Source organism: Mauremys mutica, chromosome 6, assembly GCF_020497125.1.
Source record: "Mauremys mutica isolate MM-2020 ecotype Southern chromosome 6, ASM2049712v1, whole genome shotgun sequence".
NCBI lineage: Eukaryota > Metazoa > Chordata > Testudines > Geoemydidae > Mauremys > Mauremys mutica.
In genome coordinates this window covers 7,964,694-8,036,782 of record NC_059077.1, presented here as the reverse complement: position 1 = coordinate 8,036,782, position 72,089 = coordinate 7,964,694, and positions in this window count along the sequence as shown.

Sequence of the window (72,089 nt, the reverse complement as noted above, 5' to 3'; positions counted from 1 at the left end):
GAGTAAACTGTCACAGAATCTGACCCAAACAAATACAAAACCATTGTGCATGAGTGGTGAATGAGTCAGATTTTTCTTTGACTTCCATTTAGGGATATTTAGAGATGGAAGTTTCATTTTGCTTCAAAAACAAGAAAGTGTGTGTGTGGGGGGGGGAGTTATTAGTAAGCACTGCAAGTAATACAAGCTTTGAAATAACATCTTACATTAGAAAAGCTGTGTATTGATATGAACAAGTATCAGAGGGGTAGCCGTGTTAGTCTAGATCTGTAAAAGCAGCAAAGAGTCCTGTGGCACCTTATAGACTAACAGACGTATTGGAGCATGAGCTTTCGTGGGTGAATACACATGCGTCTGACAAAGTGGGTATTCACCCACGAAAGCTCATGCTCCGATATGAACAAGCTGACCATAGTGTCACCCCTGAACTGACAAGCCCTAAGAAATGAGGGCCATGTTTTCAAAAGAATACAGCACCCACTATCGGGACCAGATTTTTCAGACAGTTCAGCATGTTGGGTGCTTTTGAAAATGTAGCTGTAACAGGAGCTGCTGGATGCTGAGCTGGTATGAAACTCTGTCCACAACTGTGCGTGAGGAACATTCAAAAAGCCAGCTGAGAACTCTTAAGTCTGCCTAGCAAGGCTGGGAAATCATATATCCCACTGGTAAAAGAGGCATTGACTGGTGCATAAATGAAAGCCTAGCAGAAATGAAACCCTCTTCTCCGGGTTCTTCATCCAAACAGACCCACCAAAGATCTCTGTCTATCTCACTTTTTTGGCATGTGCTGGCCTCACCATTTTGCATTGCAAAGGTTCTGTCAATCCCACAGTCTTTTCTCATTAATTTAATTGGTCAATCGTTATCCGAGCTCCCAATGGAAAATAAAATGGCTTACAAAGCCTGGACCATTTGTATTTTAAGAGAGAAATTGTTTTTTTTTTCTTTTAGAATACTGCAACTTTTATTTGATGAAAGTTACTATTAACATATTTTCATAATCTTCTCAGCCTAGCAACAGCAGGAGTAAAAGGTGTGAGGGGCATGTAATATTCATGAAATTAAGGAGAGTTGAGATGAAAGGGAGTTCCATTAGGGAGACCAAGTGTGACAATATGACACATATTTGCATATTTTACACTTTAAATCTTTTCAGCACATCCAAGTTGATATATGGATGTAAACATGCATTGCCAGTTTTTAGCATATTATAAGCCCTCAAGACTTTGCATGCATTTTAATATGTTTCATTATTGCTGTAGATTTTAATTTCGAAACTGCACAGCTTTGATGGAAGAAAGCTGGAAGTCAAAGCATCTGGCCTCTGCTTCAGGCAAATGCAGCCTTTTCCTTGAATACTTTTTGGAAGAAGCGAGTCTATTTATTTGTACGTGTTTTGGAATTGTGTGTGCGTGTGTGCGCGCACAATGGGGGGTGACAAATGTGCTACACACTTTGTTTCGTACACATACTAATGAAGTGCTAAGTTAACTATCCTGGAAGAAAAAGCACTATCTTTGGTTATATAGATGTGCCAGACTACACAAAGTTATTTGAAGCAGCTGTTATCATCTATGCCTCTCGGTTAACACAGCAAATACTTAAAGGTGTCTGGCTTTACCAGTAGCTCTCAGCCTTTCCAGACTACTGTACCTCTTTCAGGCGTCTGATTTGTCTTGTGTACCCCAAGTTTCACCTCACTTAAAAACTACTTGCTTACAAAATCAGACAGAACAATACAAAAGCCTCACCGCACACTATTACTGAAAAATTATTTGCGTTCTCATTTTTACCATATAATTATAAAAGAAATCAACTGGCATAAAAATATTGTATTTGCATTTCAGTGTATAGTATCTAGAGCAGTATAAACAAGTCATTGCCTGTGTGAAATTTTAGTTTGTACTGACTTTGCTAGTGCTTTTTATGTAGCCCGTTGTAGACAAATATCTACATGAGTTGATGTACCCCCTGGAAGACCTCAGTGTACTTCCAGGGGTACACGTACCCCTGGTTGAGAACCAATGGTCTATACAATGCCCTGCTTGCAGTTAGGGTCCCCTTTAACAGGCACCTCTGCAGTCTAGGACTGACGTCTGATTGCATTTAATCCTGCCAGAATACAGTGATGTAAGCAATGTCATGGTTTATAGTAATAATATGCTGCGTAGCACTTATCTAGTGCTCCTCATCACAATGTGCTTTGCAAACACTAACTAATTCTGCTTACAGCTCCCTTGTAAAGTAGGTACGCTAATGCCATCAGTGCTCAAATAATCAATATGCTTATATGACCCTTACTGTGGTCACCAGGCAGAAATCAACATTTGCCAACAGCTCCCACCAAGTGGGGTCTGATATACCACACTGTGGCACTTTTAACCCCAGCATATTGCAGTTGTGTTAATTCAGCTTTCTAATACATTTCTTTGAGTTATTTAAGAATGAGAGATCATCCCCCCACTTTCCAGATGAGGATATCAAATCACATATAGACAAAGAGGGGGAGGGAGAGCTCAGTGGTTTGAGCATTAGCGTGCTAAACCCAGGCTTGTGAGTTCAATCCTTGAGGGGGCCACTGGGGCAAAATCAGTACTTGGTCCTGCAAGTGAAGGCAGGGGACTAGACTCAATGATCTTTTAAGGTCCTTTCCAGTCCTATGAGTCTATTAAAGAGACCTCTCAAAGGCCACACAGCCAATCAGTGGCAGGAGTGGGGATAAAATCAGAATGTCTTGATTTCCAGTCTCTTAGTCTACCCACTTGACAACACTGCCTGATATGATAATAAATAGCTGGGATATAGCACCTTTCATCCCTATATCTCAAAGCACTTTACAAAAGAGATCAGCATCATTATCCCTATCTTACAGATGGAGAAAGTGAGACACAGAGTTGTGAAAGGTAGCTCAGTAGCAGAGCTGGAAGTAGAACCCAGCTCTCCTGAGTCCTATTCTTGTACTTTGCTCACTGGATCACACTGCCTGTCTCTAGGAGAGTATTCACCTTCCTGACATCTAAAGGGGACTCTGTTATTTTTTTTTAAAGAACATTGCAGATTACTATACAAAAATAGCTATATAGTATTAGGAAATGGTTGAAGTGGCTTTTTTCAGTATTATATAATCACAGATGCTGAATATTTGTCAGTTTATAGTCTTTATTTCAACTACAGACAGGCAGATATTTGTAGATACAGATGCTATAAGTATAATTATAGATCTGCCTAGACACAGACATGTCCAAGAGGAATGTGAAGCTCCATCATCCCCTTCTCCAGTATTTTTGTGTGAATTCATGACAGCCAGAGCATAATAATAAAACTAGTGCTACTGTGTAGGTAGCTTCATACAGCCAATGTATCTTAACCTTGACCTACCTATTTCAGTCATGAACTTTGTCTGAGCAGAACCTGCCAATCAAATGCTGATTTGACAATGTAGAGAAACGTCCAAGATATAAGGGCAAGACAGCCTCTCGAATCTATTTCACTTGTGTGACTTTAGACAGGATTTAAACCCAGGTTTCCAAAGCTAAATCCTCCTCTCCCTTTTCCCCCCAAGAGATAATACCAGAAAAGGCAACAGAAAGTTGTCCTATTTTCACTGAGACTGAATTTCCTTCTTTTTCAGGTTCTCTAAAATTTTACCCCTCTCTCTCTCATGTGCCATTATCCATCACTACTTATAATATCCGACACCAAAAAAAAAAATCTGGAAGTTCACAGCCAAGTGATACAATTATTTGGAATCCTGGCATCTTGCCTTTTAAATTAATCTTTCAGGGTGTTGGTATTGAAGGATCACAGCTCCTATCCCAAACAAGCTTCCTCTACTCAGTTAAAAGAGTACCCCTTGTCAACAAGAGGATTTCTTTTGTTCACAGCCCACGATAATAGCCCCAGCTCTCCACTTCTATTCCTTTTGCTCCTAAAAGAAAACTTGGTCACTGGGAATTTGTAAGTGCTGGAAGAGGAGAAGGGGAGTAGTAAGTTATATAGTTAATAGGGCCGGCATCTAGCTGTTAGATAGCACGTGGATCTGTCAGTGACTCTTTCTGGAAAATTTGGCAAGTGATTTAGGGCTTGTCTACATGAAACTTCAGTTTGTGGCAAGCTGGGGTATCCAGCTACCCTGCATTAGCCTCCCACAAACTAACTGTCTGTGTGGATCCTGCTGACATGCATTAACAGTTCAGTAATGTGTTTTGATCTAGACCCATTTTAAAGAGGACTAGATCAATACCCTGCCCACATTCTTCCTCTCTCTCTATTATGGTAATGTCTACAGGTTCCAAGCAAGATATACCTATCTCATAAAACTGGAAGGGACCTTGAAAGGTCATTGAGTCCAGCCCCCTGCCTTCACTAGCAGGACTGAATGCTGATTTTGCCCCAGATGCCTAAATGGCCCCCTCAAAGATTGAACTCATAACCCTGGGTTTAGTGGGCCAATGCTCAAACCACTTATCCCTCCCTCAGGACCCAAGTACACTAGGTATTTTACAACTGAAGTACACAACAGGTCCTGCTGTGAAGACTTTACAATCTAAATATACAGGACAGATAAGAGACAGTTATTGTTGTCTCCATTTTACCGATCACGCTCTGAGGTACAGAGAGAGGAAGGGTAAGTCTACACGGTCCACAGCAGCAAGCCTACAGGCCCTAGTCGACAGACGCGGGCTAGCTGGGCTTATACAGACATTGCATCTTGGGCTGGAGCTCAGGATCTGAAGCCTATAGAGAAGGGATGGGCTTCAGGACAAGAGCTCCTGCCTGAGATGCAAGTTAAGAACACTGTTTACACAGCTATGTTAGTGAGACCCTGTCAACCCAGGCTCAGAGGCTCGCTGCGTAGAGGTACTCTAAATGACTTGCCCAAGGTCACACAAGAAGTTTCTGGCTGAGAGAGGAAGTGAAGCTAGATTTCCTGAAGCCAAACCTAGGTCCTTAACCTGTAGGCCACCCTTTCTCTCATCCTAAAAGGACAACTCTGAAAAATAAGTACTGCATAATGAAGGTAAAGGCTGCAGAATCTGGGCCCTCAGTTAGACATGAACAGCCAGGGATAGAGAGAGACAAAAGCTATGAGTTAAAAGGGCAAAAATCATGAAATGTGTTTATTATTATATATGCATCCTCACAGGGGTTTTGTGCATGTTAATTAATTAAAGTTTCCAAGGTGCTTTGAGGCCTTTAAATGAAAAGGTGCTGTGGAAATGCAAATCCTCATTATAGCTATAATCAGCACCGTGTGGCACATTATTATTTCCCATAGATCACAACAGGGGCACGATCTTTGCCTGCCAATTGGCACTCGCCAGAAGCCGTCATTCCTCTAAATACATAGACATTGGCAAGTGGAGCCATTAGTGCCTTTAACATCACTGCAGCTCTCTCTTCAGCGGGTGTAAATCGGCCCGGCACCTGTGGAGTCAATGGGGCCATGCTGATTAATGTCAGCTGATAATCCAACCTGCAGTGTATTGCCCTAACGTACATGGTAAACTCTGATGCACTGATGGGTGTGTGGCAGTAGGTATTTCAAAGAGGTTTTTCTGATTTGCTATTTGTGTCTCCATCAGGTGTTTTACACCACAGATACTAACTGCAAATACTAACTGAGTTTTAACTTCTGATCATACAGAGACAAGCACAATCACAACCCTTTGTGAGAACAGTGATATTTTCTATTTTACTTTTTAACAATACAGAGGTTGGCCCGATGGAAAATCATAAATAGTGTTGCTCCTGTTCCAGTTCATGAAGTCGTAACATCTACCCAACGTTGCCCAAACAAATCCATTAATTAGCATCAATTCCCCTCCCTTTCTAGGAACAAATCAACACTTGTTCCTAAAATGACAAATGCTGGTGTATTGTTTGAATACAGATTTATTTCCCCACCATTACAGGTATGAAATGAAGCATACATATAACTATATAATCTTGCTCTGATCCAACATGGCTGAAGCATGAAGAAACAGAGCAAATAACAGTGAACAGTAAAACCACCCACACTACAAATACAACACAAACCACTGATAACACAATAGAATCAAGTTCACTGCTGCCATAAACTGATTAACTCCACTGAACACCCATGGAGTTTCATCTACTTTAAGTATGCTAAAAATAGTCTTTTGCCCTGTCCATTGTCCGCATGGGATGGACATGATGAAGGGTCTTCAGCTTTGGAGAGGGGCAAAGTCAGTTACCCAAGTTTTCTTATATTTACAGCTCTCTCTCGACATATGAAACAAGCTATATTTTTAAATTAAACAATAAAACTTTTCCAACCCTCAGAAATGATCTGGATTGAATTTTGAGTGAAAATTTGTGTTAGTCCTTATAAAAGATCTACAGTCCAGTAAATGATCACCCTTGAACACTAAATCCAAGATCAGTTCCAGAAAGGGCCCAATCACAGCTGAAGCCTCCTAAACGTACTGTATTTGAAATAATAAAATAAAAAATCAAAATAAAATCAAATAAACAATCAGAATAAAATCAAATAAATAAATAAATAATATAACATAAAAACAACAACAACATCCTAGCTCTTATATAGTTCTCCAGATCTGTATCCAAAACTGAATTTTGAAACTTGGGTCCATCTTTAGTTTTCATTTTATACAGAATGGTTTCTCATGATTCCTAATAGCAAGCTACTATCACAACAGCAATTGCACATGTCCCTTGACTGGGTGTAAATGGACAGCACCAACCTGAAACCAAAGACTACTCTGATTTATACCAGCGATGGGATCCGGCCCTTAAGTCTACTTTCATAATGAAGGATCCCTGCAGGACTGAAAAGGAGTATGATTTACACGGCACATTTAGAAACAGCTCAGACGTTAGCATTTATACAACAATACAGGATAAGCAAACAGAACACACAATGTGGACAGGATCGAAAGGGCAAAGTGAAAAGAATACAAAACTAGCAGCATTTATTCAAAACAGAGAGCAACATGCACTAGTCTTCATGGGAACCAAAGAGTAAATCTTCCTTTTTATGCCTTTCAAGCTAATACCATTGATGTTTAACAATCTTCAGGCTGTGGGTGGCTCACTGGATTAGTCACTGTTCTTTTTGCTTTGGGACCAGTCCAATTCAGCCGTAAGCAGAATGAGCCAAGATAACTATAATCAGGCTGCTGTATATATATACATATAGATCAGAGAGAAATGAAAAGATTTGGTGGTTTCACGCTGAACCGTGTTCTGATTCAGCAGCACCCACAGCCGTATGCACATGACAGTCAGTATATGCGACTGGCAAGGGCAAGCTCCCCACAGGGCAGAGGCAGTTTGCCCTGGGCCCCCAATTTGAAGTCCCTAAACTGAGTGGTGTTGGGACCTGTCCCATGAGGTCGCAGAGCCATTCAGGTTTGGCTTGGTGGCCCTGTGACGGAGGGGCCCCTGGGCTAACCCCAAGTGACGCTGTGACCCCGCCACGCACTGAAATTTGGCCTGATCCATTTTGACAGAGCCGGTGGGCCAAACCTGGGTGGCGCCACTCCCCCTAAACTGAGAGTGGTTCAGCTGTGTCTGACATCTGAAAAATAGATGGGGTGCCCTGGCAATGATTGCTGTGGCTGAGCCAAAAGCAGTGTGTGTGTGTGTGCGGGGGGTCAGCGGAAAGTATTAAAACCACATCATGCCCTTATCCCAGAGAGATCTAGGATAATTTTAATATCCTTGAACGACGAATGTGTTTCCCCCTCAGAACAAGGATTTTAAATAGATCAAGAAGCTGCCAAATGCCAATTGGATGTACAGATAGACGAATGATTTCTCTCATTAATGAACTATGAAGCGTCAGCATCTGCGGACATTGCATTCATTATTACACTTTGCCAAGGCAGCCCCTGCTAACAAGGAGATGTTTTGTTTACCGGTATAATCAATAGATATACTGATTTGAGGGCCACATTTTCACTGCTCCTGATTCTCTTTTATGAGTGAAAGCTGCACCTTCGAACACTGGGCCCACCGTTTTAACACCTGCAGTGAACCGTGAGGGCAAATCTTAAAAAATCATAGATTAAAGCCAGAAGGGAGCATTAGATCACCTAGTTCATTTGTAGCTGCAAGGAATACAAGCAAACAGGAGAACTGGAACTCAGCCTGCCTGGAGTATAGCCCATAGCGAATAAATATTATACAGAATCAGTCTGGCTTCCAGAGGCACTGGAATTAATGGGAGCTGAGGGGCTCAGCCCCTCTGAAAATCTGGCCTTATATGCATTTATAGCTAGAACAATGGACTGTTTTCCCATGTTATATATGGGGACGGGAAGCTAGGTGAATAGTTAGATGTGGCAGCCGAATATGGTTTACACTATGGCTATTGCCAGGACATCAGAACTCAGCTGAGCAGCAAGGCCTTATAGACTCTCTTGAAAAGCACAACTGTAACGTCATCAGCTGTTTGTTCATCAGCCCCATTGCGCCATAATGTGAGGTCCTGGAGCTCAGCGAACAGAAATGTTAACCAGCCCTGTAGTACAGACACAGGAAGTGATAGCGGGAAGGGGGCTTGGGAGCTGAATGGTTGGTGAGTTAATGGCTGAAGTATTTGTGTTGAGACACCTCCCTCCACTGTACATTTGGTAACATTATCAGGGAGGAAGAAACTTATCTCTGGTTTTCTCTGTCCTGGGTGTTTATGATCCTAACGTGCTATTGTAAAGGGGACAGATCTCAGAGCCCACTGATCGCAAAATTATAGTCCTGTACCATTGAACTATAGCTAGATAATGGAGATTTTTCCTATCCATCCAGCTATCCTTATTAAGGGTTCATAATTTCTATGGACTAGTTGCTAGCAGAGGTCACAGTCTCACGCACACTTGGACAGAGCTGTTATTCCAACCTTTGGAGATCAATGGCACATATGCACACTAACCAATGCTTTGTTTTCTAATCTAGTTGTACTGCATTTATATTTCCCTGGTCTCCCTAGGGCCAGATTTTCAAAACAAATCAGCTTCTCTTTAGGCACCAAAACCAAGTGTGCTGATCTCTTTGGAAAATGTGGCCAAGAGGATCTAGAGGACATCAGAACAACCGTCGTCCACTTCTTATGCTGCATCTAGACCAAGATGCCACTTCCCTATGGAATCAAAGGGTTCCCCTCTTTTTCTGGAGGGTAAGGGTTTGGAGAAAATGTGTGTGTGTGTGTGTGTGTGTGAGAAAGAGAGAGAGCGACAGAGAGTGAGAGAGTGAGAGATTTAATGAAAAAGTTTGGATTGTAACAATGTTCTTCCATAATAAGTCCAGTCCTTGATGCAAATCACATTTATTTTCCAACACTGAAATGTTTCAGTATTAGATCTGACACTTAAAAATATGTCCGCCTGGCTGCGTCACATCCAAGCTGCCAGCTTTCAAATTACAGTTCCAAAGCCATCCAGGACATGAGATTTAAAAAGGGAGATCTAATTTTAGAGCAGAAACTCCATACAATAGGTAGCTGATCGTGAAAATTAAAATTGGCTTGGATTTAAATAAATAGACTCCCCCGCCTCCCGCTTCTGCTGGGAATAAACAAACTTTGGAACTTTCTGCCCCTCAGGTACTAGCAAAATCCACATGGCTGGGATGGAAGAGGAAACTGGCTATTGCCTGGATGACAATTCACAGGATACAAATGATATGAGATGCTTAAGAGTGGTGATTCTCTCTCATGTACAAGGTTAATTGCCAAATTATGGGTCGTGAAGGATTTTCCTCCAGGTCATTTTAACATAAACTTTTGGGAGAAGATTTCTTCTTCTCTAGCATTAATCAGGGATCATCTGTATGTGCAGGTGGACACAATTGCATGGGCTGCGGAGGAATTAAAGGTACCACAGTCCTTATCTTGTGTAGCGTCTGGCACTTCCTATGTTCCATCCTGAAGATGATTTTAAGTCTGACCTGAGCCTTTATTACAATGAGGTAGTTTTTGTAGCAATGATGCCTCAGGCAAGGCCTGGGCCATGTAGCTCAGAAGAGAAAAAAGGATTAAAATGTTCCACATTTTTCCTAATCTTTTCCCCTTTCAACTATGTTAAGGTCCCCCTGAGTGAGCTGACAGCTCAATGATTTGATCATGCCTTCCTCCTCTTTATTGCAAGTTCCCTTATCCAGTCGGTAAATAAAAAAAATCCCATGTGACTAAAGTGACCTATCACATGGTGGCAATAAAGAACACATGCAGCAAACACATTTTGCAAGTGTTTCATATGCTGGGAGTTGTCTAAATGAAACATTTGGCAAATGACTTTGACTAACATCAAAATTCATAAAAAATCTGAGCTGGTCGCAAAAGATTTGTGAATGGAAAAGAGGGCAGAATATCTTGGAGGAGTTGAGTGCTATGAATTGTTTGCCTTGTTTAATAGCACCACATCAGGGTATTTAAAATAGAAAATAAAAGCAGCAAAGAGTCCTGTGGCACCTTATAGACTAACAGACGTATTGGAGCATGAGCTTGCGGGGGTGAATACCCACTTTGTCAGATGCATTCACACGTGAAAGCTCATGCTCCAATACATCTGTTAGTCTATAAGGTGCCACAGGACTTTTGCTACTTTCACAGATCCAGACTAACATGGCTACCCCTCTGAAAATAGAAAATAGTGGCAATAGTTCAGAGCAAATAATTTAAGGATCTTAATGCATTCAACAGATGTTGCAAATTATGAGTCAGGTTGTGATACATTTACTCACGCTGAATATTATCCTACTCCATGAGCATCCCAGTTGGCCTAATTGGGGACACACATGGAGTAAGGTACTAGTCACGAGTAAGAGAATCACAATCTGGTCCTACATGCATGGGGATCACTTCACAAAAGAATGCAATGCAACCACTTCACAAAAGAATGCAATGCAACTGCTAAATATCTTCACTTCTGGTGAAGATATTTAGCAGCACACAACAATACACAAGAATGGCTAATCCAGATGGAGATGTCAGGTGCAATAGGTAACATATTACTCAAATTGCGTTGTTGCCTTTGTATTAGCACCCTCTGCACCTGAAAAAAAGTTCTTTGGAACTTAATTGACCACCTGTAGCCAGAACTAGACCAGATTAAAAAAGTGTCCAAATTGGTGAAAATGTTCATGACATTTTCAGTTTTATTGAAATGTCTAATTTCAAATAGTTTTGACCAGCGGTGCTGACTTTTGGTTTTGCTGGTGGGTATCCACACCAGCTCCACTCCCTCCCCCAAGGCCTTACCCCCACTATGCTCCCAGGGGTAAGGGCCCTCCACCTCTTCCCACTCCCACTCTGTCCCCTCCCCCCAAACCTCCCTCGCTCCTTTCTGCCGAATCTCCCCCTCCTGCTTTAAAGGCATTGAGAGGAGGAGGGGGCAGAGCGGAGAGAGGGGCAGGGCAGCCGTGCTCAACAACTGATGGGTGGGGGCAGGGCCAGTGGCTGAACAGCTGTTTGGTGGCAGAGCAGCAGTCCCGGCCAGCCCCCTGGGTGTTGAGCACCCCCTATTTTTTTTCTCCATGGCTGCTTGAGCCCCTGAGCACCCATGGAGTGGGTCAGCACCTCACTTTTATGGCTCAGCTGAGAGATACCACATGAGCACAGCCCTCTCTAGCACCATTTTGGGGGATTGGTGCTGAGGTGAATCAGAGGGAGGAGTCGCACCTATTGAATTACTCAAGACATGTCTTGTAGCAGCTTGGGTTTTTCCTGAGAATGCCCTGTACTCTTGTCCAAGTTCAGGGGAAACGTGGAAGCTAGCTCAGCCTCAGGTACGTCTTTTCTAAGCTGCTAGTGGCTTCATTACATTCACTTCCATTCTATTCATTCCGTTTGTTCAAGGTTGAAGCTTCTCATAGTTAGTGACTGATTTAGTTGGTTTGTGTTTAGCAATCTGACGTGCTGTAACCGATGAATTTCCTGATCTTAGGTTACATGAAACAAGTGTAAACAGCTTCAAAATGTGCCGCTCTGTTACAGCTGCAGTAGCATCTTTATTTTCAGTCCTTTCTTACAGAAGTCAGGCATTCCTCAATAGATAATGCTACATAATTGCAGGCAGGTACTATAATTCTATGGGGAGTGATAAGGCTGCAAATACAACAACAACAACAACAAAATGATTCTACAAGCTCTGTGATCTGTTCACAGAGAACAAATACCTGAACTGCTGACTGAAATTGTTTCGGTAAACAGGAAAGGAAAAATCAGGAATAAATATTTTGCATCTTTCATTAAGGGTTCTCTAAATACCTTACAAATATGAATAAATGAATCATCAAAACACATCCATCATGTCAATAACCCTTTCCAGAGATGGGTAAACTGAAGTACAGAGTTTTGAATAACTTGCTGAAAAGGTACTTTCCCTTGGATGTAAATATTTTAGCATCAACCAAGCAAATATTCTTCCATCTCAACATAGGCTGACTCCAAGGCTAAAACGGTTCAAGTAGCCAGAGATGGAGGACTAACATCATTTGTGGCTGGGGTCATGGTTCCTGCAGTTTCCCTCAGTCTCTTTTGCATATTGAGGTGGTTTGTCGGGGCTTTGCATACACTCTGTGTCTGGAGGAGCCTCATTACTGGCCTGCACAGAGACAAAGGAGGTGGAGGAGGAGGACAAGGTTTGCATTAATTGCACAGCTATCTGTTGTTCCAGGGGCCATTCAAGCATATAATAACTTAAGTAGAGTTTCAGTGAGTTGGAAGCTGCTGCTCCTTTTAATGTTTTGGCAAGCTGATTTCCTATTATAGCACAGTTGGTATTTCTTTTTAAAGTCTTGACAGAAAGCGGTAGGTGGCCACACAGATTTTGTCCCACTAGTAACATATTTTCAACATTCCATTAACCAGGCAAGGAGTCAACTGGTACAACTGTGTCTACAATGTTAAAATTCTTGAAAGAGGTGAGCCCAGGCAGCAAAGTTCATCTCTGAATCCACTTAGATCTAGACTTCTGGTGTGGCCTATACATTAGTCCTATAAATTAAGGATGGAGATGGAAAGTTTGGCTCAGTATAAATATCCAAAATCCTTCTTTACGGTTCAAAAAAGAGCTAGATAAATTCATAGAAAATAGGTCCATGAATGGCTATTAGCCAAGATGGACAGGGATGGGGTGTCCCTGTTTGCCAGAAGCTGGGAATGGGTGACAGGGGATGGATCACTTGATGATTACCTGTTCTGGTGATTCCCTCTGCGACACCTGGAGTTGGCCACTGTCAGAAGACAGGATACTGGGCTAGATGGACCTTTGGTCTGACCCAGTATGGCCTTTCTTATGTTCATATGTTCTCCAAGTCAGGAGAAAATGAGATCCAGGGTTTTTGTTTGGGACTATCTCTTGTTCTTGATCAACAAAAAACCCGAAGTCCTGAGGCTATCCTTTAGCAAACTCAATTGCAATGGACTGAGAAAACACTGTTATAACTAACTCTGAATGTCTACCGAAGAAAGTCTTCTAAGTCTCACTATGTGAAGGTTTATATTGGTGGGCAGTCAATGTCTCAATTATAAAGACAGCCTTGAGCATTTTTTTTAAAGATATTTCATCTGTGACTTGAGAATTCTTAGCAACCAAAAAGAGAACCATAGTCAAGAAGATGCCATGGTTGATGAAGAACATGGTATAAGAATATAATAAAATAATCATCTTTCAAAATGGCCATACATGAAACCATTAATATAGAAGATATTTGCTTTCATGATACCAACTAATTGACTGTCATTCTCCCTTTTCCACTATCTGATTACTTCATTAACAAAGGGCAGTGATGATTAGGAGGAGTCAATAATGATTATGTGCAGAAGAGCAGGAAAAACTTTGCTGTGAGTATTCACTTGAATATTTACATGAATTCACACAGTTGTTTTCTGTTGACATTTGTGCAATCAAGTTTCACTAGCATGTAGCATGATTACTTGTGGAAAGCAAAGTATGTAAAATGATCAACGGAAAAACAGATTAATTTCTTTGGGCACTGCAGAGTGTCAGGCTACCTATTTAGGTTCCTGAATTTGAATTTAGAAGCCAAAATCATCTTTTTTTTTTTCAAAATCTTGGAGTCAGACTTTCACTTATGTTCTGGCTTTTCTGAATCACTCTGTTGGCATGTACCTGGGGGAGTTGGCTCTTGTGTCTGGCATGTCCTGATGTAGAAACCAAGTCAGGAAGATAGGAGCCTACTTGGGAATAAGATCCCATAGGAGTCGTGCACCACGGGTTCAATTTAAAGCAGCCCTTAGGTGGCTCTAAAATTGGAGTTGCCATAGACTGACCTACAAAATCAGGGAGCTGTAACCAGCTGTTTGCTGCCCCTGAAGACACACTGTGCTGAGCAGAGCTTGGAGCCTGGAGAGAATCTGGCCCTTGGCCTAGAATTTTTTTTTTCCATCTCACATAACTATAAATCACACAGTCAAATGTACAAAATAAGTAGCAACGGATCCAGTTCAAGTTTGAACCCCTGCCACGCCTCACAGATATTAATGGTCTGAGATGGCCATTTTGTCACAGTTTTCCTTAGCAGTTAAAATCCACAAAATTATACTGCTAAGATTTAAAACCAGTTGATCATAATTTACATTTTATTAGTCTGGGGAAAAAAAAGAACAGAAGAAAAAAATATCCATTACCAAATGTAAAATTAAATGATCATTAAGCTAATTAGCCAGTTTGTTGTTCTCATTGAGTTTATTGTTTCAGTTGTATCTGTGCAAATTAGCAAAGGACTTAATTTGTGCAGAAATCAATAAATTCTTTTTGCTGTAATATATGCACATTTAAATTGTCAACATTTCCACAAGAAAGCTGGAGTGAGGTTTTATTTTGGGGCATTAACAGCTTCTCCAGATATCTATTCTTCCTCGGCTAACATGGTCCATGAATTCATGTCTATTTCATAGCCAGCTGTTGTTAGCAAATCCACACACACTACTGGCCACAAGCACTTAGTTCCCAGTAGCTTCCGTTGCTTTCATTGGGAGCTTCTTGGTGCTGAGTTCTTTTGGAAATCTGGGCCTATAGGAACTAGGCTTGAATCATACCATGGATTATATGGATGAACTGAGGGGTGGAGGGAATAAGGATGTGGAATCGCTACTCCTCTATTTCACTGTACACTGCAAGGGCAAGGGCCTTTCTTACTGCCCATGAGTGCATTGAGAAGAAAATTGCCTACCACATCCAGTGATGTTCCAGAGCCCAAAGCAGGTAGTCTGTTGACAAGGATTCAAGCATATATGATGCAGAGGTTAGCATGCATTAGTAGGGGATCGTGCTTCCCTATTCCTGATCCAACCACCTGTGATAGCTGTGGCAATACGGTGCTGGCACTTCTTCCAGACCAGTCATCTGCAGCAGGTAAGGTTCTTTGACCAGGGAAGCAGTGGGGGCTACACAGGAAGAGGGTTGTGGAGGGTGTCCTGAGGACTCTGTGAGACAGCACAAGAGTTCACAGAGCACAGGGATATAGGTAGGCTAAAGGCAAGAGCTGCAGAAGAGAAGGTCTGACACTCTGGCACCCCAATGTTTACCACTCATGTAATTAGGATATGTTTTGTACAAAGTATGCCTTGTGAGGTATCATTCTAAAACTCTTGATCTGCTAGATATTCATATCTCATTGGATTGTATGTGTTATCGTTGTATGTGAATTTACGAAGTTTGGCTAGGTATGTGTGACTGAAACATGTTGTGAGGTTGAAAACATCCACAAGCCGCCTTTCAGGTACAACTGTAAGAAGGCCAAACAAGGTTAATGGCTTATTGAGGAAATGCACACAAGCACAAGGCTTACTCCAGGAACTGTGTACAACAGAAATCTCTCAGAGAGAGCACTACACAATGGGAACTGTTTGACCCACGTCACAGAAAAAGAGCTTTCCAGCAAGTGAGAAGAAGCTATAAAAGGGGGAAATGACATCATGATGGTACCTCACTCTCCCTACAACAGCACACCTGGAAACACCTGAGGAATAAAGACTGAACTGGGGGGGAAGTGATGGTCCCAGGTTAAAGGAATTTCTAGCCTGTGTATGAAAACCTGGGAATCCCAAGCTCCAAAACTGAGGCAGCTTGTGTCTTAAGAATCTGCCAGCGTGTTGATCACTCAGGGTGTGCGTTTGTTAATTTATATCCTACCTATCTAGTATATTAAGCTCTGTTTGAGGTTTTGTTTATTTACTAGATAATCTGCTTTGAGCTGATTTCTATCATTTATAATAACTTAAAATCTATCCTTTTGTAGTTAATAAACTTATTTTATGTTTTAATCCAAACCAATGTGTGTTTGACTAAAGTGTCTGGGGAAAATCTCAGCTTGGTTATCAAAAGTGTGCATGGTCCTCTTCGCATTGGAGGGAGAGGCGGACCGGGTGTTAAACCCATATACTGGCCAGATTTGACCAGAGCAGGACAGTACTGCTCTGGGGTGCTAGGCTGGGAGCCTGCATGGGACTGCAGCTGGGTGTGTCCCTACCTGTGTGAATGCTGGTGGAAATGCAAGCTTGCAGGGCTTTGCAAGTTGTCACAGCATCACAGTGTGAAAGGGAGCCCAGGCTGGTGGGTCAGAGGGCTCAGTGGTATCCCAGTTCCAGGTGGCAACCGTGTGGGAACCCGTCACAGAAGGCTCTTGTATTAAAATCAGCAAGGTGATGGGGGAGGTGGGGGACCAACGAAAAGCCAGTGGTGTAAGAACAGAATGATCAGAGCAGGGAGCAGAGAGAGAAAGAAGATGCATGAAACAAATCTTGGTTTTAAAGCAAACGAGAATAATTTATTGTGCGTGCCCATCCCAGTAGCAAGGACACAATAGGTACACACCATTGATATGCTGTGAAGACGTGGGTAACAAAAAGAGTTCTTTCATGATATCCTACACTTTCAATTAGCAGAAGTTGTGGGGTTTTTTTGTTTGTTTTTTGTTTTTATTGTTGTTGTTATGTTTTAGTTTAGTGTTGGATTCTGAGAAATTCCCACTGCAGACAGAGTGGATTTTCTTTCCTTGAATAGCTGTTCTGTAAAACATCTGAGAAACTATGTTCTAATGATTTCATTAAACCCCCCAAACCTCTCTGGGGTCCTCCAGGATTATTTTCTCTGCACACAAATAGCTGCCATTACTCTGCTTCCATTCCTAAGGGGGTGAATGAGCTAAGGTAAAGAAGCTGAATAAGCAAAAAACCTGAAGCTTGATCATACAAACAACAATAATTCATAAAAATGGGGAGGAGGGGTTGAAAAACGAAATACAATTCCCCAGACAGTTGATGTGTAAAACAGCCCAGAGGCAACATCTCTCTCCAGTGCTCCAGACACACATGTTCAGTAGTGGTGAGCAAAAGTATTCTGTTTGCTTTTGATATCGATTAAAAACAAAAGTGCAGTACTTACCACAGCAACTCTGCCACTTCATATTGTAACTCATGTGCCCTTTCAGAATATATGGCTTTAAGGACAGCACGTGTATAGTCACCTCTGTAGGGGACATGGCGAGAGCAGACAGAATCAGTTGACAGACTGCGCAGCCAGCAACTGACAGGCACGGTGTACAGTATGGTGAAGCTGTCTACCACCCCCCAGTATTGCTGTAACCTGGATGTACAATTTAACTGATTGGCCCTTTCTGAATGGTGGGCTACTTTCCAGCTCTTCTTTAAAGTCTTGAAGCATTTGAAGTCAATGGGAGATCAGCAGGTGCTTGTGTTTTCTTTAATTGGGGCCTATGCATGGAAGGGACAGTGGAACAGATACTACCATAAGGTTTATGGCCAAGTAGCCACAAATTTACTATAACTTGAGACAATAAAATGAGATTTCTAAGGACAACTCATTCTGGCAACAGTGAAAAGGGGGGGGGGACAGCCATCCTGCCCTGACACCATCTTGCCCCCATTTTTGATGAGCAAATCAAAGATCTAACAAACCAGCATCCACCAAATGCCCCGATAGGCCTGTTTAATTTAATCCCATGGCCAGTAAATATAAACCCATGCAGGCTACTGCACAAAGAAACCTTGTCTTTGCTACTAGAGCGTGGACATCCTTGAAAATACAACACATTTTGGTACAGAATGTCTGCTAAATCCTAATTAATGGGAAAGAACATTTATTTCCCCTTTCCCAACTCCCTTCCCTTCATATCTCTAAGCCCAGGATCTGACTCCTGAGCTAAAGACAAGCCACTGCAGATGTTGCTTGCCATACGCTTATCTGATCCTATCCCACTAGTAAACTTTGTAACCAGTTCGGAATCCATTATAGCATGTCCCAGTTGAAATATATTGGTTCTCAAGTCCATGAAGTGAAAGTGATCAGGATAGTCAACGACAAAACCCACATGCTTAATTTGGATATTCCGGGGTAGACTGCATGAAAGTCTTCATCGTCTAGTAAATATCTTTCCTTCCTAATACACCAGCACTACGTTGAGAGCACCTCTCTAAACATGTCAAAGCTGCAACTTAGGCTATCCAATCATAGCTACTGAGAACAGCTACGTCCTGGAAAACTGTCCCTCTTTCTCCTGGGTGAGGCTCTTAATGCTGCTATGTACGATCAAACTGTTGCTTCTGAGAGAGGGAGATGATGATGGCAGCATTGGCAGTGGAGTCACTGCAGCAGGAAAATGAAGGGTGCCAGGGAGTCCCACCACATGTCCCCTGGCCAAACAATAGGAGCTGAACTTGGTCCAAGGACAAATCCCACTGAGATCCTGATGAGTCCCCGGCCACATGGAAGCCAGTTTCCAGGTGCTATCACCCAGAAACAAGACAGAGAGGCACCTGCCAGCACCATTCTAGCCACACCGGCAGAAAAGTTACATCCAAACAAGCTGTGGGGTTCATTACAAATTTGTGTTGGGAGGTGTTAGGAGATTTTGGGCCTTCAAAAGGTTGAGCGCTGCCCCCTTTACCCTTCCTTTGATGCCCAGCGATATAATGGCTCTTCCCCGGATGACTGGTTCAGGAATAGAGACCTTCCTGTTGCAGCTTATCCGTTTCCACTGGAGATAGGAAATTCATATAATTAGTAATATTACAAGGGAGATCAGGGATACATTGTGCTAGACAGTCTACAGATAAATGTTGAGATACAAGCCCAGCGTCAAATAGCTTGCAGTCTAAACATACGTGATAGACAGGGATGCAGATCAGTGATTTGCTCATGTTAACAAGGAGGGCTGAGTGTTCCCTCCTGTAAATGAATTCCACAGGAAACGCTGTGAGTTTTTGACTCAGTCTGACCCGCAGAGTGCCACCACATACCACTACAAGTATGTGGAAGACCCCAAGTTACTTTTCATAATTAAGTGAGATTGGCTAGAATTATTGAGCCAAAACCCTAAATTGACATGAAAGTTCAGGAGCTTAATTGTAGGAGATGGAACGGAGTTTGTCCCACTGGCAAGTCTTGGATTAAACCGAAAAACAAATAAAAGCCCACAATAACAACAGCATGTAACTTCATCAGTAACCCCAGAAAGCCACAAGAATTAAATCAAGATCAAATTCATTTTGAGAGCTTACTGAAGGATTTAACCGCTACTTGATTAGATGTTATATTTGTCTGAATGAGAACTGTACTGTGTTAAACTTTGATGGACGCTTAGTCTGGTCACAACTTGCTGATTTAGGCATCAACATATTTCATTGGTCTGTTTTTAATTTTTGAAAGTTATTTGCTTGTGGAAAAATATGTTGCACCAGGAAAAATTAAAACATATCTCATTTGTGGTTCATCTTCTTTTAAGTAGCTGTTTTGGTTTGTTTTTACCAATAAAACCTTCTTCCTCAATTGAGGATATTTTGGGCTTCTAGTAAAATATTCTTAAACAATTCCCAATTATCATTCACATTTTTCTAATTATTTTTTCCCCAGCTGATTTGACTCATAATTATTTGTTGGGTGTCTGTAAAGGTTTGATCTTGCCCCCTGACACACTTGACTGTGAAAATCAACTACTGTTCTTGTACTAAAACAGACTATCCAGCATATAGAAAGTATCATGTTGTAAATGGTGTACCGGCTAGTATATACATAACACTGTTATCTAATGACTACGAACTATGTAATATTATTAAATAAAAGCCATAGTCCTATGGCCAGTGGAGAAAGAGTCTTATGATTAATACACTAGATTGAGAATCAAGAAATCTGGGTTCAAAACCCAACTACACTATGTAGTTTTGTGTGACCTTGGGCAAATCATTTAATCTTTCAGGCCCATATTCTCAAAAGGTATTTCATTTTCAATGGGCTATAGGTGGCCTACACACCTTTAAAGATCTGGTCCTGAGATCCCAGTTTGCCTAAAAAGGAGTTAATAATACTTCCTTTACCTTTGGTGTAAAACCTTTAACTTTGCTTTAAAACAAACATAAGGAAATACTTCACACAACACAGAGTCAGCCTGTGGAACTTGTTGCCATGGGATGTAATGAAGACCAAAATATAACTGGGTTCAAAAAAGAATTAGATAAGTTCATGGAGGATAGGTCCATCAAGGGCTATTAGCCAAGAAGGTCAGGGATGCAACCCCGTGTTCTGGGTGTCCCTAAACCTCTGACTGACAGAACATAGGACTGGATGACAGAGGATGGATCACTCAATAATTACCCTGTTGATTCCATCTGAAGCATCTGGCACAAACCTCTGATGGAACACAAGATATTGGGTTAGAAGTACTATTGTTCTGACCCGTATTGTTGTATACGTGTCTGGCCTATTTAGACTTTAAACTTTAAAGGTTACGAAATGTCTCTTTTTAGTTGTACATACAGTACCTATCACAATGGGAGTGTCTCAGTTGATACAGGGCTATTAGACTATGAAACATGCTTCCATCCCAATACTGATGTAGCTAAACGGACATCTGTGATATTTTTATTTGTAGATTAAGGCAAGCCCTAAATGTGTTATTTGATCTTTTTTTGAGAAGGACTATATCTGTTTTATAGAATTAAATGCAAATCAAAGTCCCAGGAGTTAATGGTTTGATGCAGGAAGCACTGGGTGAAGTTCTCTGACCTTTATTACACGGAAGGTGAAACTAGATGACCCAAATGTCTCTTCTGGTCTTAAAATCTATGAAAGTACAAGAAAATACCAGGAAAAGCACATGCTAACTCATCTATGTAACCAAGTAAGAGGAGAGTTATAAAGGACTCAGTGGATAGGTATGGGGAGAAAGGTGTTGTGCTCTACGGTAAGAATGTAGACACTTGCTTTTGACACAGTCCCATAAGATATTCTGGTAAGTAAGCTGGAGAAATGTGGGCTTGGCAAAACTACCATTTAGAGGATACATAATTGGTTAAACAGCTGCAAACAAAGAGTAACTGTTAATGAAATTATGTCAAATTGGAGGGATGCAGTGCTTAAATTGTGCCAGGGCTTGCCAGGGATCAGCCTCTAGGCTTGGCAGTTCTTAGCCTCGGCACTTCTGGGTTTGCTGAATTAGTTATGAAAGTAAAAAAAAAGAAGAAAAATTGCTTGAGCCCCAGAAACTCTTTCATTACAAATTAGGCACTTGAGGGAGGTCTCAAGTGAGGTTTCACAGGGAGCTGTTCTGGGTCAGGTGCTGTTTAACATCTTTATTAAGGACCTCGATGTAAAAATAGAGAGTATACAGATCAAATTTGCAGATGACACAAAGCTAGGAGGGGTTGCCAACACTTTGGAGGCTAGAGCTAAAATTCAAAGGGATCTTGATAAATTGGAGAACTGGGCTATAGGCAACAAAATGAAAGTCAACAAAGACAAATGGAAGGTGATGCACTTAGGGAAGGAAAACCAAATGAACAAATACAGAATGGGAGATAACTAGCTTCGCAGCAACAGTGCTGAAAAGGATCAGGGAGTTGTGATGGTCCACAACCTCAACATGAATCAGCAATTCAATGCTCTCGCATCTTGGCAAGAGGTTAGACTAGATGACCCTTGTGGTCCCTTCTAACCCTATGATCCTATGTTTCTATGACCCTCCAATAAATATTTCTACCATGCCAGGCATTCCTGGTTAGGGCCTATATGAAAAAATGGAAGCAATCAGTTTCTGAATATTTGTCTGGGCCCCAAAAACCTTTCACCCTAAATTCATCAAAAGAGATTTGGTCTCAGTCAAGTTCCTGGTCACAAAACTCCACCAGCTTTATTAATATTATTTATCGGCCTTTTTGGCAATCTCAGTGGGGAGGCTAAGGGCTGAATATTCTTTAATACCATGGCGTCTACGCATTCTTCTCATTTCTAGAACAGGTCCCCTGCATAGACATAAGATAGATGGCAGATATGGGTTAATGAAGACTGAATAGGCTGCTATGCCTGTCGTATAGCTGGTTTCTAGAAGATGTTGACAACAGCCAGTGTGTGATGGAATTTGCAGATCCCTTCTTTGTGCTGTACCTCTTCAATGAATATACAGAGCACTTCAGTCTCTGGGGCTGAGAGTATAGCACCTTTCACCAGGGCTTAACTCACTCTCCCACCTCTGTAACTAATGAGACAATGTGAGCTTTGTGCCATTTAATACCTGTTATGTTTTATGAAAAGGGTGGTGAGTGTATGCAACTGAGCCACCCCCTACTTTCTATTTAACTTCTCATTGGTTTCCCCTTTATCCGGTGCGAACGAGAAGCTTAAGGGGAAGCAGAAGGTCACATCCGATTTTACAGATCAATGTTTCACTTTGCAACGCAGTCATAGATCAGAAATACAGCTGCATCCCAGCAGAAAAAATAGGGGCTTTATCCTTTCCCCATTGGAATCAGATTGAGCAGCCAACATTAGTTAAACTCCTGAGCCAGGATTTGGAGAGACAAGCTACCTTGCATGGAGTAAGCCACTGTTGTTTGATTATACTGTGAACTCTTACTTAAATATATCTGTTGTAAGATATATTCCTCTGATGTAAGATTGGCACAGTCTAGCTCACACACCATTTTTATAACAGGGAATTAAGCAGAGCAGTCTGTTTCCTTGGATCTTTACAAATTAAAAAGAGAAGGAAGCATGTGCTCTGATAAATATATAGGTCATGGTTGTCCTAAATGAAATATAGCCACTCTCCTACCATACCATACTTCCCATGTTACTTAGTCACAGTGATGGAAATGTAATGTCCTCATTGTCATATGCAGTCTAGTTGTAGTTGTGTTAGTCCAAGGATATTAGAGAGACCAGGTGGGTGAGGTAAAGTCTTTTATTGAACCAACTTCAGTTGGTGAGAGAGAGCAAGCTTTCCAGCCACACAAAGCTCTTCTTCGGGTCTGGGAAAGGTACTCCCAGTGTCACAGCTAAATATAAGGCGGAATAGATTGTTTAGCATAGTAGTTAGCATATATTCTAAAGGACCATTCAATGTGTGGCCAAGTAATACCTTTTCAGTCATATGACAAAAAGAGGGAGTTATTGGGTTATAGATTGTTGTAATGGGCCATCAATCCAGAATCTCTGTTTAGTCTATGATTTTTAGTGTCTAGCAAAGTAATGAATTTAAGCTCTCATGCTCGTCTTTTGAAAGTGTTGTGCAGATTTCCTTTGAGGAGGAGGACTGATAGGTCGGATATAGAGTGATCGCTTTGTAAAACATGTTCACCCACAGATGATACGGTGTTTTTGTCTTCTATCTTTTTCCTATTCATTTGAGAGTGTAGTGTTTGTCTGATTTCACCCACAGAGTTGTTAATGGGGCATTTAGTGCATTGGACAAGGTACACCACATGTTGTGATAGGCATGTGTAGGACCCATGGCTCTTGAAAGGTGTGTTATGGGGAGCATTGATCACTGTAGCAGTGGAAATGTGTCTGCAAGTTTGACATCTGTTGTTCTGGCAGGGTTTGTTGCCATGTTGAGTTGGTGTGTGCACTGGTCTGTGGGGAGCTTGCTTCTGATGATGAGCTTCGAGAGGTTGGGGGGCTTTTTGAAGGCCAGAAGTGGGGGAAAGTTTTCTTTTAGTATGGGGCCCCCACTGAGTATGGATTGTAGATGTTTGATGATACCCAGTATGGGTTCCAGTAGGGTGTGGTAGGTGACATCTAGGAGTATGCAGTCAGAGGAGGTATTATTTCTGAACTGAAGCAGGTTCTCTTGGGTATTAGGGTGGTCTATTCCATAATGCAATCTACTTTTCTGGTTGAGTGTCCTTGTTTGATGAAGACAATTTTAAGCATGTTAAGGTTTACATCCTGGACTTTCTCCTTGGAGCATATTCTGTGGTATCCTCATTGACATTTCTAAGAACCTTATGCAGACTAAGCATTAAATAAGTTACATTTTGGCCTAAGATGCTCCCCCAAACAAGAAAACACATTCAGTTTTGGTTCTCAATATTCCTAAACTTTAGGAAAATAAGTATTTGTTTAGATCTGAACATTTCAGCTGTTCCCATGTCTCCATCATGAGTTGAAGCAAAATCATGGGTCAATATGCCCATGAGTCAACAGCAGAAACCGATGTGGATCTGAATTCCATGTTTAGATTTGGTTTAGGCCACATGTTTGGCAGCATTCTGGAACAATCTGTTAAGACAAAAGCTTGATTAGTAAGATTTAGACTTGTTTAGATCCCAGTGGATGGTTTTTCAAAGCCATTCTGTTCTGGAGAAAGTATTTCAGCCTGGTGAGTGGAAGGTTAAAAGGGAATTAAATAATCAAGTAGCGGCCACTATATCACCTGAAGATCTCTCCTATTAAGAAACTACCATTTAAAATAACAAGGTGCAATGTGAACCTCATAAAAAAGTGTCACATTTCTCATTCTGATCTGCAATCACACTTGCTGAACACTGAGAAATTCACAAACTCAATTTAAAGGGGAAAATATAATAATGTTCAGGTTGAAGAAGTCATAAGCACATTCATGCTATTAGACCTGTTAGCAAGTTTCCCATCAGACCTCCAGGGATATGGAAAGAGACCACAGATTTGTAAGCAGCTCTGACTATTTTCAAGATTCCACTTGAACTGTTGGGTTATCTGCTTTTACACAGATTGTCCCAGTGTATCAGAGCGCCATGCGACTGTAAATTATTAATTTGTGTGCCAATTAAAAGTAGCCAACTGCACCCGCAAAGTATTCCCAAACTCTGATGCTGTTACTGAAGGGAAACAGATTTCAGCATTAAATCTAAACTTAACATATAGCTTCTGATTCTGCAGTCCCCAAGCAGGCAAGAATCCCCATGAAGTCAATGTATCTATCTATCTATCTATTCGATCTCTGTACTTACATGGCCCTCGGCTCCCTAGCATCTGTCAATGGGGAGTTTTGCCTGAATCAAGATACAACATTTGAGACTTTAAAAAACAAGAAGCTCAGTCCAAATCCAGACAATCTTTTCTTCATTCCAAGAACCGAAGCTGACACAAACTGCTGCAAAAGTTCAGAAATGCCCAGGTAACTGTTTTCCACCCACTGTTTGAATGTCCATACGTGCTTCTGTGCCACGTACTCATGTCTAGGAGCAACATAGCAGGTCTCTCCTTTCTAGCACCCCCACTGAAAGTTGTGCTCCAGTCCTGTGATGTGCTCTCTTTTCTAAACTCATCACTCCGGTCGGGTCACGTTTTAGTTGCACCTGTTGCAGGGAAACATGCAATAGTCCCAATGCTTACATATGATCTTTGGCCTTCAAGTCTGAGTCCTGTGGTTCTTAAACCCTTCTGTTAGATCTTTCAATCATTCTGATGTCAGAGGGCTTCAAGGCACCTTATGTCAGGGGCCTTCAAGCACGGTAAGGGAACCCCGGCCTTCCCACTCGAGTTCCAATCCAAGACCCTATAAATCAGCAGCCAAAGTCTGCTCTGTCAGACTCCCTGCAGCTGCCTGACTAGACTTCTTCCTACTGCAACTCTTTTCTCAGGCCTTTTCTTCACAGCCTCTCAGTGTTCACCCTTTTTTCCAACCGAAACCATAAGTACAAACTTAAACCACCTTCTGCCCACCTGGGGCTGTGTCTTTTCATCCCCAAATGTTTCCTGCTCTGTTCCTCAGTTGAATGACTTGCAGGGCTCTCTCCAAATCCTGCCCTTTTGTCAGGGCTCATCACCAGAACTTGCGTCACCCTGGTGGGTGCTCACATGTCCCCCTTGACCTCTTGTCAGACTTTGCTTCTCAGGAGAGGATCCTAAGGCCAACTTTCCTCCTAGACTTCTTCCTTAACCCCGCCAGTCTTGCCGCTCTCTCGTGCCAAGAGAGGGACTGCAGAGTTATTTCCTACTCTCAGCTTCCTCTCTTCATAGTAACCACCATCCTCCCCAAAACAAACAAAAATGGGTGCCTTGATTAAATTCACAGGGATGAAAAAAGACACTAAAAATTATGAAAAGAAACCACCACAGAAAAATATGTATCTCGCTTTCTGTGTTTTTTGACAGGTGGGATATGAATTTGCTCCTCTACCATCTGGACTCATTTAATTGGGCCTGGCCGGGCAACCATGTCCTGTAATTGAGCTCTCCACCACCAGTTAACTCTTTCATCCAAAGTGTGGAGTATTTCAGGGCCCCCCAAAATGTTGAAATGATGGACCAAGTTCTCAGCTAGTGTAAATGGGCACAACTCCACTTAAGTCAATGGAGAAGCACCAGTTTACACCAGCCAAGGATCTTGTTCAGTGAGAAAGGTTGCTTCCAGTGGTAGAATTGCACAGAACACAGAGGAAGACATGATCCATGTCCCATCCTAAAACAGACAGTGTGAACATACACACACTGGGGCCAGCTTCTTGTGTCCTGGCACACATTCAATAGTAACGTATGCCATATGTAGCCTCACTGAAGTTCAAGGAAGTACGTGTGAAGAAAGGTGCGACTTTGTGTGGGTAAGGATATTGGAATCTGTCCCTGAATGAAGAGCAGGAAGTACATTTTCAATGGGTGTACTTGTTTTGGTTTTCAACAGCACTTCTTTCTAGGGTGAACTATTGATGAAATGCTATGCACTGATGAATGTGAAATGTATCCACTGGAATTGACGGAGAGGGCAATGAAGAGGGACGACAATACAGAAATGACCCTGCTCTGTCCCAAAGCAATGATACATTTCCTATGCATATTAAAACATGCAACTCTTCATTACCCAGCAAAGTCTGACAGAAACAAGGGAGATGGCATAAATTAAAGCCCTGCTGAACAAACTAACATGCCATAATAAAGTCACTTCAGAACAGAACCATGCTGGCTTTGAAATGCCCATTTCTGAGCCTTTTTTCTTGTCTCTTATCTTTCTGCCCCCATCCCAGCCCCTTACTATGACTAAATATAGGGAGTTTAAAGGAAACCTTAATTGAAGGTAAATCCCCAACAGTCAAATTCAAGAGTTTCCTTTGATAAAAAGCAAAGAACCCTTAGAGATAAAACACAGAGAATCCTGATTTCAGAGTCTGTTTGATGGCAAATAAGGTAAATGCAGCCCTCTTTAGAAGTATCCTTTTTATTTGTTGGCTGTTTTTTGGAAGCCGTTCAACTCGGAGTCTTTCCATGAGGGATAGATAGGTAGCTGGACAGTTGGCATTTGCCACCTAAACAAGTGATATTAGGAGACAGTTAAGGGGAATACAGCCTAATCCCAGTCAATGCATTGACCACATCTCATTCAAAAGAACAAATAACCTGCATACAGTATATAAGGAAATACCCACTAAAATACAGCTCTAGGACACATGGGGTTTATCACAATGAAGTAGACTGTGATTTTGCAAAGATCTCAACGGGGTGGGGTTATTAATAATACAATAGCGTCTAGAAGCACCAAATCCCACAACTTCTATCCACTTGTCTGGCTTGGTCTGTACTTAAATTGTGAACTGCTTGAAATAGAGGGAATTTGTTTTGTTTTTTGACAGTTTGGAAAGCATTAGAAGTTCTTGTGGGTGTTCCCTTAGGTGGAAATAGAGAAAAGCTGTCATTCAGCTACTTTATCAACATATCACCTCCTGTATATGATCATGTCTCATTAATGATCTCATGATTACTCAGCCTGCTCTCAAAAACAGGCCACATCCCAGGTGCTTTAGAAGTGTCAACAGCTTTCGACAGGCCACATCTCAAGCCTTTGCTCATTTTTTTCTCACAGACCAGTGCCTCCACAATTCTTACCTGTTTAAAAAGTGCACCATTGAGATCCTAGTATAAGCCAATTCTCAGCTAACTGGCCTATTTGGATATGCTGAGTATTTTTTCCAGCATGTATCACAAGCTAGCATTGTCCCTTTAGTTGAAAGCTCCTCTATGTTTCCCCCTTTTACCACAGTGATAATAAAATGCATTTTTTAAACTCCATCCTCCACTGCTATGATAGGTTTTTACATTAACTTTTTGAACTGTAACTCAGACTGCTTTAAAGTCCTAACTTCTCACCTATACCAGCTATCCATTAACATTATCTCTTTTTACCACTGCTGTTTAACCTTAGCTCCTTTACTAAGTCCTATCTGTGCTTTTTGGAGAGGTTGACATATCTGTAAATGAACAAAATTTCCCTTAGAGTTTTTCTGCAGGAAACGGATCAGAGTTTGTCATGTTAACACTAACACCAGTGAAGAGTTGCTGGCATATGGAGAAATGTCTGACCTAGGCCTCACTCTCCTTCACAATACAGCTCCTGTACAGTGCACGGGCAATGTAAATTGGCCTTAATGGAGGAGTAAATCATACCCACTTGAGACCCCTTCCAGAACAGTGTAAAGGAGCCTTATTGTGAATGAGAATCAGGCCCTTGTTTCTGTTTTCACCTAGCAAAGCTTTGCTGTTTAGCTCACACTGTTAAGGTTTTTTTCATTCTGTTAATCACCAGTTCAAACCCTGCTTTCAGCCAGAACGGCTGCCATCACATGCTGCACAGGCTTGGTGCTTACTCCTCTGTACAGGGATAAATTACCCCCTCTGACTCTGTCCCTGCCTGCCCCGTCCCTCTAGGTTACAAAACTCAAAAACAGCCTGGTTAGCCTGGGACTAGGAAGACGTGGGTTTAACTCCCCAGTCCTGCTCCATCACAGACTTATTGTGCGCCTTGATCAAGTGACACTGTCTCAGTTCTCCACCTTTTGGGGCATTGTGAGGCTAAATATATCCCAGAATGTGAGATGCTCGGCTACTATGGTGATAGGGTCCATTAGGTGCTTAAGAGAGATAGAGGAGGGAGGATTTTGAAAAGCAACTCCAATAGCTTCACATTACTAGGGATCAAATTGATCTACTTACATGGCTCCATTTCAGCATAGTCTCTGAGCACACACATTACTGAATATATGATCAACACTTCCCCTCCCTCAAGTGGAGAAGCATCACCTCCATTTTACAGAGGAGGAGTTGGGCACAGAGAAATTCAGCTCTGGATTTTTAAAAGCCCTCAGCTCCCATTTAGACCTCAAGAGCTCTGAACGGTTTTGAAAATCTGGGCCACGAGTCTCACAGTGGGCGCTGACGGGTGCCAGGCTCTGCTGAAAGTCTGGCACCAATTATGAGGGCTGAGCACTTGAACGCCACATAATTTGTCACACAGAAAGTCTATGGGGATTAGACCCAGACCCAAGGAACCCAGTTCAGTTCCTTAATCATGTAAGCAGCTTCCCTGGTCTCATTCTCAGGAGCTGTGCTGGGCAGGGAACTGAAACACTGCTCGCTGCACATTAGTTACCATGGCGAGATGGCTGAGGCTGCCGAGGGCACTGTGTGGCACACACAGAGTCTTGGAAAGGGGGTGACATGAGTCCTTCATTAACATATGCAGCATGGGGGAGGCCACGTCTTTAGAGCCAGGACTTTCTAGCAAGGTACCCAGGCCTCCTCCATTGCACATTTCTGAGCGCTAGGCTGTAACTTGCCCATCTGCTGTGATGGGGAAAGTGCTTGGATTTGCCTACCTGACCAGCTCAGGGAGCATATACAACAGGGAACGAGCCCGTGATGGCTGTGGCTAGACTTGATGGCCTTTCCATCTGTAATTTTTACAGCTCTGTGGGTGAAACAGACAAGTTAGAGCAAGCTGGGTTCTATTCTGCCTCATTCATCTTCCGTTGAATTAAATGTTAACGATTCGCTGGCTAGAACTTATTATTGTCAATGATATAACAGATATACAGCTATATAAATGAGCCCAGGTTGGATCTGATGGCAAAACTAGCAAAATCTCCACACTGAGAAACTGTCTGGGTGTATTATCATGGCTGCATTGTACTGCCTGTTGTTTTTCCTATCATCCAGCTCCATGCCGGCATGCACTTTACAGAGAGGAGTGACCTAGACTGATTTTCTGTTGTCCCCGGGGAGACAGAAGAATGGGATTATAAGGATATAAATCCATCCTACTGAAAATGAGTGTCAGACTCATGTCACAGGAGATCTGCTGCATTCCAAAGAACCCCTCCATTCCTAGTTGTTGACTTTGCCATTGACAACAGTTAAAGTCAGATCTAATCTCTCAAGAAATCTGCATACTGCAGCTGATCTTTAGGATGCTAAATCCCAGCTATGCCAGTTACCTGAAAGTGACATTTCTAAGCTCCATCCTGCAGCAGCTGCAGTGCTGGGCTCCTCCTGACTCGTGGGTTTGCAGTGCACCCCTGGCCCTGCTTTGCTATTGTGATGGAGTTTTACAATAAGGAAGATGCACCTTGTTTCTTTACATTGATGCAAGGTCCCAGGGAAAGGCCTATCAGTCTCTCAGTATTGGATATTTAGCAGACAGATCTTTTCCAAATTGCTACAGTTAAATATAGCATGTGCCACAGAAGCAGGGCTAGCTTGTGGCATTCATGCCAATGTCCTGCAGAAGAGACAATGTGGTACCTTCAGAACTTATCAGCTTGCACCCTCCATCCAGGTCAAGGCTGGAAGCCCAGCAAAGTTTAGGAGCTAACACTCTCTAAGCACTATGAATCAGTCAGCCAACAAGTAGGCAAGTGGAAAAGCTAATTATCCCTTTCTTCTGGAGCCTGAAGAATTGGAGCTTTGCAACCAAGCTTTCGAAAATGGGCATTGTTTTTAGGTGCAATGTATGAACACTTACTACACATTGGACACCCAGAAACTGCAGCACCTAAATGTAATGCCCATTTATGGGGGAAAAAAAACCAAGCCACACTCCCTACAGCGGTCTGGCTTTAGAAGCAGAGAGCTATGAAAAATGGTACCAAACATGCATAAACTTTCCAAATTGCATTTTCCCTAAATTATGCAGCATGTCTAGAATGAACAAGGGGTATTTATTTATGTGGCAGACAGGTTTTCTGCTAGCACCTATTTGAGATGCATATTATAACCCTGGGTCTGGAGCTCATGCCATGTATGTATTTCAGCAGAAAAGGACCTTGAAAGAACATGAAGATGGCATGGTTAGGGCTGGTTCCAGGCATTCATGCCACTGCTTTGTTTAAGTGGCAAAGCAAAGCCACAGTGCCCCAGTAAAAGCACTTAGGAGATTGTTTTGAATTGAGCCTAACCTGTAGCTGGAATGAAAGGGAAAGTTTTCAGTTGGGGTACATGGCTTTGGAAACAGAGACCAAATCCTCAAAGATATTTAAGTGCCCAACTCCCCATTGCTTTCAATGGGGCATGTAAATACCTTTGAGCATTTGGGCCCAGGAGATTAAACAGGAATTTGCTCCTGAAGCATTTGGACCAAGTGGAGCTACCCAGAGACTGTGCCCCAAGGCAAATATATATATGTTTTTAAAAAAACCTCTGTTATAAAGGGTGAGCTGTAACAGCGGAAGAAGGTGTCTGGCCTCTTGACCTAAGTCATTACACAGAGGGAAGAGAGAGAAACCAACCACTGATTGAAAGTGGGAAAAATTACTGCCCTCCCACTGCGTAAGAAAGACTAAGAGGACTGTGCGATTAGACAGCTCCCGGGAAGCTGCTTTTAAAACTGTCTAAACTAAATTAAACAGGAATAATAATAATAAAAAACCTTTTACTGGTGTCCTGACAAACCTGAAAAACAAAGAGGCATTTGCTCCATGCAGTCAACAGTCTGAGCCAAGGCTTCTGCTTTAGTGATGGGTCACAGCTGGTTTCAGCAATGCACTGAAAGCTTCTAGCTTTGGCACGACCGAGCATTAACTCAGCATTAAGCTGAAGCTTTTGACACTTGAGACTGCAAACTTGGAAGGATTATACACACATTTTGAATATCACCGGAAAAAAACCAAACAACCAAACAAACAAAAAACCCAACCAAACACCAACCTACAGCACAAGCCAGTAAAATGTGATTGCTGGGCAAAGTTGGTCTTCTGAAACTGGTGCATGTTGAAAATGAGCATTGATGTCCAGACCTTCACTTTGACCATACAATCTATTTAGATTACTGGATTTCCCACGGAATTTGGAACTTAGGCCATTCTTTCCCATAGAACACTTCCTTGGCAAGTGTTTGAGAAGCAGAGTCGAACCAGACATAAGGAAAGTCATGCATACTACTAGAAATGGGCCTCATCCAGTGATTTCAGTGAAATTTAGATTACGTACCAGATTCCTGCATCCAAAATGCCTTGATCTTTAGGGAAGTTCTGAATCCAGTCTGGGGGCTTACCAGAATGCATTCTTTGAATCCATTGTTTACCATTGTAAAGCTCTCTGAGATATATGAATAGTGCTATATAAGGGCTAGGTGGTGTTATTACTAAACACATTAAGTTTCTCGTTTTTTACCCCACCCAACCACAGCCTAGAAGTTTAAAATTAAATGTGATAGGCAAATAAATAGTAACTGGGCTATCATAAAATGTAACTGTAATTTATTTACAGCAGATAAAACAATTTCAAGGATTTCTAAGTAAATACAATTACTTAAGTACAGGGGGAAATGTACTGATTACGCTTCACAGTGTAGAGAGCCCATTTCACAGAATGAAATCTTCTGCTGGGACAGCTGAACAATAAGAATGATAATAGTGGTCAAAGTTTCATTACATTGTCCCTTTGGCCTCATCTCGGATTGGAGTGATATCATATACATAGGAGAGAGGAACTAAATAATTGGCGTGTCTAGCTCTTAGATAGAACTTTTCATTCATAGATCTCAAAGCACATAAAGGTCAGTGTCATTAGCCCCATTCTACCAAAGGGGAAACTGAGGCACAGAGCACTCAAGTGACTTACACAAGGTTCCACATGTGGCCAGGGACAGATCCGGGAATAGAAACCCACTTGTGTTTTAATCAGGACACGAGAAGCAATTCTTCCATTCTACTCAGCACTGCTTAGGCCACAACTGGAGTATTGTGTCCAGTTTTGGGCAGCACAATTTGGGAGAGATGTAGACAAATTGGAGGAAGTCCAGAGAACACCGAGAAAAATGATTCAAGGTCTAGAAAACATGACCTATGAGGAAAGACTTACAAAACTGGGCTTGTTTAGTCTGGAGTAGAGAAGAATGAGCAGGGACATAGCAGTCTTCAAGTACATAAAAAATTGTTATAAAGAGTAGGGTGATAAATTGTTCTTATCCACTGAGGACAGGACAAAAAGTAATCAGCTTAAATTGCAGCAAGGAAGATTGAAGTTAGACATTAGGAAAAACCATGTGTGGCGGGTGGATCCCTCCCTTTCAGGGAGGCTAGCTCCCCAAGCCCCTTACACCTGAGCCCCCGCCCCGCCCAGAGAAGAACTCGAGGCCCTCCCCATGGCCGGAGGAGCCCCAGGCCAGCTGGAGCTCCCTCAACTGTGCCGCGACTGCCCTCCTGAGACCCCAAGCTGCTCCATGGGAAAAGCTCATCTCTTCCCAAAGAACCTGAGCTTTTTATCTGCCCCATGCCAGTTCTGGGGCAGCTGAGGGGGTGGTATGTACAGTATATAGAGTCTAGGGAGATTACTGATGAACCCAGGAAGCTGAATAGCACATACCACCTCCTCAGCTGCTCCGGAACCTGCACGGGCCTAATAATAAGCAAAAACTTCCCATGCAAACCCCACAACCGGTGTCTGGCGGCCGCAGAGCTTAGCCTGCCCTGGCCTAACCGCCACCTATGCAAAAAAACTTTCTAACCATAAGAGTAGTTAAGCACTGGAACAAGTTATCTAGGGAGCTTGTAGAATCTCTGCCACAGGAGGTTTTTAGAGAACAGGTTAGATAAACACATGTCAGAGATGGTCTAGATAATACTTAGCCCTACCTCAGCACAGGGGATTGGACTAGATGGCCTATCGAGTCCCTTCCAGTTCTATATTTCCATGATTCACCTGAATCCCAGTCCAGTGTACTACCCACTAGGCCATAGTGCCTCTAGTTCACACAGTTCACTCTCCATGTAGATTCAGTCCTTGGGTCCTCCCCTGAGACTATAAATAAGGCAGGGCAACTAGTTCACATGGTGACATACCTGCCTGAAAATGAACTGAAAAGAGTAGCTCATATCAAATGTCATCTAACAGCCAGCCGTTAGATGGTCTTTCTGGCAACCTGGGCTAGATTTGAGCCAGTAACATAAAGGAACAAAGGTCCGTATCTCATAGGCAAGCCATAAGCCCTCGTGTAAACAAAATGGACATTTATAACAAAGGTTGGCATGCTCTTTGTGTTACCATATATATAGTACCTAGAGAACCTCATTCATTGAGCAGAACCCTGTTGCGCTAGGCATTGTAAAACACAGAACAAGAAGACAGTCCCTCCTCTGAAAAAGTTCAATCAGAGCATGAGATGATAGACAACAAGTGGATACAGACAGATGTTGGGAACTACATTTCACCCTGAGACAATACTGCTGTAACACTATGTTGCTAACAACCAGTCATCACACTGCCATTTATTATTTAATTTTAATCCAATATAGAGCAACAGGGACAAGATGGAATCTTTGCCCTAGCCTTGGGAATTTTGGAAGCAACTCCACAGAATCTTGGTGAAAATTCACCCTTTTGCAGAAGGTGTGTGCCACATAAGTCCTTAATTTGAGGGCATAAGTGTTGTATGTATACCATGTGCTGGATTTCAGCACATGTATCTTGATATTATTGTTAATTATTTGTATGAACATAGCATGTGCAGCCTCCAACAGAGATCAGTGTCCCAATTATGGCAAGCACCATGCAAATACATAAAAAGCAACAGTTCCTAACCCAATTTGCAATCTAAATAATAATATCTAGCTTTTATATAGCACTTTTAATTAGTACATTCAAGCCACTTTACAAGTGAGGTGAGTAACATTATTCCCATTTTGCAGATGGAGAAACTGAGGCTCAGCGTGTCAAGGTGACTTGTCTGAGGTCACCCAGTAGCTCAGTGACAGAACTGGGAGGAGAGTTCTCTTGAATCCTTGTCCATTGCACTCCCTACTAGGTCACACTGCCACTGAACTGTGCGAGAAAAGAAGTAATAGGTTTCTTCTGGACCCAGTTCTCCCTTGTAGTACAATTTACCTGACATCAGGTCATTAGGATTTCTTTTTCTCTCTTTTCCTTTGCGTATTAACTCCTGCCCCTATGTAAGCCCCCGCCTCGCTCTCTCTCCTGCAGAGACGGGAGCCTGAAGAAAATTGATGCACTGGCAGTTTGAATATGACATTCAGAAAGTGACTTTTTGATTTTCAATTAACCTTGCACAAAGAGGAAATATTCAAATTCACCCCTTTGTTCTTGGCTGCGTCTGCCAGCCGGGCTGTTGTCGGGAGGAGTGGCAAACAGGATGGGTTGGAACGGGGAGGGAGGAATTGGCACCTCACTCAGGCACTCCACTGCTATTTGCACAAAATGAGACTAGACTACCCTGCAGTAATTACTCTCTGAAGGGGGAAAACAGGTAGGAGAGAGAGTGCTCTTGTCATTTGTTTGACTTAATTGTATGCTTTTACGAGCCGGCTGGCTGGAAGGATTAAAGTTACTTTTAATAACACTTCCTTTCAGAAGAATTTGATTTGAGATTTCCCAGCAGGGCTGCCTACCTAGCAGCAGGACCTTTTTCTTTTTCATTTTTTTCCTATCCAGCCTCTTGTTCCTCCAATTTTTTTTCCCTCCCATGAATGTTGGTATTGTTCTGGTTCTCTGAGAGAAGCCAGGCTGCATAATGGGGCAAAGTTAACTTTACAGAGGCATTTAAATAAGATTTAAAAACCCCACAACAGCCTACTACACCGAAGTCCAGAAAGATTAGGGTGACCAGATGTCCCGAGTTTATAGGGAAAGTCCCGATCCCTCACCCCCTGTCCCGATTTTTCACACTTGCTGTCTGGTCACCCTTAGAAAGATACTTGATCGGTGCAGAGATTTGGCATTATTTTTTGGGGGGCAGGGGGCAGGCATGGAAATTGAAGTGTCATGTTTACCCTGGTCCTCATTCGGTGAGCCTAAGGAGATTGGCATTATGAGAGTGGAAAGGTTCAGGGAGCACCTACCTATCTGTTCTTAAACCACAAGTTTTCCTGTTGAGAAGAGCTTTTTTCTGGGCTTTCTCCTCCTCTTTCTGGGTGACTGTCCAATTTGAGGCTAGCACAATGTTTTATAAACTCACACTGCTAAGAGCAGCCCCTCTGCTATTTTATCTGAAGTGCTGATATCTGGAGGGCAGGGATTCACAGAATCTTAGAGTTTGCCTATATGCTTTGACCTACTGCTGTTGATACACCCTATGGAACTTTTAGTGTGCGGTAGCAGGGTCTGCACGAACAGTTAGTGCACCTCCAGCTAGTGCGTTGTAGATTCACAGCCCAGTTCACCCCACACTAAGTCTTCGTGTAGACAAGCTGATAGATTATTAAAGCCAGAAGGGACCCTTAAATCATCTAGTCTGATCTCCCATATAACACAAGCCAGGGAGTTTCAACTGAGTACTCCAGAACTGAACCCAATAACTTGTATATGACTAAAGCCATCCAGACTGCAATAGAGAAAGAAGGATTTGAACCTGGAACCTCTTGTCTAGAAGTACAAAGCACAACATTGCCATTGCTCTTCCAAGACCTACCTAAGCATTTATTTTTATTGCATGCAACTGTAGCACCTCCACATGTTTTAAACCCTCAATCTTCAACAATACAGTCTAGACTTCCACCATGTGAGCTACAGAACATGACAAGCAGATCTCTGGCAGTAGTAATGAATAATATAAGATGGGTCCTTCCCATCTCTGGGTGGCAACAACTCCCTGAAGCTGATACAGCAGCAACTAGTGAATTGTTTGTTTTCAAATACATCACCATAGGGTACCTTGGCAATGGATGTATTATGAGGGTACAGGTAGAATTCATTAAAAAAAATGAACAGATTCTTAAGTGCCATGGCTACAAGAGATGGGTTAAACCTTCCAAGGAGAACTGTCTGAAAAATGGGAACATTGTTTGCAAAAGTTTTCAAGGAAAATGTGTCCCTTTTTTCATTACAAATTAGTTCTAAGGGTATGACTATGCCGCTGGAGCATAAACAGTTGCTACTGTGATGAAAGGGGGGTTTCCATCACTGTACTAAATCCAGCCCTTTGAATGGTAGCAGCTAGGTAGATGAAAAAATGCATCCATCCGCCCTAATGGCATCTATAGCTTAGCTCAGCTTAACTATGTCTTTGAGGGCTGTGAATTTTTCACATTCCTGAGTGATGTAGCTAGGCCAAACTAAGGTTTAGGTGTAGAGCAGGCCTAAATACATGCAAGTACCCAAAACCAAGGAACGGCTGCTCGTCTTCTCTTACCGCACTAGGGACATGCACACACAGCTGCCAATGACTAATAAAAGGGCAGGATTTGGTGACCAATATTAAATCCAGTCTCTTGAACATTGCCAGTGATGCAGCCTGGAAATAGGGACTGTCACCCAATGGGCCCAGCAGCTGGGTTAAGGTCTGCCACTACTCCTGGCCCCATCCCTTTATCACTAGTGAGGTTTGTAACTAGCTGGTTTGACTCGGAATGCTTGTGTTCCCATGTGGATGGGTGTATTATGCAGTAAGATGATTTTTAGGGTCCCTAGAACTGTTTATAGGAACTCGTTTATTCTTATTACTTACATCAAAAAATAAAATAATAATAATATTGAGCTCAACCTCAAAAATCTTCCCTACTAGAGCATCATGTTTTAAATTCTCTTTTTTTTTTTCCTCTCTCTCTTTCTTGGGAACCCATCAGGCCACAAGGTCATTTCAGTCTGAACAAACCCAGTCCCTACGTTTGTAGTTTGTTTCTTTACTCAGTACAATACAGTCTTTCTCCTTTCAGTTGCTCATAACTTTCCCAACAATTGTCTTCTGGGCTTCTATTTTTCATGCTTGTTCTCAGGCTAATGGTGAGTCATTGTTTGGAAAGTTTGAGCTCAATCAGCTGAGCCATTTTTGAGTTACGTGTGTGTGGAAAAAAAATACGACTCTGTCCCGATATGCCATTTGGAATGATTGCACTCAACTAACTCCAAAATGGCTGTCAAACTTAGTGTGTCTGTACCGTACCACTCCTAGAGGAAAGCAAGACAATAAAGCTTCAAAGGAAGTCGGTCGGATAGATTTAAAGTTATAAATATTTAAATTTGGCATATTTACAAATGCACACTAGACCGGTTTTCATTATGTTTTTCATGGTGCCCTCGGGCTAAAGCAGTTTGGTACATTGGATGCACACCAAGTCCTTTTAGATTTTTGGTTGCCTTAACTGCTTAAGGCTGTACAATGAGTAGCAGCAAAGCCACCTTCAGCAACAAGCTTCCCTAAACAGTTTGGGTGCAGCCCTACTCCCAAAGGGATAATTGGGTGTTTTGCATTCATTTCTTTAAGGGTGAAATTCACCCCACAGAGCTTATACACCACTTAAACTCTACTGAGCCTTAGACAAAGGTTTTTTAAGAGGGGTGTATGCCATGGGCTCATCTTCTTATAGATCATAGAATCTCAGGATTGGAAGGGACCTCAGGAGGTCATCTAGTCTAACCCCCTGCTCAAAGCAGGACCAGTCCCCAGACAGATTTTTGCCCCCAATCACCCCTTCAAGGATTGAACGCACAGCCCTGAGTTTAGCAGACCAATGCTCAACCCACTGAGCTATGCCTAGAATTTCAACATAGGGCTATTCAATTGCTGGCACTCAAATTAAGAGCACCTTTAGCTCTTCCAACTATTCTCCTGAGCTTTAGAGGGTGCTTTTCCAATTCTAATAACGTCCTTAAATGAATCAGGGTGACTTTAAATTTTCTTACCCCAGCCTCATTTTCTTTTCAAAAGAAGGGGGATTAAGACAAAAAGTCATGGCAATGCAATAGTGAGACTGGGAATTCAAGTTTAAGGAAACCAAGAAAGAAATTAGGTTTCTAATGCTACATTAGCTTGCCCGTGGCGCACACATAGAGCCAGATTTTGTGCTATGTCCCCTATGGGGGAAGGGTGGCCCTTGTGTAGGTTAGAGCAACCGTATCACAGCATTACATGCCTACATTCCATAGGACCCAGCAGTATTGTTACTTGCCCTCATGCCTCTGATATACACCCTTTTACACTGAATGTGGCTTCTCTGCCAAGCTTGTAAGGGGAGTGGGGAGGGCAGCATAGGACTTCTTATATGAGCCTTAAGTTGCTGCTACAAAGAGCAATTCTTCCCTTACATGCCAGAGAGGGGTGCAGCCTCATGACCGTGTGGTAATCCATTCATATTTCCTTTAGTATCGCACTAGTATTAGTTTTTATAGTTAAATATTATATTAAGGAGTAACAAGCATCCTTTAAAAGCACATGTAGTGTACGCTTGGCCTGATTCTCCAAGGCTTCGCACCTTGTGTAGTCATTTCCAGTGTGCAAAATGGGTGGAACGTATCAAAGTCAACCACCCCTTTATACAGGCAATAGCATTTTACACCCACTTTGCAAGGTGTAAATGGCCATGACTCAGCGTTACAAAAGAAATCAACTTTGGGATGTTCGCCTGCAGAAAATCCTCAAAATCTCTGCACAACCCTCAGAGTGAGCACCCTGCCTGGGATGTATTTTCCATCTATGGTATAGGGCCAGAGCCCCATCCCATAGCATCTGAGCACCTCACCACGTCCCTGAGAAGTAAGGAAGTGCCATTGTTCCCATTTTACAGAAGAGGAAGAAAGATACTAGGGCCAGGTCTACACAACAGACATATATGGGTATAACTACATCACTCAGGGTTGTGAAAAATCCACAGCCCTGAGCGACATATTTATACTGACCCAACACCCCTGCCACACACACATGTATAGACAGTGCTATGTTGATAGGAGAACTTCTCCTGCTGACATAGCTACCGTCTCTTGGGGAGATGGATTAACTTTGCCAATGGCAGAAGCTCCCGTGGGCATAGGAGCATCTTCACATGAAGAAGAGCAGCTGCTCCGGTGCAGCTTTGCCGCTGTAACACTCTACATGAAGACAAGTTCTAAGTAACTTGGTCAAGATCACAAAGGAAGTCTGGGGCAGAGTAGGGAATCAGGCCAGCATCCTAATCTAGAGGTCACTAGAATTTTATGGATGCTACTCTGAAAAGCTCTAATCAGAGAGCTCTCCCATCATTTCCCCACGGAGATGATCCTGTAGCCTGCAATGAGAACTGAGGGTCCTCAGCACATCCCAAGACTGGGTACGAAGTCTGTGGAAGTTTGCAGCCGTTCAGCTTCCATCCAAGACTGGGCCCAAAGCATGCAAACCTCAGGAGTTTCGAAGTATCCACTAAAACTATTTCATCCAAGCTGACCTTCTTCTTTTTCCATCAGGTTTCAACTACTTAAAATTGAAGTGCTTAATAAAGGAAAGAGAAAGAATTTTGATGTTACCAACTGTTAAGCAATTTAAGCTGTGACTGCACTAACCTTAAAGTAAATGAACCCAGGTCCAGGAGCTGCATGATCAAATGCTGTTACAGAATAATTTAGTCCAACAGGATATTTCAGTAATGAAATAAAAGCTCATTCAGTGCATATTTAAAGCACTCACTTGTCACTTGCTCTTGAGAGTTCAGTCTCTGTATATATGTGTAAGCTCCTGACCAAACTTTGAATACAGTGTTGAATTAGACTCCACTAAATGGAATTTTTGGCTGAACGTTTCCGACTCCATAATGTTTGTATGTACAACAGCTCATCGTGGTTGCTGTTAGTACTTTTATTTGTATGGTGGACATGTCTAGGGGCCCCAATCATAGACCAGGACCCCATTGTGATAGGCACTATACAAACACAGAACAAAAAGACTGTCCTTTACCCAGGGGGCCTGCAATCTCCAAAGCCAACTATACTTAGATTATTCCAGCTATTATACATAGGACTTGTGACATTTACGGCAATTTTCGAGACAAACCTTATTGAATTAAGTTAAATCTTAGGACCTCCTTCTATTAAAAAATGCAAATGTGTATGTATGATTGTGGGACTGTATGGAACTTCTTCAGGAAGTTATCTGGCACTTTCTCCCTTGTGTTTTTCCAGCCAGATTTCGGTTCTGCACAGCAGCAGAAAGTACTAATCACCAGGCTATTAGACCACCTTAAATTAACAATTTATGCAGCATAAATATTCAACCTCGATGATCTGGTCTATGCCAAATGTTTGCACATGAATGAAGAGTCATATCTCCTACTTGCCAGTGTTTTGAGATTAGGGATGCAACTTACAAGGAAACACTAAATAGAGTGTTTATTTAAGCATCTTCTAAAAATCTGTTTGTCTACTTGACCTAACTACAGACTTCAATGCAATAAGGAGGCATTCTAACACCATTAGTATCTGGATTCCAGCCAGAGAAAAGCTCCTTTCTTTATATCCCTTTAGGCAGTGCTGATGAAACTGCCGAAAAGTAAGGTTTAGTAGCACTTAATTCATTTTAAATGGTAAGGCAACTGGCAAAGTGTATCACAGGATGACAACAGACAAGGTACCAGCTGTTAAAGGTCTTGTCCCAGAAAAGAGTTTTCTTAATGAATATAAAAATGTTGTTTCCATTTAGGGCAATCACAACAAGATATAATCCTGCATGATATGGTGGCTTCATGTTGAAAACTTCTCTTCCCAATTATATTAAAGGTTCCCTTCCCCTTCCTCAGTACATTGCAGTCAAGAATACCATTTCTCCCATCCTTGTTCTAATGCTGTAGCACCATAAAATTAAGCAGTCCAGATTTCTAATGCAAACTGCTTAGGGGCAAGATGATTTTAAGTGTTTTGTTGAGAGCCAGTGTTTAAGTAAACATTACAAATTATGGCTGTGTTGTATATAATGTAGAATGAAGCCCTTGAGCAATGTATTATTCATAAAATACATCAGTTTATCAGTTTGATCATGTTGCTTTTTTTAGAGAAGAAGACAAGGTTTTTAGTCCTGGTACTGAGCTAGCGTGTTGAATGGAAAGAAGGAGGGTTTCTGTAATATTCTCAAAAGACCTCTGTTGTATTCCAGATCAGGTCTTTGATGCACCTGAAGAAGTGATGCTTCTTCCTCCAAAGACTCCATCCAGATTACACACACCAAGTGAACATAGGCTATTGAAGAGCACACTGTTCACTGATTTCTCCAGCCCAAGGTGACTTCTCAACAAAACTGCTAATTCTTTCATCTCTAATAAAACAAAATGGAAGGTGAAGAAAAATATAGACTTTTACATACTAAAGTGTTTATGCACAAATACAGCAAAGTATTGGAAATAACCAATATCAGGAAATGTGCTAGTAAATAATGGAGACGATGATCTACGATATGATTCTTTAACCTGGGGAATCAAAAACAGGTCTCAAGAAGTCACAATCACTATGCCATTCCCACATTTCTGAGGGGAGGGGGTATATTGGATAGATACCACTTAGATTGTAGGGGAGTTCTGAAGTTTCACAGCATGCAAAGCCACTAATCTAGTGGCCATATCTGAAATTTAAATGGGTGATATGTGTTACTGAAACAGTAATATAGACATTAGGGACATTCCCATTCTTGGGCATTAGGCCAAAGTTATTTGGAGTTAGAAGACCTGGATTCTATCACTAGCCCTGACATACTTATGCAACTGACTTACGCCAACATTTTTCAAACTTGGACAGCTGACCAGGGCTGGCTCCAGACCCCAGCGCGCCAAGCGCGCGCTTGGGGCGGCATTTTGCAGGCAGGGCGGCAGGCGGCTCCGGCGGACCTTCCGCAGTCATGCCTGCGGGAGGTCCACCGGAGCCACGGGACCAGTGGACCTCCCGCAGGCATGACTGCGGAGGGTTCGCTGGTCCCGCGGCTCGGGTGGACCTCCCGCAGGCATGGCAACGGATGCTCCACTGGAGCTGCGGGACCAGCGGAACCTCCGCAGGCACGTCTGCAAGAGGTCCCCCGAAGCCGCGGGACTGGCTACTGCCAGATCGCGCCCCGTGGCGCGCCGCCCTGCTTGGGGTGGCGGGATTCCTAGAGCCGCCCCTGCAGCTGACTCCATAATTAAGTACTGAGCCTAGTAGTTAGTTCATGGGAATGGGACATAGAAGAGCCTGGGATCTATTCCCAACTCAGACAATGACCTGCTCTATGTCCTTGGATGAGTTACTACATCTCTCTTTGCCTTTGTTTCTCCTCCCATCTTTTGACTGTATCGTCTAGGTAGATTGGAAGCTACAATTTACACAGCAGAGATAGGTGAGGAAAAGTGGAGATGGTGACATTACATGTCATTAGACTATACACTGGCAGACTTCGACAGGTGAACAATGCAGTGTGTGCAGATGACATTAATTGTACAACAAATACATTTTTTTTTAAATCTAGAAGTTATTGAAAGAAATGAACCTTTTTTGGTGCGTGTGGCAAATCTCCCAAACAGCCATTTTTTATTGAAAATTTTGATCAGCTCTAGATATTTCCAAACCAACCTCCATAATGTCCGCAATGCAAGAGATGGAACAAAGAACAAATACTGGCCTCTGGCATCTAGGTTATTCCTTCTCTAAGGATATAAGGAAGTGACTTTTATTAAACAGCAGTAAGGAGCTCTCAGCTGCAGGAAATTACAGACTGGGCCAGTGAGGAGCACCCTTTTTATGAGGGAACGGGTGGAAGAGTAGGGAGAGAAGAACAGTGTCTCAGAATACACTCTCTGGAAGCTGCTCTAACTTATTGAAGCCTAACCTTTGATGCTTATGGGCAGCTCTGTAGCATAACTAGTTCCTACTACTCCTTGCCAGAGCTTCACAAAGGTACAGTACCCCACAATCCCAAGAATACTTAATGCTGTGAACATGCCTCCTTCCATCTCCCTTCACCCTCAGAACTCTTGTCCACTGGAGTCTGTTAGAGAAAGCAAAGAAGGGCCACTCCTGCCTGGGGAATGTTTCCCAGCTCTGTTGTAGACCCTTGATGACACTGGAGCAACGTATAGGCATGAGGGTCAATATCCAACTGCGAGTGTCCATTTGCAGCCAAGAATTTCTCATTGTATCCTCCCCGATGCAACACACACTCTGTTTCACTCCTTTGACTTATTACTACATGCCACTTCAGTAGAATATATAAAAAATTGTGATACAAGGGGGAAAAGCATACCTGACACGTTATAGTTAGATGCCAGAGATCTGTCGCAATGCAGAAGCCATTGACAACTCTGATCACTTTGATATTTCTCTCTGGATTCCACTTTCTCATCTGGGGAACTGGCTGTAATAAAGGTGCAGCACACTGGAATGCTGGTAAAAGATCTCTTTGCCTTCTGGCCCCAGTCACTGGTGTACATCAGGAACACAGAGGGCATGGGTCAGTTTCCACTAATTCCAGTGCCTAATGCTGCAGTGGCCTTTTGCTATGTTAAAGCAGATTTAGTTATGGCCATAAGAATGCAGCACAGAGTAAATGGCAAGAGTGCTTCATTTTCTTGTAGGTGAGCTCCAACTCCCCGCCTTGCCCCCCCACCAAAAAAAAAAATCAAAACAACCCACCCTAGAAGCATTCATGAATCATGCGAGCTGCCTCCGACCATGCTAGCAAAATTATCTTCTCTACACTAATCATCAATATCATTGACCTTTGTCATAAAACTTGGGTCATTTATATCTATATCCCATTAAAAAGTATCATCCCACAACCACCTCTTTGATTCTATTAAAGTGATGTCAAAAAGAATCATTGACTTATTGTCAAACCCATCCAGCCTTCCACATTAATACACTTGCCGACACGTCACTAATCACTCAGCAAACAATGCACAGCACTTACAGGGCAATGAAAAGTGAGGGATAAGAACTGGAGCACCCTGTCCTCTTACCTGCATCGGTTTGATGCCGACGATGATAAATGAAAGACGAGGCACAATAGCCTTTCACCATTTTCCCAGCCTCCCTGAGGTGCAGACTTGCATAGGCACTACTAATTTATGTTCTGTTTTCCTCCCTTCTCTGTGAAGGAGCAAGAGAGGCATGAGCTTTAGCTTAGTCAGTGAATCACAATGGGACAGCTAGTTTTATTGTTTTCTTTCAAGGAGGAGTTTTGTTAACTCCTCCTTCTCCCACTTACTGATCTTTACTTGCCTTTGGATAGAGTAAGTTGGCAGTGGACATGTATATGGGGACGACATTTTGGATATTCCCATTCTTGCTCACTAGGCCAAAGCTATTTGGAGTTAGATTCTATTACCAGAACGGCCACTGGTTTCATATACCATTGTGTGCAGCTAAAGTAGGCCACTGTTTTCAAACTGGGATGCCTAAATCCATATTTAAATGCTAGGCCTAGCAGTTAGGTCATTGGAGTGGGACACAAGAGACCCAGGGTCCATTCCTAGTTCAGCTACTCACCTGCTCTATCACCTTGGGCAAGTTCTCTGTTTCCCATCCCACCCTGGCCTGTCTTTTCTATTTAGACTGGGGCCTCCATCTCACTTAGGCCTGTAGACGCGACTGTGATATAAATATTTAGTAATAATGAGGGTCTAGTTTTCAGAGGCTCTCAGCAGCCACAGCTCGCAGTAACTTCACTGACAACTCCAGGTGTTAAGCACTGCTAAAAAAAGCGCTTCCTACAGTTCCTAAATGTTAGACACCCCATTTGAAAAATGCTGACCTTATTTTTCTTTACTTTAGTTTCCTAATTCACAAAATAGCATTGATAATATTTACCCATCTCAGAGATTGTGAGGCTAAATTAATGAATGTTCATAAAAGGGGCTTGAGATCTGTAGATGGATAGAGCTATATAAGTGCACATCTTTATCACTATTTCTATGTTAATTCTATTCACACATTTCCAGAAAAAGAAACAAACAATCAGATCTTTCTAAGGACTAAGAATTGCAACGCTAGGGAATGAGATTTTTATTTAAAAAAAAAAAAAAGAGTTTTGAAAGCGTTATAAGCTCTCATGGTTTAGGGCATAAATCAACCTTTAACTATTCGGAAGAAACTTTCTCTAAGGGTAAGTTATTACATAACTAATCGATGTAGAATTCTATGCACCTTCCTCTGAAGTATCAGGTGCTGGCTACTCTCAGAGGCTGGTTACTGAACTAACTGGACCACTGGTCTTGTCTGGTACAGCAATTCTTATCGCGGTGTGAAATGAAAGAAAATTGTCTTGACTGGAAACTAATTTCAAGGTAGAGTTACCAGCTGTGCCAGTATAATACAAGGAGGCCAGTACCTTAACTGCTTCTGAACATGGAGCCAAATGTAACTCTTTTGAAGATCAGCAGGCTTAGTTTGACAATTCTGGCAGATGCCTGGTACGCTGCAAGGACATTGAAGCTTGTGCCAAATTCTGTTCTTTGATTTCCACAGATCTGCATGCACACATCTGGCTGTAGGCGGGGCTATCAGATATGTACATCTGCCAAACATGGCCCATGTTCAACTACTGCATGGGTCTGTAATTGACTATTTCTGTGGCTGTTCTGTGCTTTGTTCTCCCACACTAATCCAGACAATGGGTTAAATCAAAACTTTTTAATTTGAAAACATTCTTCCCCTCTTACCTCCTTCACACACACAAATAAAAGGGGGTCGGGGTGGGAGGAGGGTGAAAGAGATAGGAATTCAGCCAGGAATTGAGGTTCTCTATTGAGTTTTCAGCTGCCCGCAAGCTAGTCAAAGACCACTAACATAAACGATGCCAGAGAGCTAATACAGAAGCTCAGATATGAAACACAAAATGCGATTTCAAAACGAAGCTAAGACTGCGGTAATTAAAAATAGATTAGCAAAGAGGGAAATGTCTAGAAAGAAGTAGGGAGGTAAAAATGAAACATATTTAAAAGTGGTGACTCAGAGAAATTGGGGAAAATTTAAAGGAAAAATCAATAATAATTGTTACAGTGTAGCTAATAATTGTGTCTAAAATTTGACCTGCTTTCCTTCTCTGGGAAGGCTCAGAAACCAGTTCTGAGTTCCTTGAAATTACTCATTATTCAAATGTACAAGGCAATATTTCAATGAGTTTTTCCGCTCTTAAAAACAAAAACACTGAATCCACTGTGTGTAATTGATACTTGAACGTTGACATTTGAGTTGTATTGGTTGCGATTGGTTCTCTGAGTCACATGGTATGCATCTTTTGACTGGATGACCACAACTCAAATTGGGGGAGGACTTGGAGAAAGCCATTGGTATTCTGAAGGACAAGCTGGGAGTGGGGGTGTCAGCAGTGGATATCAAATTCAGCAAAAAGCTTTGCGCTATGTAGTGACACATTTTTGGATGACGAAACCATCACTTTATACAACAGGATATTAGTATTGCAGCAAGTAATATTGGCAACACTGTAATGCCCTTCTTTGGCTGATACCAATTGTCAAACACTCGTCTGAAGGCTCATCCCACCTCAAGCAAAATAGCCTACAGTGTGATGGGGCAACAATGGCCTTGTATTGGCTGAATTAACGTGTCAGGGCACACTAATAATGCAGTAGACCTCCCTGAGCATGAGAAAGATGTATCAGACTGAGGGCAGATAACTGACACTTATGGAATGCTTTGACTGAAAGCCAGTGATGGCAAAAGAAATATATGGAGTCCCTAATTTGTGAAAAACAGGGGTTCTCAAACTAGGGGTTGGGACCCCTCAGGGGGTCACGAGGTTATTGCATGGGGGTTTGCGAGCTGCCAGTCTCCACCCCAAACCCTGCTTCCCCTCCAGAATTTATAATGGTGTTAAATATATTAAAAAGTGGGTTTTTTTATTGATAAAGGGGGTTGCACTCAGAGGCTTGCTATGTGAAAGGGGTCGCCAGTACAAAAGTTTGAGAACCACTGGTGTAAAAGGAGCTAATTTTAACACCTTCATGGACTGATGGTCATGTAATGCAGTTGGTGGCCATGTCACACCTATTTGGCTCTTTCAGGAAGAGAGGCTCAGCATGCAAACAATGAACTAGCACTACAACACTAGCAAAGATCAGTCCAGGTCAGGGTTGTTGAGATGCATTAGTTGAATGGTTGATATGGAGAACCTGCAGTGCTTCTGTCCATGCCATCCATCTGTGTATTATATAGTATCCATTACCACAAGGTATGGGCACTACAATATACCTGATCAATAGATACCTGGAGAACTTCCATTCCCAGGTTTGTGAAAGGGGTACCTGTTGTAAACACTAAATTTACCAATGTCAAGATGGGAAGAGTGCTGTTGTATCTAGCGAGGTGCAAATAGATACCCCAATTTGTGTTTGTAAGTTTGTTCCTAGGTGTTTCCTGTAACTTTGGGTCCAGGGACTATAATTCCCAGATTGTACTAGGGGAGAAGGAAGGAGAGAGAGGAGAAAGAGGAGAAGGAAGGGAATATTGAGGGAGATAAACTTTACTTTTGCTGTTATCAAGTCTTCTTCAAAGTGTTTCGGGTACAAAAAGTGCATTTAGAGGACTAAAAGTAAAGAGGATACCAAATCTGCTCCTTGAGCTGATGCTGTGTGTTCATGGGCTCCCAAATGGGAGATTATTAGCTCTTCTATTCCGCAAGTGATGAGCATAGCATAAATACCTAGATGATAGAGAGATAAAGGTGTCTGAAGTGCAGATGCTAGTGATGGGTGAAGCTAAAACCATTCTGAGTTCAGATAATAAAATAAAAGACTGGGTGTCAGATCTGAAGCTAGTGTAAATTGGTGTAGGCCCAAGCTGATTGACATCAGCTGAAGATCTGGCCCTGGCATGTTTATCTGAACCTCCTGCTTCTGCAACATAGGTCTGGAAATCATACAAAAATTCTCTCATATGATATTCCCATTCTTTCTGGCTGAGCTAGCAATCCTGCAAGAACGGACTTTTTCACGGACCACTATCATATCCTGGCTGGATACACAAAGAGCAAAACATATTAAAATTATGTTTCTCTCTCTTTATTGCACACCAACAGTTAACTAAACTGTTTTGAGCCACCCGAAATTTTGGTTTGAATGAACCATTCAGCCCAAACAGAAAAATACCAGTACATCTACATGACATATCTCGGCCTGTACTGACTCACAAGAGGAAGAGCTGCCCTTTTATCTCACTGTCACAGCATTTATTGTGAAAAGCTGGAAATGCCTGTTCTAGCCTCAGCTAGGTTTTTGTTTCCCCTATACCAAACTGTGCCTTGCAGTTAGAGTTGTCAGCAGTGGTAATGCACATGCTCTCTTTGAACTGTTTCCTGATATTCCAACCCACAGAGACGCACCCATATGCCCTCTTGAAAATAATACATAATAATTATAATTTGGGTACCTGTCTGCTGCACAAGTGCAGAGCAGAGAGTCAAAAGAAGTTGAAAAAACAAAAATAAATTTCAACTGAATGCATCTGGTTAAGCCAAATTTACCTATGTCATATCGAGTCAGCTTAAGTAGAGTGTTAAGGTCGTTCAGTCTGATGTATGCTTTAACACAAACACACACAGATATTATGTTGTTATAATTATTATTAGTGCAAGGTATTGGCTGGTGTGTTTGGGCAGTGCTATCCTCCACTGTCTGTATTCAGAACTACTCAGTTGTATGCAACAGATCTAGGGTGCTACCACTTAACAAAGAGCTTGTGTGAATTAGAAAGCTTGAAACAGTGTAACTAAATCAGTTGATTTATACTGCCTGATGCAAACCCCAAATGTATAATACATATTTAAACTGGTTTACTTAATTCAGTACATGACCATATTAAGATAACCAGTTTACATTGTGTTTAAACCAGTGAGAGTGTGTCTACAATATGGTTTTACATCAGTGTAACTATATCAATTTAGTATGGCACAAAAACTGTGTGTGTATTCCAACATAGGTATGGAAAACCTGTGCCTATAGAACAAAAGGATCTTAGCTGTATCCCCACCATAGCTATGATGTACAACATAATGATAATCCTACTGCTCAAGAACTCGCTACATTATTAAATTATAAGTACAGTATTTTGTTGTGTGTAGAACCACCAGATGCCAAACCTCTAAAAATTATTATCGATCTTAGTTACAGGAATGACTGGTGGACTAAAAACACACAGAGAGAAAAGAAAAGAGAAAATGAAAAGAGGGGGGAAAAGACTGAAAAGAAAAAGCTTTTGTTGTAAGAATACAAATTCCGGGTCAAATGTATCTCTAGAGTCACTCGTTAGCTTCAGTGGGGTTACCCTAGGGATGAATTTGACACAATGATTCAGTCCATGGACTAGGAAGTTCTCTGTCACGCTATCCATCTAGGTGGTGTTTTAGAAATAAAGGTAATTAAAATATTTGGTTTGGAATCCAAAATGCTCAAGATGGAGGGTTTTTTATATAATTTTACTACCGATTTGCAACGTTTTTTCACTAAACTTTTTTCTTATGTGAAATGTTCAAAATAGGATTTCAGAGTCAAGTCTTCGTTTCCCCTACATCATATGAAATCAAATATGTTTGGGGGGGGGGACAAAACTGCAGAAGTGTTCAGAATTGTATACAGACCTAATAATCCAGGTCCTGACAATATCCAGCTTGTGTTAGTGTTAGTTAAACATTCTGACACCTCATGGGGAGTCTTTCCATTGCCCTTTAGAAAAAGTCTCATAGAACTGAACAGGGATGAAAATAACTGGGTTCTATATAAAGGTATGAAGTTTATATGGAAATAGCTCAAAATCTTATAGAATTTAATAAAGAATGGGATTTATTTCTGTATATTTTCAACCCATCATACAGAATTCTAGAGTATAGATATAATTCTGTATTGAATTGTACAGAAGTGCTGGGGAGTGGGTTGGGGAGGGCACTATAGGAAGGGTCCTATAGATTCATTTCCTATTAAAGTCAAAAGGAATTTTCCATATGGAAAGGGATGCGTTATTTATTTATTTATTGAGACAAGACATTATATTATTTACATATTTAACATATAAAAACAGTTTGATAAACAGTACCAGCAAAGGGAACATACAGCTAAAGAGGTGACATTATATGGGAAGGTATATATATAAAGTGGGGCTACATTGTGCAGAGGACACCTCTTGGCAAGGTCTGACATACCTAGACGGACAAAGGTTAAAATGTGAAATAAACAAATGAAGCACAGCAAATGGAGATTTTTTTTTCTTCTTTTATAGTATTCACCTAATAGAAAAGTCTTATAGTATTTAATAGAGAACAAGAACCATTCCACAGAATTTTCAAACCACCCTTATAGCAGGAGCATAACTAACAGTAGAACATATATTTTACAAAACAGAGAAAGAAGATGATTCTGTCTTAAGGCCACAGCTCAATAAAATTCTTAAGCATGTGTTTAATTTTCAGTATGTGCCTATGTCCCATTGAAGTCATTAAAGTTAAGAACGTCCTTCAGTGTTTTGCTGAATTGGAACCTTAATTCTGTATTTTTTTATAGTAAATCCAATAAAGCTCTGTTTCATTTCTATAGAAACTTGTTCATTTCATCCCAATCAAACAGTACTGGGCTTTCCGATTAGGATTAAAATAATTACCTAGCTTTTCTGACAGTCCTGTTGCTTTTGCACCAATCTTCCTTGTCTCCCCCCACTAAAAAACACCACACACACACATTCACTGAAGCAGTTAGGGTTCACGCTCTCTCTCTCTCACACACACACACAAATGTCTCGTACAAAGCCACAAAAGCAAGGAGATGAAAAGTTAAGATATACCCAGACATCCTTCTACTACTCCATCCACAAGCATGTCTGACCTTTATCACAACTACCGTAAACCACACACTACACAACACAAACTGAATTCTGCCCTGCCCTCCAACCCCACTGCTTTACTCTTCTGCGCACCCTTCTTTACCAATTTCCCCTTCCCATTATTAGTAGTTATGGGCATTTGATATAACGGTTGGGTTGGGTAACCCAAACTGATTCACAACAACTTTTTGTGTGTCTTATCTTCTTAGCTTTTTTGAATGCTTTATTGGGGGTGTCAGTTGGATAGAAGAGAAGGGGCAGAGATGTAGGGGATAGGTCTCTGTGGGGTAGAAATGAAGCTGGTGGCAGAGAATAGTTTATCCATCAGCAGCCAGACATGTGTTATGTGTCAGTAGCTGCACATGAACCCTTCTCTATCATAGGATGAAACGCGACAGGAAAGTGTAGCTTTTGAAGGAGCATTTATGTGCACATAGGCCCAGTAATCAGATTTACATGTGCTCATCCTTAGCCATCAGGCTTATGTGCTCCATCCCCCTGGCAATATGGCTTGTGTGTATTAACAATCAACTGTGTTTCCCTGGCTTCTGTCAGTCATGTTTGTGGATACAGCACAATCTTGTAGTTATAATGTGAATAATGGCTTTGGGGTCACTATTAGCCAACATTAATAAAAACCTTACCCTCTGCACCATTCTCCTCAGGATCCACCACATCATGAAGTTTTGTGTAGATAGACAATGTTTTATGAGAGGAATTTGTCAACAATGAAACAAGCAGGACACATTTCAGACAGAACCAACATTTAAAGGTTTCCTAAATCAAATGTGAGGAATAGCCAAACAAAAAATACACAGAAAATTCAAAGGACATAAAAATTAACCCTGTGTGAAATTTCACACAGATTGGCCACCTGCTTTTAGAGGAAAAACAGGAATTTATGTTCCAGTTCCGAACACAACCTTAACTATGGTGTTGCTAGGAGATACCTCCAGAAAAAAACAGATAGGCACATGTTCCATACCCACACTCCAAGCACTTCAGAATGTCTGAGAAACAGCTGTGAGTTCTGGTGAGCACAGGATTGGCCATTCTAATCCCAGCAGAGATGATAACTCCATCTGGGACCTTGAAAAAGTCACGTAAATTCATTCCTCAGTCAGTTTCCCCTTTTGTAAAATGAAGATAGTACTTCCCTATCTCACAGGATTAGTTAGTTAATATTTGTAAAATACGGTGAAGATTAAACACACTATGCAAGTGCTAAATAATAGGATCATGAACCTACACAACTGATGTCAATAGGAGCTTTGCTATGGATTTCAATGGGAGCAGGGTCAGAGCCTATTATAATTGAGAGCTGTTGTTAATATACACCACTTGCTTGCTGCCTGCAGTTCTCTGCTAGCTAATAAAGTCACTCATGGACATAATGGAATACAGAGTGCAGGAATGGGTGATGCATTCTACTGTGTGGTTATGAGCTCTTTTATAGCACACCTTTCCCTTCAGTGTCATCGTGGAAGGTATATAAATATACCTCTGTTTTATACTACCATATTGAGTAACTTTTAGCATACATGGCGGGAACTCAGCATCCCTCTACCTAAGCACAAGGACATGTGAAGTGACATCTGCAACAGATCAGCAGTTTCTGCATGGTTATGGAAATACCAAAGTAGTCTAGCACCAGTACCTGCCAATTATCCTTAACTGGCTTCGGAATGAACTAATAGACCAACTTTTTTTTTTTCTGAGATTTCATGTTTGGTTTATAAAACTAATGGTGATGATGTAATATACTCAGACTTCCGTAAGGCATTTGACGTACATGGCATTTGGATTAAAACACTAGAAAGATGTAAAATTAACAGGGTACACGTTAAATGGATTAAAAGTTGGCTAACTGATCAGTCTAAAAACATAAGAAAATATAAGATCATCACAGATAAAGTTTTCAGATGATACAAAAATCGAGGCAGTGATAACTAATGGAGGAGAGGCCACTGATACAACCATTATCTCAATTGGTTGGTAAGCGTGGCGCAAGCAAGCAGTAACTGGTTTAATATGACTAAACAGAAGTGTATACATCTAGTAACAAGGAAAGTAGGCATGGTGAAGGATGAACCTCATCTTCGGGGAGGTTTTCTCCCGGCCCCACCCATTTCACCCGAGGCCCTGCCCACCGCCTTTCCCCGCACACACTCACCCTTCACAGACAGAGGAGCTATAGCCCACCCATGCTGGCCATCCCGAGCTATCCCTGGTCAGCAGCCTGACCCCTGGGCCACTGGCTGGCCTGATCCCCTAGCTCCAGGCCACCGGCTGTAGCTGAGCCCCTGCTTGCTTCAGGGTAGATGGGGGAGTGAGGGCAGGGCCTCATGGCAGAGCATGGCTGGGTCACAGTCTGGATTAGGGGAGGTTTAGCCTTCCCTGGTCTACGATACCCGCCACCCAGGGGTGTAGGCCATATTTACAGGATGGGGGAACTCTATCCTGGAAAGCAGTGACTCTGAAATAAGTTTTTGGGTCATGTGGATAATAACGTGAGCTCACAATGCAACATTGTGGCCAAAAGGGCTAATGTGATCCGTGGATGCAGAAACAGGGGAATCTCAAGTAGAAAAAATAATAGAAATGTAGGACTGGAAGGGACCTCAAGTAGTGATCAAGTCCAGCCTCCTGTTCTGAAGCAGGACCAGGCAAACTTAGACCGCCCCTGACAGGTGTTTGTCCAGCCTGTTCTTAAAACCTCCAATGATGGGGATTCCACAACCTCCCTTGGAAGCCTATTCCAGAACTTAACCACCCTTATATTTCAAAAGTGTTTCCTTACATCTAACCTAAATCTCCCTTGCTGCAGATTAACTTCATTACTTCTTGTCCTTCCTTCAGTGGACATGGAGAACAGTTAATCACTGTCCTATTTATAACATCCTTTAACATATTTGAAGACTTATCACTCCCCTCCCCGGACTTCTTTTCTCAAGACTAAATATGCCCAGTTTTTTTATCCTTTCCACATAAGTCAGGTTTTCTAAACCTGTTGTCTTTGTTGCTTTCCTTTGAACTCTCTCCAAATTGTCCACATCTTTCATAACGTGTGGTGCCCAGAACTGGACACAGCACTTCAGCTGAGGCCTCATCAATGCCCTGTAGAGCAGGACAATTAGCTGCTGTGTCTTACATACAGCACTCCTGTTAACACCCCCCAACAATGATTAGCCTTTTTTGCAACTGTATCACATTGTGATAGACTATCCCCCAGATCCTTTTAAGCAGTGCTGCCACTTAGCCAATTATTCCCTATTTTAGGGCAGTGCATTTGAGTGTGGTACTTTGCATTTGTCTCTATTGAATTTAATCTTGCTGATTTTAGACCTAGTCTCCAATTTACAAAGGTTGCTTTGAATTCTAATCCTATCCTCCGAAGTGCTTGCAACCCCTCTCAGCTTGATGTCATTCACAGATTTTATTGGCATACTCTCCACTCCATTATGCAAGTCTTTAATGGAAATATTGACTGTTATCAGATCCAGGACTGACCCATTAGAGATCACACTAGATCGGCCCTCCCAGTTTTATAGCAAACCATTGATAACTACTTTGATTAGTCTTTCAACCAGTGGTGCACCCACTGTAATGTTTTGAGGTTCACCCAGGCCAGTAAGGGGTTCAGTTGCCATCTGCCTTGTAACCCATAGTGTCTTGTGGTCAGGGGCGGCTCCAGGCCCCAGCACGCCAAGCGTGTGCTTGGGGCGGCAAGCCGCGGGGGGCACTCTGCCAGTGCCGCGAGGGCAGCAGGCAGGCTGCCTTCGGCGGCTTGCCTGCGGAGGGTCTGCTGGTCCCGCGGCTTCGGATGCTCCGCAGGCAAACCACCGAAGGCAGCCTGCCTGACGTGCTTGGGGTGGCAAAATGCCTAGAGCCACCCCTGCTTGTGGTTGTGTAGCTTTGGTCCAGAGCTCTGACCCTAACAGCCCGCCAGCAGCCCACAAGACTCACCCTGGCTTTGCCCAACCGGCTTATTCTTAGTATCCTTCCAGCACCAAATTTGCTACCAAATCATCCTACTGCCCTCACCGAGAAAGTGTTAGGTTCACAGACTTTACAGAGACAGTAAAACACTCCAATTTCTAGAAGCACACGTTACTGAACTTACACAGCACTAACTATTGATAAATGAAAGCAAAACAAGTTTATTAACAGAAGAGGTGAATTAAGTGATACCAAGCAAAAAAGTGATAAAGGTAGAGACTACTACAAGCAAATGAAAGTGAAAACAATCTACAATTCTAAAACTTAATCTAGTAAGATACAACCTTTGTTCAAGATGGTTTCTTTGACCCACAGTCTCCTTTCCCCTGTATTGTGCCCAATACTTGTGTTTGACTAAAGTATATGTTCCCAATAGGCATCTTGAAAATATCAAGAGACGGCCAAGCCACCACTTCCCTTAGTACTCTGTTCCAATGGTTAATCACTCACACATGCTACAAAAAAAATTGGCTTAATTTCTAATATAAAATTGTCTGACTTTAACTTCCAGCCATTGGTATTTGTTATGACTTTCTCCACTACCTTCAAGAGCCCTTGGATCTTGTCACAATATGGACCTTGTCTCAGTGATCCATGTTTTTGTCACCTACATGGTAGATTATCATATATCATTGACATGTGATCACCTATGAAGAGAGCTCAGAAGAAAGGCTGGTCAAAACAGGTCAGCATTTTCAAACTTTTTGTTCTGGTTTTCCTATTGAAATTCAAAGTTTCAATGAGACATTGTTAATTTTGATATTTTTTTTTAAATCAGCTCTGCTCAGAAGCTTCATTCCTTTCAGAATGCAACAGTTCACCTCTTAAATTGGATGATTTATTAGGAGCACCTAATCTTGCAAGTCATTAGAGCTATCTAATGACTTCTGATTGAAATTCAAGATGATCTCTACAGCCATTAATGGTCTCAGTCCCTGTTATCAAAGAGAGGGTTTGTTTCACTATATCCAGCTATGACACTTTAGATGTGCACAATTTTCGTTTCAAATGACAAAACTTTAACCAAAGGAAAGAAGAAAAAATCCTAAAAGTTCTAATGATATTTTCCCAGTTAAAAGTACTTTTTCACACAACACACAGGGAACCTGTGGCCAGGGGAAGTTGTGAAGGAAAAATTATAACTGGGTTAAAAAAAGAACTGGATAAGTTAATGGAGGATAGGTCCATCAATGACTATTAGACAACGTGATCAGGAAAGCATCCCCATCAGGAAAGCATCCCCCCTATACCTTTGACTGACAGAAGCTGAGAGTGGACAACAGAGGATGGATCACTTGATGCTTGACTGTTCTGTTCATTCTCTCTGAAGCACCTGGCATTGGCTATTGTCAGAACACAGGGCTAGATGGACCATTGGTCTGACCCAGTATGGCCATTCTTATATTCCAATTTAATTTATATTATATATTCATTTTAGGGGGGGTAATTGCAATTTTGGGAAATATATATATCTTTGTAAAGGAATTCTATAGATGGACCACATTATTTTAGAATTTACACCATGTCTGGCTGAAGTTGTCACTTTGCATTGGATTGTAAGTGGAGACACCTAGCCAAACCCATCTTTTTAAGATGACACATGGGACAAGGAAACCTGAAATGACACTCCCCCCTGCCCCCCGAGATGTTATTTTTCTGAAAAAAAAATATAGGACTATAATGATACTTCTTTTTAAAGTGTTTTAACTAAACTACCTCCAAACGCACCCTCTCCATGATAATAAATGACTCCCGTGCACGACAGCCTGTCAGCCTATTGGCAGTGGATCCTGGATTAGGGCAACCTTGGTCTTCCACACTTTGGACCAGCCAGGGCAGAAAAAAATGGACAACCTCCTGGGAGTGGAGCTGGCTGAAATTAATAGCAGTTTGGTTCAGCTAAGAGATTGCCAAAGTAAGGGGAGTCATAGGGTATGGGAGGAAGATAGAGTAGAGGCTACATATCAAAAGGACTAGATCCTTTTAGATCGGGGTGGGAAATCTTTTTCTCTATCATGGGCCATGGACCCACAGGAAAAAAAAAATCAATCGCGGGCCACATGCAAGTAAAAAGCTTAATTTGGGGTGAGGTTTTGTTTTTTTTGAGAGAGAGAGAGAGAGAAATATAAAATATTCAACTCACCCGCTTTCTTAGTGTGATGGCTGAGGTTGCAAATTAAGGCACAAAGCTTTTTTTCACACAACCCTCGCAACCTGAGCATCACCATGGGCGCATGAGCACAACTCGGGGACACTCCTGGCTGCTCCACACTAGAGCGCACGCTAGGGCCAAGGACAAGGCACGCACTGCCGGGCTCCAGCATGAACCGTTGTGAGGTCATAACGCACGAGCGAGGCTGGAGGGTCTGCCTTACCCCAGCATTGCTGTGACAGCCACTGCCTGCAGCTCACCTCCCTCCTTCTCCCCACCTCTGTCTCCGACCCCTCATAAACTATTGTCATACATCTATATTTTTAGAAATACTTGCCACGGGCCGGATGAAATTATGCAACAGGCCAGATCCGGCCTTCAGGCCATAGGTTCCCCACCCAATTTAGATGTACTTTCTTTCACCCAGGCTAATATTGTGAAAAAGAATGTTAATGAATTTGATGCTGACAACTGAGTCCTCTCAATTTGCCACAGAACAAGTACAGTGCAGGCAGCAACAGTCCAAGCTTCTTGTTGACTGTTTCCTGCCAAGGTGCCAACTTGGCCCTTGAGGAATCATCTCAACAAGTGAGCGGGTCATTTAGTTTTTATGCACATTCAGATCTTGACTTGTCTGCTGAAACTGTCAAGAAAACTATGGAACAAGGCCAGTTGAGGTGAGACGGCTTTGTGTGGCACAGATACCCTTTCCTCGAGAAGCGTGTGAAGACTCATTCCAGATAGCCTTTCCGAGAGCAATGGGGTGGTTACTGGTTACTGATTTTGACCCCTCTCCTCTGACAGAATGCTCTGGCGTGGCACTCACTGAACCCCATTCACTTTCAGTGATGCTCCAAAAAGACTCAGCAGCTTGTGCCAGCAGAGCAGCTTGCAGGGTGGTGGCATTGGTCGGGATTCAAGATTTCACTCCAAAACCCATTTCAAATCCCATGAGACATCTGGCCTTATTTCCAGTTTTATTGATTATTATGCAAGTGGAAAAGTGGGGGTGGGGAACTCAAAAGGACTTTTTTAGAGGGCTCTAGGTGCCCCAGATGTTTATTGAGGAACACTTGGTTTCAGGATAAATATAAAGCTCCATATTGAGTGCCAACTGAATAGAAGAGGATATATGCAAATGAGCTTCCTGACAGGATGTATGACTTCCAAGGTCTCTCTCTCTTTTTTTTTTGGTCTGGAATACTTCATTTGTGAAGCGTATTCTGCCCAGGGAGAGAACTTGAAGATTCTGTTCAGTTTTCTCCTAAATTAAATTAAACAAAATGGTCACATAGCCCCCAAGGGACGGTGTTAGTAAGGAAGCATGCTTCAGATTGTGATAGGATAACTCATCCAAAATGTAAGCAACTGCTGAATAAATTGGAACTGGCTATGACGAAAGGATGAGGTGGTGGAGTGAATTAATGTGAATGCTTAATGAGCTGTGTTCTTCCCATCCTATTCAGAAGAGCTACTGTTTCTATGGGACTTTGGAGCAGCATGAAGTGTAGACATGTGAGCGTAATAAAAATAAGTACTTACTAGAAATCTGAATTTCTTTTTTCTTTGATATTTTCATTTAAACTTTTAATCATACCATTGCCATAGCTCTGTGCTATCTTGTTGTACTATTCATGCCTTTACATGATGTTATCACATTATTTATTATTAGAATTACAACATATGGCCATGCTCAGAAAAGACAATATAAAAGTGGCACCTTCTTCTGCAACCTTTCTGCACCATGGGTTACCTAGGGAGGTGGTGGAATGTCCTTCCTTAGAGGTTTTTAAGGTCAGGCTTGACAAAGCCCTGGCTGGGATGATTTAGTTGGGAATTGGTCCTGCTTTGAGCAGGGGGTTGGACTAGATGACCTCCTGAGGTCCCTTCCAACCCTGATATTCTATGATTCTATGACCTCTTGTCTAACACTGGCCATAGAACTTCTTCCCAAATAATTCTTAGCCCAGATATTTTTGGAAAAAAAAAAGACCCAATCTTGATTTCAAAATTGTGAGTGATGGAGAATCTACCACAACCTTTAGTCAATTGCGCCCGAGTTAATGAATTCCACTGTTAAAATGTTACATCTTATTTGTTCAGCTTCAACTTCCAGCCACTGGAGTGTATTTTACCTTTCTCTTGAGCTCTTTGAGTCTTTCACTATCAGGCATGTTTTCTAATCCTGAATCATTGCTGGGACTCCTTTCTGAACCCACTTCAAATTTACCAACATCCTTCTTGTATTGTGGGCACCAGAACCAGACACAGTATTCCAGCAGCAGGTGCACCATTTGCCAAATACAGAGGTAAAATAACCTCTCTACTCCTACTTGAGATTCCCCTGTTTATACGTCCTAAGATCACATTAGCTGTATTAGTCACGCCATCAGACTGGTGGTCATAATCAACTGAAAATAAACTCCTAATCAAATGGTGACTTTTAGAGCAATGATAAATTACATAATTTAAAAAGGTACGTAGACACATTTGAACCTTCCCCAAATTGTACTTTTTTGAAAACAAAAAGAACGATTGACATTTTTAGGTGGGGTGTGTGTGTGTGTGTGTGTGTGAGAGAGAGAGAAAGAGAGAGAGGGATTTTTTTTTAATGTTTCAGTCACCTTGACTATAGGGCATTTAAGGCCAGCTTTACATGACTATTTAGCTGCCTATAAATGAAGTTAGACACCAAAATCCCATGAGGAATCCAGGTACATGACTGCAGCCTTGTTCTTGAAGGCTTTCTAAGTAACCAAAAGGAGGCTCACTGTCAGGGGCGGCTCCAGGCTCCAGCACGCCAAGCGCGTGCTTGGGGCGGCATGCCACGGGGGGGCGCTCTGCCAGTCGCTGGTCCCGCAGCTCCGGTGGACCTCCTGCAGGCGTGCCTGTGGAGGGTCCGCTGGTCCCGCGGCTCCAGTCCACCTGAGCCGCAGGACCGGCGACCGGCAGAGCGCCCCCCGTGGCATGCCGCCGTGCTTGGGGCGGCGAAATGTCTAGAGCCACCCCTGCTCACTGTAAATATAACTACATTAAAATCCCTGTGGTTTGATACTACAAAAGTGTGTGCAGGATTCAGGGAAGAGTTGTGAGGATGCTTAAAGGACTGGAAGCCATGCCTTCTGGTGATTGAGCTCCCTGAGTCTAACCTTCTCTTTGTTGAGCTAAATAGATGACGGGTGACTTGATCACAGCTAATAAGTACTTACAAGGGGCATGGATATTTGATAATGGGCTTTAATCTACCAGTAAAAGGAACAACAAGATCCAAAGGCTGGAAGCTGAAGCTAGACAAATTCAGGGCAGGTCTACACTTAAAAACACTGCAGTGGCGCAGCTGTGCAGCCATAGTGGTTCAGTGAAGAGGCGACTATGCCTACACGAGAGCGTCTCTCATCGGCGTGATTAGTCCGCCTCCAGCAGAGGTGGTAGCTATGTTGACTGGAGAAGCCATCCGGTCAACATAGCAATATCTACAGCAGGAGTTAATTTGGTATAACTGTGGATTTTTCAAACCCCTGAGAAACACAGTTATACGATGTAGGTATATAGTGTAGACCTGGCCTCAGATTGAAAAATAAGGTACATATTTAACAGTGAGGGTAACAGGGGTGTGCACAGGAATAAAGATTGGCCACTTTTGGAGGGGCACTTTCTGTGCCAGAGGGGCTGGCTTTCCCCTTCCCTCCCCCACCCCCCATGGCCAGAGGAACTGGCTGTCCCCTCTCCCTACCCCTGCCCATGGCTGGAGGAGCTGGTTCTCCTCACCAGGCCCAGCAGAGATGGTTTTCCCCGCCTCTCCCCTGTGGCAGGTGAAGCTCGCTCTCCCCTGGCAGCTGAAGGAGCTGGATCTCCTCCAATGGCCCCAGGGCTGGAGAAACTTGTTTTTCCCACCCCATCCCCGAAGGAGTTCTGTGTTCATTGGGGAGGGGGGAGAGGGAGAGGCCGTGCCCCTGCTTGCTCCCCTGGTGCACACGCCCCGGAGAGTAATTAACCATTGCAATGATTTACAAAGTATGGTGGTGGATTCTCTGTTGCTGGCAATTTTTAAAACAAGATTGGACTTGTTTTTTCTTCTAAACAGGGTGGTCTAGTTCAAATAGGAATTACTTCAGGGAAGTTCTCTGGCCTGTGTTATACAGGAGGTCAGACTAGATGATGACAGTGGTCCCTTCTGACCTTAGAATATATGAATTAACAAGCCAGAATAAACTAACTAAACAAGAGATATGAGGAAACGCACAGATATATGAATCCTGTTTTCTAGAAACATGTCTTTAACATAGAAAAGCTAAGTGTGATATATTGGTAAGAAATGTCAAACCAATTTAAATAAATCTTATGAATATATGGATCACATATTCTCTTCCATAAATGCCATTCAGATAATAATATCTTTCAGCAATGACAAAATGATTGCCACTGATCCACAATATATTTTTCTTTATGTGGTTTAGATCCACAAGACAATGAAAAACCTTAAATCTCAAGAAGTAAAAATAAGTGACTGTGCAGCAAAATTGGAGCAAAGTAATATTTTTATCAAGACTCATTTAAAAATAGGGACTATCGCAGACAAGAACATAACAATTGCCATCCTCTGTGAGACCCTTGGTTCATCCAGTCCAGTATATGGTCAATGCATTAGGGTATGTCTACACTGCATCTGGGAGTGAGCCTCCCTGCTCATGGTCACAGATGTGTGCTAGCAGGACTCTTTCTAGCACATTAAAAATAGCTGTGTAGATGGTATGGCAAAGGCAGGAGCTTAGCTCTCAAGCCTGGTGGGGTGGACTTAAGAACCTGAGCTCCAGCCCAAGCCACAATGCCAAAATACCATCTACACAGCCATTTTTAGCACACGAGTGCAAGTCTGGGGCTGGGAGGTTATCTCCCAGGTACACTGTAGACATACCCTTAGGTGCAAAAATATGCCACACTAGGCAGATGTGGGACAGTCTGTACCCCAATAGCTGGGAAGAATGTATTTGTGTGGGGTCTCAAGAGAGAGAAAGTCAAATTCTTCTCTTAAAGTGACTTCTGGGAGGTTGCATTAGAGATGAATCTGGCCCCCATGCAGTACATGTATTTCTGTGTGTAACACTGACGGACCCCGCTCATCAGGCTCAAGCCTGGGATCTCTGGAGCTTAGAGCATAAGTCTCTACTGCATGAGCTAAAAGCCACATAGCCCTTAGCTAAAGCTGTAGCAGACTCATTAATCTCTAAGGGTATGTCTACACTACAAGAGTAGTTCGATTTAACTTAGGTCGAATTTGTGTATCCACACTAAGGACACTAATTCGACTTTGTGAGTCCACACTAACGGGGCAAGCGTCGACATTGGAAGCGGTGCACTATGGGAAGCTATCCCACAGTTCCCGCAGTCCCCGCTTCCCATTGGAATGCTGGGTAGAGCCCCCAATGTCCGCTGGGGGAAAAATGTGTCGAGGGTGGTTTTGGGTAACTGTCGTCATTCAACCGTCACTCCAGCCCTCTCTCCTTGAAAGCGCCGGCGGGAAATCTGTTTGCGCACTTTTCTGGTCAGTGACAGCGCGGACGCCACAGCACTGCGAGCATGGAGCCCGCTGCGATCATCGCTGCACTTATGGCCGTTGTCAACTCCTCACATCTTATCATCCACCTCTTCCACAGTCAGCTGCTGAGAAATCGGGCGAGGAGGCTCCAGCAGCGCGGTGAGGACATGAAGTGTGAGAGTGGCGCAGACCTCTCACAAAGCAGGGTACGCCGCGCCGTGGAGATCATGGTGGCAATGGGTCACGTTCATGCTGTGGGACAGCGATTCTGGGCCCGGGAAACAAGCACGGACTGGTGGGACCGCATAGTGCTGCAGGTCTGGGATGAATCACAGTGGCTGCGAAACTTCAGGATGCGTAAGGGCACTTTCCTAGAACTGTGTGAGTTGCTGGCCCCTGCCCTGAAGCGCCAGGACACCCGGATGCGAGCAGCCCTGAGTGTGCAGAAGCGAGTGGCCATAGCCCTCTGGAAACTTGCAACGCCAGACAGCTACCGGTCAGTAGCGAACCACTTTGGCGTGGGCAAATCTACTGTGGGGGTTGCTGTGATGCAAGTAGCCCACGCAATCGTTGACCTACTGCTGTCAAAGGTAGTGACCCTGGGAAACGTCCAGGTCGTCATAGATGGCTTCGCCGCGATGGGATTCCCAAACTGTGGTGGGGCTATAGATGGCACTCACATCCCTATCCTGGGACCGGCCCACCAGGCCAGCCAGTATATTAACCGAAAGGGCTACTTTTCAATGGTGCTGCAAGCACTGGTGGACCATAGGGGACGTTTTACCAACATCTACATCGGGTGGCCGGGCAAGGTTCATGACACGCGTGTTTTCAGGAACTCTGGTCTGTTTAGACGCCTGCAGGAAGGTAGTTTCTTCCTGGACCACAAAATAACTGTTGGGGATGTGGAGATGCCTACAGTGATCCTCGGGGACCCAGCCTACCCGCTAATGCCCTGGCTCATGAAGCCCTATACAGGCGCCCTGGACAGTGACAAGGAGCTCTTCAACTATCGGCTGAGCAAGTGCAGAATGGTGGTGGAGTGTGCTTTCGGACGTCTCAAGGGGAGATGGAGGAGCTTACTGACTCACTCGGATCTCAGCGAAACCAATATCCCCATTGTTATTGCAGCTTGCTGTGTGCTCCACAATCTCTGTGAGAGCAAGGGGGAGACCTTTATGGCGGGATGGGAGGTTGAGGCAAATTGCCTGGCTGCTGATTACGCTCAGCCAGACAGCCGTGCGATTAGAAGAGCCCAGCGGGAAGCGCTGTGCATCCGGGAGGCTTTGAAAGCTAGGTTCCTCAGAGAGCAGGGTAACCTATGACTGTCCAGTCTCTTTACAGAGAAGCTGAACCTGCCCCTGTTTCAGTTACTATTGACTTTTTTCAGCGGTTACATACCCCGTTCACCAGGTTTCCCCCCTTCCAACAGACGTTTAAAAATAAAGTTATTGGAACATTTTTAATTAACAAAGTTTTCTTTACTAACGAATTCGCGTTCAAGGGTTCCAACAGGGATGCAGACTGTGGTGGGTACGGTGTGCAGTGATGTACAGACCGCTTCTACACTCGAGGACTGACAGGCTCCTGCTCCTACAGCGGTCTCTGGGGGGAGGACGGTTACAGGAGGGTGTGCAGGAAGGGGTGGGTTTGCAGGAAGGGGTGAGGGGTGTGTGGGAAGGGTGAGTAGGTGTAGGGGGATGATGGCTCTGGCTGGGGCTCAGGGCATCGGAGAGGTTCATGGCTAGGGTGGAAGGGCATGGTAAGGGCAGCCTGCCTTGCCGTTTGTGGATGCCAGGCGCTCAGACCCTGGGGCAGCATACACCTCCCAGACTGACCTGGGGCAGCAGACACCTCCCAGAGTGACCTGGGTGCCTAGTGACTGCACTCTGTGTGTGACCTGCTGTTGATCCTGCCCCCATGTCTGTACCCTGGTAATGGTGGCTGTCCTATGCAATTAACAAACCCCTATCTCCCCTTTACACAAAGTCTTCTGCAAAGAAACATGACGGAAACAGTAATGAACAGCAAACTATTTTTAATAATCAACTACACAGTTGGGGGATGAAACTGGGATTTTGGATCGGGTGAGCCAGGAAGGGAAGCAATTCTCATACTTTAGGGAATGAGAGCTGTTTGGTACATGAGCGCTCTGCTGGGGTGGAGTGACAGTTTTCACGGCCCCTAGCGCCTCTCCTTCTTGTGATTTTGGGTGAGGGGGGGACAGGACTTTGTGGCGGGGGAGGGCGGTTGCAGATACAGTTCAGGGGGGCTCTCTGCTCCTGCCTGCGGTCCTGCAGAACATCCACAAGGCGCCGGAGTGTGTCCGTTTGCTCCCTCATTAGTCCAAGCAGCGTTTGAGTCGCCTGCTGGTCTTCCTGCCGCCACCTGTCCTCCCGTTCGCTGTGTGAGCGCTGCTGCTGAGAGAGGGTCTCCCTCCACTGGCTCTGCTGGGCCGCCTTGGCTCTGGAGCAGGCCATCAGTTCAGCGAACATCTCGTCCCGAGTCTTTTTCTTTCGCCGCCTAATCTGCGCCAGCCTCTGTGAGGGGGATGCCGGGGCAGTTCGGGAAACAGCCGCAGCTGTGTGATGGGAAAAAGGAAGTGATTTCCTTGCAAAGATACATGTTTGCGAACACTGAACACAGTCTACTCAGTTTCTGTGAACAAGACCATACAGGGCACCTATCTCATGTGCTCTCAGGACAAGTTCGAATTTTCTGCATTCGCTTTCATTGCCTGGGGTCTTGCACTGGAGATCGGACAAGCGGGGCAGGACAGCAGAATCCGTGTAGCAGCCAGGCCTGGTAAGCCGTAAACTTTAGGCTGCTTAAAAGTTAATGGATAGCAGTGGTCTCCTGCTGCAGGCAATCTGGAAAGCATAAAGTCTGACCCTGTTCCAGCCCCTCGCGGCTGTCCCCGGGAAAGATCCCTGTATGCTTTCCCTCTGCAGCCTCCAACACGTGGCTGTTAAACGACGGTCATCGTTATGCAAAGGAAAAGTCAAGCATTCACAATAGTAACATTACATTAATTCCCGTAATTAGATGCAGCAGTCGCCGAGCGAGATCACCCTAAGGCGGGTCACTAGGACAGACAGAGAGCGCATGCTGCGTGAATCCCTGCACAGACCAGGGCCCTATGCTGCCATGCTGGTGGAGGCAATGCTCCCACTGTACCTCAGGATGGCCTGGCGTGGAAGAGTGTGCTTCCACGGAGCACCCAATAAGGCACCTCTCCCCAGGAACCTCCTGCGGAGGCTTTTCGAGTACCTCTACGAGAGCTTCGTGGAAGTGTCCCAGGAGGATTTCTATTCGATCGCTATATGTATTGACCTTCTTTTCATATAGTTTTGATTCCTGATTTTAAAAAAATAAATGTTTATATGTTTATAGCACTTACCGACTGATCCTTCCCCTGATTCAGAGTCCGGGTTAACGGCCGGGGAGGGTTGGTAGGGGATCTCTGTGAGGGTGATGAAGAGATCCTGGCTGTCGGGGAAATCAGTATTGTAAGCGCTGTCGCCTGCCTCGTCCTCCACAAACCCTTCCTCATCTTCCCCATCCGCGAACATCGCCGAGAAACTGCCCCTCGACACTATCCCATCCTCAGAGTCCACGGTCACTGGTGGGGCAGTGGTGGCAGACCCACCGAGAATGGCATGCAGTGCCTCGTAGAAGCGGCATGTCTGGGGCTGGGCTCCGGAGCATCCGTTTGCCGCTTTGATTTTTTGGTAGCCTTGTCTCAGGTCCTTGATTTTCACGCGGCACTGCGTTGCATCCCGCCTGTATCCTCTGAGTGCCGTGGCTTTGGAGACCTTCTCGTAGGTCTTTGCATTCCGTTTTTTGGAGCGCAGCTCCGAAAGCACAGACTCATCGCCCCACACAGCGATCAGATCCAAGACTTCCCGGTCAGTCCATGCTGGGGCCCTCTTTCTACTCTGAGATTGCATGGACCCCTCTGCTGGAGAGCTCTGCATCGCTGCCGGTGCTGCTGAGCTCGCCCCGATGTCCAACCAGGAACTGATTCAAAATGGCCAGACAGGAAAAGGAATTCAAATTTTCCCGGAGCTTTTCCTGTATGGCTGATCAGAACATCTGAGCTCGGACTGCTGTCCAGAGCGTCAACACAGTGGTGCACTGTGGGATAGCTCCCGGAGCTACTAAGGTCGATTTCCGTCCACACATAGGCTAACTCGACATAGCCATGTCGAATTTAGTGCTACTCCCCTCGTCGGGGTGGAGTACCGAATTCGAACTAAAGAGCCCTCTAGGTCGAACTAATTAGCTTCCTGGTGTGGACGGGTGCACGGTTAAATCGAATTAACGCTGCTAAATTCGACATAAACTCCTAGTGTAGACCAGGCCTAAGTGGTCTCGGTGCCACTAGAGGGGACAGAGCACCACACCCAGAAGTTGTGTGGGTTACAGGTGTTTGACATGTCTTCTGTTACTGTGTGTATTGATTTGCAGGGAAAAGGGAAAGAAAATATACTGGTAGATGCCCTGTGCAGGAAAGACAGTTCTGACCTGCTTCTTCTAGGTCAGTGAGTTACTAATCCTCCTGCAGCCTTGTGTGTGGGAGGGGTGGCCCTAAGCACCACTGTATTCATACCCTCAAAACCCTTGTGGTAATTTTTGTACAAAATATGCTTTGTGAGGTATCATTTAAAAACCAGTAACTCACTGTTCATTAATATTCTTCCCTGATATATGTAGATGGTGGGTATTTATCAACATCCTTCTTGAATTGTAGACATAAGAACAGGACCGAGTATTCCAACGCAGTCACAGCAGTGCCAAATAGAGAGGGAAAATAACCTCCTTCCTTCTACTCAAGGTCCTCTGTTTATACATCCCAGGAAACATTTGCTCTTTTGCCCACAGTCACATTGGGAACTTGTGTTCGGCCGATTATCCACCACACTCCCCAAATCCTTTTCAGAGTCACTGCTTCTCAGAACAGAATCTCCCTCCTGTAAGTGTGGTCTATGTTCTTTGTTCCTAGATGAATATGTGAACATTTAGCAATATTAAAATGCCTATTGTTTGCTTGCACCCTGTTTACCAAGAGATTTAGACCTCTCTGAATCAGTAACCAGTCCTCTTCATTATTTATCATTCCCCCAATTTTTGTCATCTGCAGACTTTATCAGTGGGGATTTTAATGTTCTCTTCCAGGGCATTGATGAAAATGTTAAATAGCCTGGGGCCAAGAATTAATCCCTTTGGGACCCCACTGGAAACAGACTGCCTTGATGATGATTCCTTGTTTACAACCGCATTGAGAGACCTGTCAATTAGCCAGTTTTTAATCCGTTTAATGTGTGTGGTTTTTATTTCATATCGTTCCAGTTTTTCTGATCAAAATGGCCTGCAGTACTAAGTCAAATGCCTTGCAGAAGTCTAAATGTATCAACTCTATTACCTTTCATAACCTAATTGTAGACACGGCCTGGCTGGGGGGCAGGATGGGAAGAGAAATACCAGGAATATTTCACTCTGAGCCCATCAGCCCACATTTCCAGCTTGAGCTCATTATTGTGCACATGGAGAACACGACCTTGGTCCATGCAAGTGAGGGGATGTGCACGTGCAAAAGCAAGGCTGGCCTTTAAAACATGACTTATCATAGCCAACACTAGGTACAAATTTCACTAACACTAGGACAAATCGAGAGTGATTCTCCCATAGTTACATCAGCATGAAACTAATCTAAGTGAGTAGAGAAGCAGGACTTCAGGCTTCAGTCTTCCTTCTCCTCCCATTGTAGCCAGCAGTGAACCTCCTATTAAATCCCTGGCAGCTGAATAGAACCCAGAATCAATTTCTATCAAGAGCTAGACACTGGTGTTTATGAAGTCCCTAAATTACCTCCCTCATACACTCCTCATTCTTATTTGTGTATTGAAATCTTTGCTCACTGAGATAGCCTCAAAGGCGCATCTCATTTCTGGGAGAACTCCTGGGCAAGAGTCCATCGTACAATATTACTCCAGCACAACATTGTGTATCCTGCAGTATAACTCAATCCAAGCTAGCAGGCAGCCCTATTGAATACTCACCCGATCAATTAATTTTAATAATAATACTGAACATTTATAAAAAGTGCTTCATCTTCAAAGTGCTTCTGAAAGAGTAAGGACCAAACTGGGGCAGCTCTGGTGCATGTGTAATCAAAGAGGAAGGGTAGCGAGACACACAGCACTGTATGGAATGTTCTGCTTTGTCTTTTCTTTCTCTGCCTTCTCCTTGTCATGCTGTGTGTCTGCATCGGCTGCCATTTTAGGTTCTGCCTACGGTGTAGTGGCCAGGGCCCCATTGTGCTGAACACCATACCTAACAAGAAACATCTTCCTGACTCCAAGGAGCTTTCAATCTAAGTAGAACACCAGAGAGAACAGGTGAAGCGTGAGGTGATAGATGATTTGAATCAGTGAGATAAGGAGCAATCACAGTTTACCTAGAGGGGTATTGTAGTAATTTAGATGGACTATATGGGATAACCTGGTTAACGTAACCCACTCACTGTTCAACATTGCACAGTGTTAAACAAGGTTCAAGGCTTGGTAGACACCTCTCAGCATCTTTAGTACCATGGCAAACACACCATTAAGCATGTTTGTAATCTTTAATAAAAGATAAGGAAAAAACCAGAAGATATGAGTTGTTACAGTCCCCAAGTATAGAGAGTTGGCTTTTTAGCTCAAGCTGTAGCAGCTGATGCTTTTAGATCTTGGGGTCCCCTGTTCAATCCTTGATGCACTGGCAAGCTGGCAGTCATCATATGTGCACTGCATCCGGATAGGACCAGAGAGGATGAGAAACATCTTGTGGTGCGCTTCTTGGGAGCATCATGGGAGTAATGGGTGAGCCTTTAAGAGTACATCTACGCTGCAGCTGGGAGCATGCTCTGCTGGAGCTAGCAGACTAAAAATAGCAGTGTGGCCATGGCAGTATAGGCTAGCTACCCGAATACATACCCCGGGAGTGCGGGGGAAAGGGTGTCGAACATGATTGTAGTAGGGCAGCTAACCAGAGCTTCTGCTCATGCCACCATGATCATGCTCTTATTTTTAGTGCACTAGCTCAGGCAGAGCTAATGCACCCCTGTCTCCCTGTGCTGGGAAGCATGCTCCTAGCTGCAGTGTGGACACGCTAGGAGAGGTTCGAATGAAGGGAAAGAAGGAGGATGTGTGTGTCAAGGAATGCAGGCAGAGGGGATGAGCATTTCATACATGGGTAGCACTGTGGAAAAAGCCACAGAGGCAGCAGTGAGAGAAGGAGACAGATGGTACATCAAGAGTGCCACTTAAATTGGAAACCAAAAATAAATCCTTTTACTTTTGGGCAAGGGTCAGACTAAAGTCTCTGCTCTTCTACTTTCTAATAGTTCTATTGTGACGTCATTCTCCCATCCCCCAATCTTGCTGAACCCATCTATTGGTTTCATCCACCTATTGCATCTTGTAGGTCACACAGATTATACACTCTCTGGGGCAGTGTTCTTTTGTGCTTTGTCTTTACAGTACTTGGAACAATGAAGCCCTGATCCTAGAATGGTTCCCCAGATGTAACAACAACAATAGTTCTCTCTTGGTGATGTAGAGCACATGGATGTTTTACTCCATCTCTATAGTATATATGGTGCATATAGATATTAAGTTATATAGATATAGATGGGGATATCTTATAATCCTGTTAGCTGCTGAGCTACCCCCTTATATTCCCACTTAAATCAGCATCATGCAGGATTGGACCAGTAAGTGGGAAAGGCTGGCTGATAATGGAGGTTGTCGTGAATTTACCCATATATACAGGCAGGTCAAGGAATCTTTATGTGACAGCCACTCTCTTGGAAAACACCAGTGGGGACCTCCAGAGCTAAAAGCACAAGTACAGCATGAGCTAAAGAGCCGGACTCCTATTCCCTGTGGATCAGGGTACCTGTAAGACACACGTGCTGACCAGTGAATGACACTTGTTTGTCAAAAAAAAACAACAAACCCATAAGTAAATAAAGCAACCAACAATGACTTCCTTTTTTGTTTTGAAAAATACATAAAGAAGTGGAAATCAAATCACATACACACAAGAATCATTATACCAAATGGCCAAGGCAAATCAAGGAAAATAATTATTGCAGCTGGTGGAGCAGAAACCCCATTACAGCAAGATGCTACTTCACAATACACAGTCCTGGAGGTTCAGAGCTAAATGCATTTTTCAACATCTTTAGCACACGTTATTAAATTAAGTTTTAAAGTAAATCACATTTCTTTCCTTTCCCTCCTACTTTTTTCCTCCTTCTCCTGTCCCCCAGTCACAATCTCGTTCTTGCCTGAATTTGGCAATCGCTATCACGGTTCTGAGTTTTTTT